The sequence below is a fragment of the Xenopus laevis genome, chromosome 2L (genome assembly GCF_017654675.1).
Source record: "Xenopus laevis strain J_2021 chromosome 2L, Xenopus_laevis_v10.1, whole genome shotgun sequence".
NCBI classification, from domain to species: Eukaryota; Metazoa; Chordata; class Amphibia; order Anura; family Pipidae; genus Xenopus; species Xenopus laevis.
In genome coordinates, this window is record NC_054373.1 from 165,205,941 (window position 1) to 165,275,434 (window position 69,494).

The window sequence follows — 69,494 nt, forward strand, 5'->3', positions numbered from 1 at the left end:
GATGCTATCAGCAAGGAGTTTGTATTTGATTAAAGGAGAAGGAAAGGCAAACCATAAATAGGCTTCTATGCAAAGTCTTGTGGACATAGAACTTACTTAGCGTTTTCTAAGTTTTCTCCCTGGTCTCATCTAGAAGCAGTTACGCTCATAGGAAGACTGCAGCGTGTGGCTCGGGTGACGCTTTTCACTGTCTTCTTTCCTGCTGCCCGAGGCAGCCTTGAGGCGCACTGAGCATAATTTAGATCAATTTCCCCTGGTCCTGTGGGCGATGCCTTTCTCTTAATCATGATGACGCGCATTCAAATCTGGATATGCGCGCATCATCACCCTAAAGCACACACCCCCTACCCAATCGCATTTAAAGTGTCCAGTAACTAAGGAGACGCACGAGCTGTACGATTTAATTATAGTTAATAGAGCACACACTCTGCATTTAGCGCTTGCGGTGCGCTGTGAGGGGGACACTACCACTACTGGCTACCACTACTGACATAACCACTACTAAGCTGCTGGCGCTGCTTTGTACTGAGCAATACGTCAATAGAGACGCGCTCCTGGGGTCAACTATTTTTTTTTGGTGAATCAATGAAACAAAAGGTCAGACCGCTCCAGCTCACCAATACTCCCCTCGTCCAGGTGCTCAGTCGACAGTGTCCCCACTGTAAGTATAACAAAAACTCCACAGTGCCGTCTGCCTGTGGAGTTTTTGTTATTTCTTTTTTTGGCGCATGCGCAATAAGGAGAAGGAGGTGAAGGAAGCGTTCACTACATTACTAAGATGGCATCTGCCAAACTAAATAAGCAATCCGAACAAGGAGATGGATTCTACCCGATTAGAATGGCCTATGCGACTTTCTCATTAAAGTCCAGATAGGGGAATTGGGTAGAGGCTCTGGCCTAGCCACTCGCCAGTGAAATAGTCAAAAATAAATGGAAAGCCAATACCTTGTCTGCTACAAACAGGTGAATCCCAAACTTTATTCCATGGTGCTCACAACACTTCAATGTTCAGTCACTGAGGAAGGGCCATGCGGTCCCGAAAAGTTTGAACATTGAAGTGTTGTGAGCACCATGGAATAAAGTTTGGGATTCACCCGTTTGTAGCAGACAAGGTATTGGCTTTCCATTTATTTTTGACTATGCGACTTTCTACCATAGCGAATTTGAACGTCTTGGGGAGTACAATACAGGGAGATAGGTATTGATTTTTTCCTTTCCTTCTCCTTTAATACAGGTGGATTAATTGGCCCTTGTGAATGTTATAGGGACCTTTTGTGTTTTATCTCTGTAAATCACTGTGTAAGTGTGTCAATGCTTTATAAATAACAGATAATAATATTCAATAGCAGTTAAAGGAGAAGGAAAGCTACGGAGGCATTTTATTGCCAATAGATTAGCTGCAATAGTGCAAGCTAGAATGCTATATTTATTCTGTAGAATGTTTTACCATACCTGAGTAAAAAGCTCTAGAATAGAGCTGTTTTGGATAGCAGCTGCCATATTAGCTTGGTGTGACATCACTTCCTGCCTGAGTCTCTCCCTGCTCATTTATAGCTCTGGGCTCAGATTATAACAGAGAAGGGGGGGGGGAGATTAGCAAACTGAGCATGCTCAAACCCTAGTCCTGGAGGTTTAAGCTGAAAACAGGAAGTCTGATACAGAAGCCCATGAGTACACAATAGAAGGAAAGAAATGCTTTGTTTCTTTTGACAGAGGACTCAGAGCAGCATTACTTTGAGAGTTTACTGGTGTATTTAGGTGGACCTTTCTGATAAGGCTTACTTAGTTTTAACCTTACCTTCTGCTTTAGGGTCAGGGCACACAGGCAGATTCGGGGAGATTAGTCGCCCCGGCCAACAAATCTCCTCTTCTTTGGGGCGACTAATGTCCCCCGATGGTACTCTGAGTGCCATCTGGCCAGCCATTTACATTTTAGACCGCGGGAAGGCAGTTCAGGGAGATTAGTCGCCCCGAAGAAGAGGATATTTGTCGCCGGGCGACTAATCTCCCCGAATTTGTCTGTGTACCCTGACCCTTAAAGAGCAGCAATGGGATGTGCCACACGTAGGCTTGTTACTGCCGTGGGACACACGTGAGGTGTATGTATAAAGCTTTGTAATGATTTTATGCAAATGTATAGCTGGAAAATGGGTGTTATCTTGGAAATGTAACAAGGAAACCAATGGTCTCAGTACTGTATGTATCCTCATTATACAGCAGCTGAATCACAGTCTCATACTGACATCTAGTGATGGACCTTGTACTTCTACACTAAAACCGATCCAATACATTCCCAGCATTGAATATGACAATAATTGCCTTTCCCCATATTATGATTTCTCCCTGTATTATTAATTAATTCATATTTTACTATGTTAAAGTCCAGGAACCAATGAAGAACCCATAACCTCCTTTACCAGCCAGAAGATAGAGGTGCTTTTATGCACAGGATTTTTTATTTTATTTACAGTTACTGTTTTAAGAGACAACGTAGAACTAGGAGGGGATTCCTCTTCTCCATTGACATTATAATCTGTCTGAAATGCATCTTTTACTTTGCAATTGAGAATGTTGAAACATTAGAACTAAAACTTCTGAGGTTTTGACTTGGTTAAGGGCCTTTATATGGTCTTGGAATGAGATCTCTATTATCCCTATAAAATACTGCAGGGGGCACAGTGTGCCATGTATAGGAACTGATTGGAAATTTGATGAGATACTGGAATATGAATATGAGAGGACTAAAGACTAAACAATAACAATTAAATTGCAGGCTCACAGAGCAAAAGTTTTTTTGGTTGCCGGGGTCAGCGACCTATTTAAAAAGCTGTAAATCTGAAGGCACAGAAGAGTCCACTTCTCTCCACCTCATTAATATTAACATTAGGCAGAGAGAAGCGGCAGTAGACTTGTGTGCCTCAGTCTAAAGAGGTAGAAGAGAAGGGCAAATAATTCAAACACTATTAAAATAAAGACCAATTGAAGAGATCCTAAGAATAGTCCATTTATAACAGGGGTCCCCAATGTTTTTTTTTACTTTTTTACCCGTGAGCAACATTCAGAAGTTAAAAGAGTTGAGGAGCAACACAAGCACGAAAAAGGTTCCTGGTGGTGCAAAATAAGGGCTGCAATTTGCCATTTGGTAGCCCCCATGTGGACTGGCAGCCTACAGGAGGGTCTGTTCTGGAGGATCTAGCAGTACACCTGGTTTTTATACAACCAAAACTTGTCTTCAAAGAAGGAATTCAAAAGTATGCACCTGCTTTAGGGTAGGGACACACTGGGCGATTTGGGGAGATTTAGTCGCCTGGCGACTAATCGCCGCGACTTTCCACGACCAATCTTCCCCGAATGCCTCCCCTCGCTCTGCGCCTGGCTAAAATGAAAAATCGCCTGCGCTAATCACACGCGGCGATTCGTTTTCCGAAGTCGCCCGAAGTTTCCTCGTGAGGCAACTTCGGGCGATTTCGGAAAACGAATCGCCGTGTGTGATTAGCGCCGGCGACTTTTCATTTTATCCAGGCGCAGAGTGAGGGGAGGCATTCGGGGAGAAAAGTCACTGCGATTAGTCGCCAGGCGACTAAATCTCCCCAAATCGCCCAGTGTGTCCCTACCCTTAAGGCTATCGGGAGCAACATTCTAGAGATTGGGGAGCAACATGTTGCTCACGAGCCACTGGTTGGGGATCACTGATTCATAACAGTTATTTAAATGTAACTTAAAGGTGAACTACCCCTTTAATGCTGAGAATTATTCCATTCTAGGGCTAGAACTAGGAGTAGACAGAAGAGACATGTGCCTAGGACATAACAGCTGGGGGCTTGTCCTATTGGTGACAGACTGGGAGGGGTCTGGGGCCACTGGGGCTGCCATCTCAGGGCCCCAACACACCTGCCAGACCCCTGTGTTGTTTTTCCTTTGTGCCCATAATCAGATGAGGCCAGGGGGAAGTGCTGGCAAAGATTGGGTCTGGGACGGTGGGGTCCACAAGGATTTTATCGGGTAACCCGCCAGCCCAGTCTGACCCTGATTGGTGATGGAGTTTACCATGTGCAGGATGGCGAAGACAGGGTCGGACTGGGCTAGCGGGACACCGGGAAAAAACCCGGTTGTTCCCTGGCACTTGTGGGACCCGCCGGGCCAGATCCACGATTTGCAGGCTTCTTCCTGCTGCGACCTCCCCAAAAAACATAGTGAGCATGCACAAATGCACACATGAGTGGTGGCTCGGCAGGGGGGGGCGGAGGGGGGCCCTGTATAGCATCCCTGATGGGCCCCGGGCCCCCAGTCCGACCCTGGGCAAGGATCACAGGCAATAGGAGATTGAGCAGTGAGGGTGGTTTTGGAACATGCTGAAGATGGCATGTGTTGTGGGCCGAGCGGGCATAGGCTGCAGGACTTTTAGCAGTTGCCGAGTGGGAAGGGGTGCTGGAGGTGCCAAAAGTGTGCACCATGAGTGCCAGTACCACTTGGCACAGCTCTGTCAGCTTGAATCCTGATGGAAAGAATGACATTCATATATTTTATAATCATATTAATGGAGCTGTGACAAAAGGTAGGAGGTTCTGGGAAGGGATTACAAAGTGCAGCATAACTGTGCTATTGACATGCTGAATAATTGAAACCAGGAGCTGTTAAATGATTGGCTGCAAATAAACTAAACATAAACTGCCCCAGGGCCATTCTAGCAAGTAATGATTGTTGAGCCTGGGGTACGTGCAGCAGGCATGTTTGCCAGTGCAGACTTTCCTTCATCTCCCTGCACCTCTATAAATCTGCACTTGTGACAATAACAAGCTTTTTATGGTGCCAGAAATGTGACATTTGCAACTGCGGCGCTGATCGTTTCTTTATCAGATCCATGGAGTGACTGCAGCCTGATAGTTAAAGTGAGAAAATACATTTGTTATAGGTGTGAGACTTGCAGGCGCCGGGTACATGATCAAACAGAGGGAAGAGTCGGTTGTTACTCGTATAGGATTCCCGTGCCAAAGGGGAAACTTTACAGCTTTATCATGTAAATACAGAAACCTGCAAATTTTAATCTCTATTCAAGTTGTTTTGTTTCTTTAATGTCTCTTTGTTCAATAACAGCGATCCAATTCCCCCCAATCTTTTCTCTTGTTCATTCAGATAATATCCGCTTTACTGTCAGTCTGATTTATGTCCCATATGCTACATATCTGCTCTCCTGATCATATGGAAATGATATAAAGGTGCTTAACAAGCCTTTTGCTGTATTATAATTCCAAGACATTACCGTCTGACGTCTATTACAATCATTTGCATTTAAGTTTTATTGTTCACAACAACATGTGTATGTAGACACAATAAAACTTAAATGCAGATGAAAACTCTGTATTGAGGTCTGTTTTTTCAAGGATCACCACAGTTGCCACCTCAGGGCCCCGGGCCCCCTAATACCTGAATCTTTTTGCAGACACAATCAGGGGCCAGTAGGGAGGTCAGTGCCCAGGGTTTCTGGCCAGGGAGTGGGTTTGAGTGGATGGGATTTTTCCCAGTGTCCTATTGCCCCAGTCCAACCCTGCTAAACCATTGCCAAGTGGAAGAGCCCAAAATCTTATTAACCCTTTGAAAGTGGATATTTAAAGCAATATTGGCTGGTCCCTGATTGTAATGCATAGCACTACTTGCAGGCCTGGACCCTGAGTCTTCTGAAATGCAAGAAACAACCCTGACCTTTGAAAAAGCTGATTGGCCATAAAAATCCAACTGAATTTAGGGAGTGGTTATACAAACATGTCACCATGGAGTCTCCATGTTTTGCTCCACCCTAACAGATAATCCACAGTAACAGCACAGTCACCCACTCTGTAATATGCACCTGATTAACAGTTAAGCACCACTGCTACAAATTAAAAATGCACCCCAATTACATGAGAAACAGGCAACACTGGACAGAACACCTGTATGTTTTTCACCCGGACAGTCCGGTTCTTCAAGAGTCTTGTCTGAATGAAACTGCCTGTGTGAATTTCCAAATTGCCATATTATAACCCGCCCCTGACATCACAGGCACACCCCCAGACTGGCACCCACCGCCCCCTAATATCATCCACCCACCCCTGATGTCACCAGGCCCACCCCTGCCTGGTCTGAGTCTCGGGAGATGGTGGCAACCCTAGATCAGAGGTGTAACTGAACAGGGCCACAATGTAGCCACAATCCACCCAAAATATAAAAGTACTCTGCTGGCATCGTATTCTGTATAATCTTGTTATAATGTTTCGTTATAAATTAATGGGGTTGTTCACTTTTAAATTAACTTTTAGTATGATGTAGAGAGTGACAATTTGTATTATTTGTGGTTTTTGAGTTATTTAGCTTTTTATTCAGCAGCTCTCCAGGTTGCAATTTTTAGATTAGCCCAGAAACCATGCATTGATTTAAATAAGAGACTGGAATAGGAATAGGAGAAGCCTGGATAGAAAGATGAGCAATAACTATACATTTGTAGCCTTAGAGAACAGTTCTTTTTTTAAATGGGGTCAGTGACCCCTGTTTGAAAGCTGGTAAGAATCAGAAGAAAAGGGCAATTGATTAAAAAACTATAAAAAAAGAAAAAAAGAAAAAATGAAGGCCAATGTAAAAGTTGCTAAGAATTAGCCATTCTATAACATATAACTTAAAGGTGAACTAACCCTTTATGGGTGGACCTAACCATGGACTGAACCTTCGAGGGTGGCTTGAACCAAAAATAGCCAAAAACACATTGTGTTCCCAAACTTGTTTTGCTGTGAACCACATTGAAATGTAAAAATAGTTGGGGGGCAACACATGTATGAAAAAAGGCCCTGGCTGTGTCAAATAAGGGATTTGAATGCCCTTATGTGGTCTGACAGCCTATAGGAGACTAATTGGCAGTACACCTGGTTTTTATACAACCAAAACTTGCCTTCATGGCTGGAATTCAAAAATAATCACCTGCGTTGAGGCCACTGGGAGCAACATCTTAGGAATTGGTGAGTAACATGTTCCTTGGGAGCCTCTGGTTGGGGATCAATGCCTTAGAGAATCAGTTCAGGCAACACACAGTCAGTGGGGTGAAAATCCACAAGTAATGTCAGTGTGATATTATGAACAGTATAATATGTATAATATGTATAATATGTTTGCACCTCCATGTGAGCGTCACACCATAGACTTACGTAACAGTCTTTAGTAGAATCCGCATTGCAGCCTATGCACTTAGTCTCCTCTCTATATTGTTCCTGTCTGTCTTGTCTTCTAGCAGATAATAAATTCTTTAGGGCAAGAACCTCATCTAAACTGAGTAATGAAAGTATTAATTGGCACTGCCTAATTTATAATAACGACACCCCTGTTTGTGCCTTAGAAAGCACTGCGAGCATTGTGCTGCTTTATAATTAAATACAACACCTTTGCCATTTCAGGAGCTTGAATCTTAATAACTTGCTTTGTTTTTATCAGTGTCTCACCTTTATTAACCCAAATAAATTCCATAAATAACTCAATACAGCTGAACCAGCAAAAGCATACACTGTGCATGGAAAAGTCTCATAAATGTCTCCTTGTGAGTTTGTTTGGTTTTGCGAATACCAGTTTATCGTTGTGCTTCTGGTTACTGATCAATGACAAGAGGCTGTGCCGCTGCAGCCTGACAGAATTACAAGTTATTATTCTCTAATATGAGCAATAAAGGGATTGTAGAACCCATAAGGCAAATATGTGTAATCTTTATTTGGAATAAAGAAGCTGTCATAAAGTTGTGAGTGAGGCCGGCGTATCCCAGAACAGAGAAGGCCTGACAGTAGGTGTAACATAAATACCGATAGTGACAATTAGAAGGCAAAACAATAAATACTACTAAATAGTGATTGTCTTGTGAAAGTGTCTGATAGTGCTCGGGAGTTCTATTCATAGATAAACTACATTATTGAGGCTCAAGCTATTGTTGAAGAGAAATGCCACAACAACCTTTGGCAACGAATAAGCAAATATTGGATGGAAGCAAAGCAGGGACTGCAATTAACTTTTATTAGACACTATGAGGCCCATTTATCAACATTTGAATTTTAGTGGTTTTAATTTTTGAAAACTACGATTAAACTCTATTGGCGTTATGTGATAAAAGGCACCAAGTTGCCCAGGGGCAGTAACCTATAGCAACTGAACAGCAAAAAGGATTTACAAGTCACCGTTTAAATGCAAGCATATTATTGCCATGGGTTACTGCTCCTGGGCAAGTTTAGTGCATTTCATTTAGGGATGCACTGAATCCAAGATTCGGTTCGGGATTTGGCCTTTTTCAGCAGGATTCGGATTCGGGCAAATCCTTCTGCCTGGCCGAACTGAATTTGCATATGCAAATTAGGGATGGGGAGGGAAATCGCGTGACTATTTGTCACATAACAAGGAAGTAAAAATGTTTCCCCCTTCCCACCCCTAATTTGCATATGCAAATTAGGGTTTGGATTCGGTTCAGTATTCGGCCGAATCATTCACAAAGGATTCGGGGGTTCGGCCGAATCCAAAATAATGGATTCGGTGCATCCCTAATTTCATTACATATACAAAACTGCTCCCAAGTAAAAGCAGTTGAGGTCATAAAGAAGTTAATGGGAGCTGCTCTTATCTTATTGGACTTTTTTTTAACCATTCAGACTTTAAGGCAGAGACCCACGTGGAGATTCGGGGAGATTCAGTCACCCGGCATCAAATTGCCTCTTCTTCGGTCGACTAATCTCCGCGAACTGCCTTCTGCCAACTATAATCGAAATCACTGGCGGGATGGCACTCGGAGCACTTCACTTTCCATAGTCGCCTAAAGTTGCCTCACGACGAAACTTCAGACGACTTCGGAAAATGAAGCGCTCCGAGTGCCATCCCGCTGGCGATTTACATTCTAGCCCAGGGCCGGAACTAGGGGTAGGCAGAAGAGGCAGCTGCCTAGGGTGCAACGATTAGGGGGTGCTGGGCAGGTACCTCTTCTGCCTACCCCTAGACCAGACTCACCTGGAACTTAGCGTATGCAATGCGCCTCAAACGATACTGCGCAGGAGCAGCGTTACTGCGCATGTGCGAGCATCATTACTGTGCATGCGCACCAGCGCCGTTACTGTGTGTGACGTGGGAAGGGGCGAGCTGGCAGCTGGGCTGCCTTGGGCTCCCGGCTTGCCTGGCCCGCCTCTGTTCTAGTCAGCGGTAGGCAGTTCGGGGAGAATAGTTGCCCCGAAGAAGACGAGATTTGTCGCCAGGCAACTAATCTCCCCGAATCTGAGCATGTGCCCCGACCCTAAAGGTCCAGGCTGTAAATGGCATCTGGATATAAGGTATTGCTGTTATGCTAGATGTATATTATTGCCTAGGACATTCTGAACATCAATTTTGGCCCAGGACCTGATTTTGCCTAAAACCAGCATGACAGGCTGTAATATGTCACATGTTATGTGTGTGTGGTGATGTGTCAAGGAATGTTGTGGCTTTCACTCCAGTCCAGACCCAGCACCCACTCGATCCTTTATGCTGTACCCTAGATATACCTCTGAAACCATTTGTAGGAAGACAAGGCTGAATTTAAGTGATGTGCTTCTCCGATAGTGTAGAATTGTCACAACACAAATGAACTGTTATGCTCGGTAGCTGTAAGGCAGCCATAATCTCCAGTCTGGATACCAGTGAATCTAGTAGGACAACAACCAGCATTAAAAAAAAACTAGGCCTACTAATAACATTACTTTTTTGTTTCCTTAGCAACCTGCGTGTCTCCATAACTAGTTTAGATAACGGAACTTTGATCTAGGCTTGTTCTGAGAATCCTGCCGACATATGACTTTTCCTGCTAAACCCTCGGGAATGAGAGAGAGAGAAAACAGAGACTTTAGCGATAGGTTTGTTAATCATTACTTGGAATGAGGTTTATCCTTTCAGATCTCGGACTATTTTTCCTACTTATGCATCGCCTTTGGCTGGGGTTCGGATTGCGTGCCAAAATAGAACTTTGCAGCTTTGAGATAGGAACCTGGGAAATGAACTAGCTGACCTTGCAAATACATGTCAGTGGGTAATAAATGCTTGAGCTTTATAATTGTGAGCACCTTGCAGAAAGCCAAAGAGGTCAAGTTTTCCTCTTTTCCTTGACATTGTTTCATTGACAGCAAATATCTGTTTCACTTGGAAATGCTATAAAGGCATAAAGTCCTGAGCTTTCATATTTTACCAGATTTCTCTCAATAATTATAAAGAGTTATCAAATAGTAACGTATTAGGGGTTTAAAATCTCCTTGAGCCTCAGTGTCCCACCACTTGATAGAACAAGAACTTGTTAAAGGACAAGGAAAGGCAAAAAAATAAAATCTCATTTTTACTTTCTTTAATGAAAAAGAATCCTATCTCCAATATACTTTAATTAAAAAATGTGTACAGTTTTTATAAGAAACCTGACTGTATGCAGTGAAATTCTCCCTTCATTTACTGCTGTGGATAGGAATTGTCAGATGGTCCCTAACTGCTGAGCAGGGAAACAATCATACTTATGAACAGCAGGGGGAGCCCCCGCCTTACTTCCCAGCCATGCAGAACTCAAGCAGCTTTGTTTATGACGATCCCTAAGCAGCCCAGACCACACTGAGCATGTGCACAGTCTTAGTCTTGCAAAGATGTTTAACAAAGTTACAAGATGGTGACCCCCTGTGGCCAACTTTGAAAGCATAAATTATTTGTTTGATTAGGCTTGTGGTGCAGTAAGTTCATGTTTATGTTTAGTGTACAAAATACAGCATTTCTAGCCTTATTCTATTTTAGACTTTACATTTAACATGGATACAAGGCACATTTATCAAGATTCGAATTTCTAATTTGTGTGAGTTTTTCTACCTCACATAAATTTAATTTTACTCGAAATTCGATTGGGGGAAATTTATTAAAAAAATAAAAAACTCGGATGAATTTTACTGACCCGAAAACTGGAATTGAATATGATTACATTTGAGCAAACCCGATTTGAGTGTTTTTCTCCGTCAGGAAGGCTACAAACATCTCCAAATTGGTCACTGTACCTCTCCCATTGACTTATACCGTAATCCAGCAGGTTTTAGGCGCGAATAGCCGAATTTGAGTTCTTAAAGGGCCAGAGTATGATAAATCTCAAAAATCAATTTAAATTTTTTTTTAAAAAAAAACTCAAATTGCGTTTGGATGATTCCCTAGTTGAATTTGACAGTTTTGATTATGAAAAAAATAGAAATTTTAAATTCAAATTTTCAATTTGACTCTTAATACATCTGCCCTGATGTCTGTGTTTCACATGAACATTTTCGAGTGGGGTTATTTATTGTAAGCACCTTCTTCAGGACCTACAAGACATCATAGCTTATTTGTAAAGACAGTTGCCCTGGCAAAGTAAGAACATTTTAATTAGTAACACTTTTTACCTGTCTTTCTTAGTATAGGTACTAAGAAAAATATTATTTCATCCTGCCCTCCATATTCCATACAGCCCTTTCTTATTTCCATTATACGTCTGAATAATAGCCCATATGATTGTTGAAAGACTAGGCCCTTGATTTCAAGTTACCCGGTAAGCCTGACACTACTTTTATTATTAACGATTTTGCTAAGCTAAGTAGTCTCTTAAGAGGACCTACACACACATCTGCCAAAAGCCCTGACCTTCATTAGAAAGTCCTAGAATGAGACTGTATACATTCGTTTTTAGAGTTCAAGGGTATAGGTGATGTATGGATAAAATGAAGGACCAGAACTATGTTCTGGTGCCAGATCCATACATATACTCAGAAAGTAGACGTCTTACCTTGACTATACAATAGTTTTGCAGAACTTTTCTAGGTTAGTGCACACTTTCCCTCACTGAAGAAGCATTAGAATCCCTTGGTGGACCATCTTGATTGACTTAAGATCCACCACCAAGAGGACTTGTAGCTGCTGAATCACACAGGACAAAGGTAGCTAATATTCCAATATGGTCCTTAAAAGTCTGCATGACCGACATTGCCAAAATTATGGGATGATCATGATCCAAGGCCAGTTTTTATAAGACACACAAAAAGTTTTTTTTTGGAATTGGTTGGATACTGGACTGGGCTGTTTGGTTCACCTTTCTTCTTCTGAGGCATACAATGAAATGAATGGGCTTTATGAATTATTATGAAAGCAATACACATGTCACAATAAAAAAGTTATGTGTGATATTCAGTGCGCTGGGGTATAATCCGTTTTTTGCCCAAGTGCTGAGTCTTCCAGACGTGAGAAGCCTTTATTACAAGACGCTGTTAGTGGTTCCAACCCGGAAAAGTTGTTTGAGTGGTTTCTGCTGATCAAGCGATGGCGTGTCGGCGTCTATAATGTCTGGGGCCCCTGATGAAGTACATTTGATATGAAACGCGTTGGGCCTTATTGTTAATTAAAGATATATTTCTAAAAATGTAATCATTAAGTGGGATTTAATCTGTACCCCCTTGCACCTAATTTCGGACCGCCATATGAATTATTAGCCGCTAATACAAAATTATAGGCGCCGAAACGGCATCACTTGATCAGCAGAAACCACTCAAACAACTGTTCTGGGTCGAAAACGATAACAGCGTCTTGTAATAAAGGCTTCTCACGTGTGGAAGACCTCGGCACTTGGGCAAAAAACGGATTATACCCCAGCGCACTGAATATCACACTTAACTTTTTTTTTGTAGTGGACAAGTGGATCCATAATTACCCTCAGTGCTGCTAATTATCACCCATTTGGACCTTGCGCACAGCTCACACCTGTTTGCTACACATGTCACAATGTTCTATCTCACCTTAAAGGCAATTGAGTCACAAGTTAAATATTATTGAATAAGGATGATATCGTTGTTGACCAATGATCTTAAAAGTAGTTGTTTTTTTAATACAGAGTTATATCTACACAAAATATTACATGGTGCCTGGAGGGTCCAGTTTGCTTTCCCAATAAAGGAGCCTTGGAGGCAGTCTGAGCGCAGAACCAGAGCCCTGATCCCTTATCACTCGTTATCACAGGGGCCATAAATGTTTATGAGCTGCAGGGTGCAGCAGTGATGGCAGAGGGCGGTGACAGCTGTCTCCTACATTTCTCGAGCTGTTGACTGAGGATCAAAGAACAGATTTACACCCTGAATTTACAGCTTCGATAAAAATCACACGGATAAGATATTGCTAAATCCTAGAATGACTTTTTACCTCCATGTTGCAGAAGTCAGAGAGTTTTTTCCACTGTAGTTTTCCACTGTCTGGATCATGATCCTTATGAAGAAAAGCCTTCAGGGAGTCACAAGATGGAAGAACAGCGGGAAGATTTGAAGATCTAGTTCAGGGTGTACTTCTAAATTCTCCTTTTACCATCCCTAATTCCTCTCATGCTAAGGCACATGAGGAGTTACAGACATTTCATTGAAAAAACTGCCATGATGAGTAAACTTAGCACAAGCAAACGTGGAGTGTGGGTAGAAAAGGGACAGGCAGCAATAAAACAATAAAATCCAAGCATATTTTGCCAATGTATCATGACACCTACATTTTGCATATGTGAGTTTATTGCGATTTTAAAGTTTCATTTGTCTCTGTGTTTTTTTTTAATGTATACTAACGAATTTATAAAAAAAAGTATTTTGATGTTACTGGTCCTTTAACAGTTCACAATCTATTAGGGAGTCATAACCCCTCGCAGCCCCCCCCAGCGATCCTGGTGAGAGCGTAAAAGGATCTGTAGCAGTTGAGAGATAGGGGGCCAACGCATGTCATTTACAGAAAGATGAAGGGTGCAGTGTGTTTCAGTGAATGGCTTTATTTTATCTCTCAGAATGTTGTTACTCCATTCAAGCAGGATATTATTGAATTAGATAGATTCTAGAGATGCACCGAATCCACTATTTTGGATTCAGCCGAACCCCTGAATCCTTCATGAAAGATTCGGCCAAATACCGAACCGAACCCTAAAGTGCATCAGGGGAAAACATTTTTTACTTCCTTGTTTTGTAACAAAAAGTCATGTCATTTCCCTCCACGCCCCTAATTTGCATATGCAAATTAGGATTTGTATTAGGTTCGGCTGGGTAGAAGGATTCGGCCGAATCCGAATCCTGCTGAAAAAGGGCGAATCCCGAACCGAATCCTGGAATGACAGTATAATGTACTGTTGCCCTGCACTGTTAAAACTGGTAAGTTTGTTTCAGAAACACTACTATAGTTTATATAAACAAGCTGCTGTGTAGCCATGGGGGCAGCCATTCAAGCAAAGGATACACAGTAGGTAACAGATACGGTCTGAAGAATCCCATTGTATACTACAGAGCTTATCTGTTGCCTGCTGTGTATCCTGAGCCTTTTCTCCTTTTTCAGTTTTTAATGGCTGTCCCCATGGCTACACAGCAGCTTGTTTATATGAACTATAGTAGTGTTTCTGAATCAAACTCACCAGTTTTACCAGTGCAGGGCAACAGTACATTATATTTTCACTACTTAAATACGCTATCACATTTTGGTATTACTGTTCCTTTAAGTAGAGATATAAGAACAATGTATAAATATATAAGGGGCCAAATGATAATCTCTCTAATGCTTTATTTACCAGTAGATCCTTCCAGCTGACACAAGGTCACCCATTCAGATTAGAATAAAGAAAGTTCCATCTTCAAGAAGGGGTTGTTTGCCTTTTTAGCAAGGGAGAAGGGGTAATGAATGTAATGAAAGTCATTTTGCTCAAAGTTGATCCAGGCACTAGTCCAATTGTCATCTTGGAGTCAGGAAGGAATTTTTCCCTTTCTGAGGCAAATCGGAGAAGCTTCTGATGGTTTTTTTTTTCCCCTATGTGTTGTTTTCACATGTTTCTGCAAAAACAGCAATATTTGGGAACCCTACAGGAGATCTCTTTTTAATCAAGGTAGTGCCAGTAACGTGTAATACAAAGATTATGACTGTGTTCTTTATAGAAGAGATGGAATTGAAAAGCCTTTTGTTTTTGTCCTTAGTCTGTTAGTGTGTATAGGGCTGGATTTAGGTCAGGTGCTGCCCTAGTAACCCGACTTCACCTCCTTACCAATTGGTGCCTGTACATGACAGTCTGTGAGTGCACTGATTGCAGAACAGAGGGGGTATCCGTTTCTGCTTCGCCACATAGGACTGGCAGGAAGTTTTTTTAAAGCATTTTCTCAGCAGCCCTAGGCACGGGCCCTCAGGTGCCTATATAGAAATACGCCCTAACCGGGGAAGCAGAACCAGTAACATTATATGGGCTGCAGCCTTAATATACACCACTCTACATCCACCCAAAAGATTGACTATGATCTACCAGTAGTTCTTGATCTGGGATCACTAGGCTACAAAAGAAAATACTCTTATTTGATAAATTATTTATTATTTTTTAGGTTCTAGAAGAAAGAAAGTGATATGCGATTGCAACAATATGTACATTTTGGACTCACGGTGTATAGTCTGGACTCTCAGTGTAATGTTTGGACCCTCATGGTGGCCATACACGGCGGATCTCTCCCCCCCCATATCCCTACCGTGAGGGTGATATTGGGCTGAACGATCGGATCATAACCATGGGTAAACGGGCAGGCGGATCGCAGGACCGCGTCCGGGATCTGACAGGATTTTTAGTCCCATCCGATCAACATCTGGACGACTTTCGGCCACATATCGATCAGGGAAACCAGTTGGAGGGCCCCATACACGGCCCAATAAGCTGATGACTCGGTCTGTCGGCAGCTTTTATCGGCCCGTGTATGGCCACCTTCAGTTGTGCAGTAGTTGTTGATCTTCAAGGGATTATTTTAATAAATGAAGAAAGCTCATCAGTGTGGGCATCAGTGCTTGAAATGACTACAGCCCTATGGTAGTCTTATGGCAGTGTGGCTAGATACAGAGACTTGGGGACTCATCCAACTCATCCAAAATTGTTACTTCTCTCTTCCCTTCAAGTAACTGGCTAACTAAGAGGAAAAAGTGTTATGATTACAAGCATGGGACCTGTTATACAGAATGTTTGGGACCTGGGGCTTTCTGGATAATGGATCTTTCCATAATTTGGATCTTCATACCTTAAGTCTACTAGAAAATCATGTAAACATTAAGAGCCAGATTTTTTTTTCACATTTTTTTAAGGTCAAAACTCTCAAATTCGAATTGTGAATTATCCAAACTCGATTTGAGTTAAAATACGAATTCGAGTTCGAATTTCGAGATTTATCATACTCTGATCCCTTATAGAACTCGAATTTGACTATTCGCCGCCTAAAACCTGCCGAGTTCATGTATAAGTCAATGGGAGAGGTCCAGGGACCAATTTGACAAAGAAACATAAAAGAAGTGACGCGCTCCCATCATGTAACATTGTATCAGCCTCTTTAATCAAAGAAAGATATATTGCACTTACAATTTAAGCAGAAAATGATTGTTCATCAATACAGTCTGTTAAATCTGTTTCCCAAGGCGTTTCGTCGTGTTCCAACTTTGTCAAGAGTGATGGCGTGCTGTATCAATTTTACACAACGGGAACGCGCCCCTTCTTTTATGTTTTTTTTTGTAGATTTTGCCTGGGGTAAGAGGCAGCACCCCACATGGAACTTTTGTTTTCAGGTTAATTTGTATTTAACCCTTGGAGCATCAAACATTTGATTTTGACCTTTGGAGTATTTGGACTTTGTTATTTATGTGCATTATTTGGTTTCACATACAATTGACTTTAACTAGTTTGCGCCCCTTTCTCTCATCTACATATTTTATTAACCAGGGACCAGTTTGGACATGTTAGTAGTCTTCCTGCACAAGCCTTCCTGACATTCGATTTTTTTTTCTGAGAAAAAACTCGAATCGAGTTTAGTTGAATTTGATTTGAATTTGAGTTTTTGAGTCTGGTAACATCTGAACGAGTTTTAGATGTGATTTTGATTTTTTATTAAATAACCCCCAATCGAATTTCGAGTATATTTTCGAATTTAAAAATCTTTTTGAAATTTGACCTTTGATAAATGTGCCTCTAAATAAACCCAATAGGCTGGTTTTGCTTCCAATAAGGATTAATTATATCTTAGTTGGGATCAAGTACAAGCTACTGTATTATTATTACAGAGAAAAATTTAATAATTTTTAAAAAATATGGATAATTTGGATCAGTGGCTTAACTAGATATTACTGGGCCCCACAGCAAATTTATATTAGGACCCCAAAACACTCAGAGGTTGTCCTGTTTTACCAATATATATAAAAAATCGCTCATTAAGTAGGGCCGCATGGGGCCCCCTATACCACCTGGGCCCCCTGCAGCCGCAGGGTCTGCTTCCTCTGTAGTTACGCCCCTGATTTGGATTAAATAGAGTCTAAGGAAGACGGCCTTTCCATAATTCAGGGCATTTTGGATAATAGGTTTCCAGATAACGGATCCCATACCTGTAATACCTGAGTTTTGGAGCCTCAACCAAACTCATCAAAGTGAAGTGACGGAGCAAATGACAGGTATATGGATTTCCCAAACAGAATTTAGGGGCCTTGCCGTGACTCCACAGTAAGGCGTGTAGATGAATCCAATATGGAGTACTGTGAGATTTAGGGCTCTTACTCACTGGCGTTCTGACCTGCGCTCCCCTGCGTTCCGTTTTTTGGCGTTCAGCCGCAGGGGAGCGCAGGAATAGACGCATGTCATTATTTCAAATGGGGCTGTACTCACTCAGGCGCGTGTAGGCGCCGAACGCAACATGCTGCATTTTTCCTGCGTTCGTCGCCTACACGCGCCTGAGTGAGTACAGCCCCATTTGAAATAATGACATGCGTCTATTCCTGCGCTCCCCTGCGGCTGAACGCCAAAAAACGGAACGCAGGGGAGCGCAGGTCAGAACGCCAGTGAGTAAGAGCCCTTAATACTGAGGCTCAACAGAGGCTGTCTTGGGTTGAGTACATCTTCTGCGCAATTCAGTAGATTTATTATGTGTCCCATTACCCTCATATTACACTGCTTCCTAAACATTATCAATGAAAGATTATTGTCCACAAAAGTCACTCCAAAATGAGTGCAATAGATGTTTACAATGCAGTAAAAGAGATATTAGTCTGAGAGTCTCCGCAAGCCCTTTGCTGGAGCCTTTTTATCAATATTGCCTTCGGCTGACACTTCTGTGAGGATGGAGATTGTAAAGTGGCTACAGACTTGTAAACGGCAGGCAAATGACTCCTCGCGCCTAGATTTACTGTAGGATCATTAAATGGACTGATACTGCCATGCAATCTTCTTTTATCAAATACTTTCCTTCTCGTGTGTCGGGTTTTACTGCATCGTTAATGTTAACGGTTATAATTAATCTCATTACGGGTTAAAGCCGCACATAAACGAAGGTGTTTATGATATTTGCTTTTTATTAAGTGCTTAGGAAGACGAAATACCAGAAGCGATGTTGGTTAATTAACCTGCAAGTCTCTGCAAGTCTCTATAAGGAACCGTGTTAATGAGCAGGATAATGAACTGACTTGATTATTGCTCTTCCATAGAGCAAATATATCAGAGTTGCAGAGAAAGGAAATGCAACTAAAATCTGGTTGTTAAAGGGATGCTTAGCCTTTAAGTTAACTTTTAGTATGTTATAGAATGGCCAATTCAAAGCAACTCTTCAATTGGTCTTCGTTATTTATTTTAGAGTTTTTTTTAATTATTTGCCTTCTTCTTCTTCTGACTCTTTCCAGCTTTCAAATGGAGGTCACAGACCCCATCTTAAAAACAAATGCTCTGTAAGGCTACACATGTATTGTTATTGCTACTTTTTATTGCTCATCTTTTATTGCTATCCAGGCTTCTCCTATTCATATTACAGTCTCTTATTCAAATCAGTGCATGGTTGCTAGGGTAATCTGGGCCCTAGCAACCAGATGGCTGAAATTGACAACTGGAGAGCTACTGAATAAAAAGCTAAATAACTCAAAAACCACAAATAATAAAAAATAAATAAAACCAATTGTAAATTGTCTCAGAATGTCCTGCTCTACATCATACTAAAAGTTCATTTAATGGCGAACAACGGAACTGAACTGGGCAGTGAGCTTTATTATAGCGTGAGCCCTGGCCCCCCATAAGCAAAGAGGTCCAGAGGGGTTTCAAAAATCTCTTAATGTACAAAGACTATGCAGATATGGGATCCATTATCCAGAAACTAGATATCCAGAAAGTTCCGACTTACAGGAAGGCCGTCTCCCATAGACTACATTTCCCTGATTTTACATTTTCCTGGATTTTACACAATTTTTTTCTGGTCCCCTGAAAAACTTAAATGGGGGTTCTACCGCAACGAAAAATTTTATAAATGATTTTCTTTTTCTCTGTAATAATAAAACAGTACCTTGGTCTTCATCCCAACTAATATATAATTAATCCTTATTGGATAAATCCCATTGGATTTACTGTAGGATCATTAAATGGACTGATACTGCCATACAATCTCCTTTTATCAAATACTTTCCTTCTCGCGTGTGTGTTGGGTTTTACTGCATCGTTAACGGTTATAATTAATCTCATTACGTGTGATTTTTTAGTAGGAATGAAGAGCCAAATTACTGAAAGATCCGTTATCAGGAAAACCCCAGCATTCTGTATAACGGGTGCTATACCTTTATTATATTCTGTTACCTTCAGCCCTTCCCCTATTGCTGAACTGCATATCACAACCTGGCCTCAGGGGGCAGTGTATGGCAGGTTAGCATTCATGACAAAAAAACTGCACCTGGTAACCTTGTTTCTAAAGAGTCCTGTATCAGGTCGGGTACAAGCAAAATACCGGCAAAGAAGTCGGGATGTGGTCAGATAACCCCAACCTCCCGACCACATAGATGTTCACATGTAACTTGTAGGAGCCTATTCATGCAGCCCACACTGGGAACCCTGATATCATACCTCCCAACTGTCCCGTTTTTCATGGGATAGTCCCAATTTTGACAGCACAACCCGCAGTCCTGGATTGTTACTGAAATGTTTCTCTTTCATCTCCTGCACTGAACAGTCAGAAAAAGATACAACGTTTCTAAAACTTAATTGGCTTTTAGCAGAGAGCCCAGAATATGTGGCAGGTGCACTTAGATACTTTTGTTACAATTTAAGATAAGCAAAGAAGCAATTGTAACAATTTTAGATAAGCAGATCTCATGTGGAAACTGTGACTTGCAGTTTAAGAGCAATTCACTTTTATTAGCAAAACACGGTAATTGGAGGGTGTCCATAAAATGGGCGTGGCCAAAACATTTTCCCGCGCTCCGATCTGCAAAGCTTTTTGTCCCGCTTTATAGTTCCAGAATGTTGGGAGGTATGTGGTATTACCACCAGAAGTTATTCTAGAATTCCCCGGCATTACAAGGAACAATTCGGAAGAGAAGGCAGGACAGTCACACTAGAGCTGAATGCAACTATATATACATTTACAACTATATAACTAGACAAGAGCACCTAGTGTCAATGTGTGCAACAAGTTGTGTGTCCATTTTTGGCTTTCCCTTGGGATATATATGACCACAAAACTGACAAATACCCAAATACATCAAGGAGCAGATTTAGGGCTCTTACAGACGAGCGTTTTTACCTGCCCTCCCCTGCGTTCTGTTTTTCTGTGTTCAGCCGCTGGGGAGTGCAGGGATAGACGCATTACATTTTTTCCAATGCGGCTGTACTCACAGCGTGTAGGTGCTGAACGCAGGTTGAGACGCAACATGCTGCATTTTTCCTGAGTTCGGTGCCTACACGCGCCTGTGTGAGTACAGCCCCATTGGAAAAAATGTAATGCGTCTATTCCTGCGCTCCCCTGCGGCTCAACGCAGCAAAACGGAACGCAGGGGAGCGCAGGTAAAAACGCTCGTCTGTAAGAGCCCTTAATAAGGGTGGAATTGAAAATTCTAATTAAAATTTTCAGTTTAAGATTTATATGGTCAAAACTGTCAAAATCGACAAGGGAGTTATCCATATTCAATTCGAGTTTTGTTAAAAAATCAAAATAGATTTTGAGATTTATCATACTCTGGCCCTTTAAAAATTTGAATTTGACTATTCGCCACCTAAAACCTGCTGAAATACTGTTTAAGCTGATGAGTGAAATCCAGGGATCAATTTAGAGATGTTTGCAGCCTTCTTGACATTCCAGTTTTTTTTTCAGACAAAAACTCGAATCGAGTTTAATTTGATTAGAATTTTCAGGTCGTTTAAATTTGTCTGAGTTTAAAAAATTGGATTTTATTAATAAATTTCATCAAGTCGAATTTCAACTTTATGGTAGATTATGAGAGTTTAAAAAAAGTCACATGAATTCGAAATTCGACCCTTGATAAATGTTCCTCCAAGTGTCTGGCCTCTTCAATTCTTGTCGGGATCTGTTTGAATATTTAAAATAATTGGCTGGAAAGAGAAGCTGCCGTCCCATATATATATATATATATATATATATATATATATATATATATATATATATATATATATATATATATATATTTATGGCTGAGCTCCTTTTATTTATATTATCTTTAAAATGATTGTTTTTCATTGTGCAGCAGTTTATTCCCCTCTCACCAATTCCATCTGATAACACATGTTCCTGTGAGTCCATATAAAGTGTTTATGGGACTATACAGCTTTTAGTCGGGTTTTATTTCTTTGCTGCTATTCAGCTATTTGCTCCATTGCCTTCTGTGTTCTTAATGATAAAGTAAAGTATCTATAAAATCGCCAGCGGCAGTGAGATCCATCCGGTTCAGACAAAGGGAGGAGAGCAATGGAGTTACCTGGAGAATGGAGCTCAGTCTGTGTATATGTGCGCAGTTAAAAGGGATGATCACCTTTAAGTAAACTTTTCATACATTATAGAATAGCCAATTCTAAGCAACTTTATTTTTTTTTTAGTTTTTGAATTATTTGCCTTTTTCTTATGACTCTTTCCAGCTTTCAAATGGGGGTCACTGACCCGATCTAAAAACAAATGCTCTATAAGGCTACACATTTATTGTTATTGCCACTTTTTATTACTTATCTTTCAACTCTCATTTCCTAATTATATTCCAGGCAGGACTCCACAGACAATTCCAAAGTGATCCAACGCGCTGCGCAAAAACGCAGGCGTCACGTCGGATGCAACAGAAATAAGGTAAGTACTGCTATTGTCGGATCGTGTCGCATTGTTGATGTGACACGACATGACTGTCGGATGCAGATGCAGATGCAGCGTCTGTATCCGACAGTCATGTCGCGTCGCATCAACGCTGCAACCCAATCCCCGTCTGCCTTCCACCATTGCTGCTCTCCCTCCCCAGATCGCAGCAAAAGTGTGTAGAGGGGAGGAGCAAGCGGTGGGTGAGCGAGCAGGCAGCGGGGGGTGCAGAGGGGGTGTGGGGCCCCTGGGGTAGCAGCCCTGGTGAGACTCGCACACCCCAGTCCAACCCTGCTTGCCCAATATACCTGCCTCCATCCATTACAATGAGCTTTACCTAATGTCATACTTTTGGAATTGAGGGTTCATTTACATTTGCAAGTGCAGTTAGGGTTCCTGCAATGTCCCCACACTCAGTTGACACTTTCATTAAAGTAGGAATGCACCGAATCAACTATTTTGGATTCAGCCGAACCCCGAATCCTTCGGCCGAATACTGAACCAAATCCGAATCCTAATTTGCATAATATGCAAATTATGGGTAGGAAAGGGAAAACATTTTTTACTTGCTTGTTTTCTGACAAAAAGTCACGCATTTGCAAATTAGGATAAGGATTCGGTTCGGCCGGGCAGAAGGATTCGGACAAATCCTGCAGAAAAAGGCCCAATCCTGGCCGATTCCCAAACCAAATCCTGAATTCGGTGCATCCCTGCATTAAAGGTACTTGCATCATTATGCCTTCCTTGCATTTCCATATAAATTTGCTCAGCACTGCTCACTCCTTCCAGCCTTCCTTACCAAATTGGGAGTTGCTGCACCTCCTGTCCAGGTATTAACCACAGGGTTCCCTTTGTGGCCAGATTTTATACCGAACTTCTGCACAATTGTGTGATATGTGCCTGTAGTTGTGTTAAAGCTGATGCCGCTGCACCAAGCACAGCACAATTGCATCAAGCGCATCAGGCACTTGCAACTACAATGATACTGGAACTACTCTTAGCGACATTTCAATTGGTCTTCATTATCTCTTCTCTATAGTTTTTAAATTATTAGCTTTTCTATTCACACCTGCAGCTTTAAAATGCTGTCTGGTTGTCATGGTCCCTGACCCCGGCAACCAAACAACAAAATGACTGTGATGCTTCGATTTAATTGTTATCTTATATTTCCATTATTTTGTTGTTGTTTCAAGTGCAATCTTATTCATTTCACTTCAAGACTGCTCCCTGATTGTAATTACATTCTAGGCCCTGGTAAGAACCAGGAGGAATCTGGCAGGAAGGAGAGAAGGGAGAAGTCGCTGGGACAAAGATTTCAGAAGTCACGAGAGATTTTGTTTCCATGGAAAAGTTGTTGGAAGCTTTAATACAATCCACTTGCACTTCACCACCACTAGAGGGAGCCTCGCCATTACATTTCTAATGAAGATATAAATCCTTTGAAGCAGCTGCTCTGTATATTTGTTGCCTGATAATACAAATACATTATTAACCCATGCATGTTATTGATAAGAAAAACAACTGTGTCATTTCTATGCAATGTTAATTCTCCTCTACCAAAGACAACTCTCAGATCTGTAAATGGACGAGATTTTGTTAAAGGGGTGGTTCACCTTTAAGTAAACTTTTAGTAAGTTATAAAATGGCCAATACTAAGCATCTTTTCAATTGCTCTTCCTTTTTTTTATAGTTTTTTTTTAATGATTTGTCATCTTCCTCTGACTCTTTACAGATTTTAAATGAGGGTCTCTGACCCCATCCAAAAAAACAAATGTTCTACAAGGCTAAACATTTAGGGGCAGATTAACTAAGGTTTGAGTGAATTTTCGAAGTTAAAAAAGTTTGAATTTCGAAGTAATTTTTTGGATACTTCGACCATCAAATAGGCTACTATGACTTCGATTCAAAGTAAAATCGTTCGAATATTCGACCATTCGATAATCGAAGTACTGTCTCTTTAAAAAAAACTTCGACTTCAATACTTCGCCAAATTAAACCTGCCGAAGTGCTATGTTAGCCTATGGGGACCTTCTAGACTATTTTTCTAAGTCTTTACACATCGAAGTAAAATCATTCGATTTGAACGATTTAATCGTTCGATCAGACGATTTTACTTCGATTGTATGATGGCCAAATTTGGTGAAAGATACTTCGACTTCGATATTCGAAGTCGAAGTATTTCAATTTGAGGGTCGAATTTCGAAGTATTTATCACTTCGAAATTCGACCCTTGATAAATCTGCCCCTTATTGTTATTTCTACTTTTTATTACTTATCTTTCTATTCAGGCCTCTCCTATTCATATTCCAGTCTCTTATTAAAATCAATGAATGGTTGCTTTGTTCATTTTGCCCCTAGCAACCAGACTGCTGAAACTATAAACTGGAGAGCTGCCGAATAAAAAGCTAAATAACTCAAAAACCACAAATGATAAAAAATGAACCAATTGCCAATTGTCTCAGAATATCACTCTCTACATTATACTAAAAGTTTATTTAAAGGCGAACAACCCCTTACAGTTAACTTTTAGTATATTATGGAATGGATAATTCTAAGCAACTTTTCAATTGCCCTTCATTTTTTATCATTTTTTGAATGATTTGCCATCTTCCTCTGACTCTTTCCAGCTTTCAATTGGGGGTCACTGACCCCATCTAAAAAGCAAAGGCTCTGTAAGTCTACACGTTTATTGTTATTGCTACTTTTATTACCCATCTTTCGATTCAGGCCTCTCCTAATTATATCATGTTAAAATTTAACTCAAAGGTTAACTCAGGAAACACATTTAAAAAAAATAATGGAATAGAAAAATGATTTGGTAAATTCGATTTTTTGGGGGGTGAAGGGGTGTACAGCTTCAGATGTATATGGTAAACACCCAGCACCGAGACCTGGCATTAAAGGAGATGTCCACCCAAAACTTTGTTTCTTTAATAATGAAATAAAATGTAATTCTAACAACTTTCATATCCACTTTCATGAACAGGTTCTGACTCCTGAAACGATGTAGCACAAGCCAGTTGATTAACAGACTGAGAGTAAAACTAATATCTGCTACCTTGTTTCAAGGTCATAACTGCTAAACTGTAATTACATTTACAAGATTTCAAATGTGTAATAAATGTACATTGGACAGTTGCTTGGAATTCCACTTTTTTTATTTGGCAAAAAGAATTTTTGGCGGAGATTCACCACTTATTTCTGACCTTCCATCTTTATTGTGGAGCTAGGATTCTCCCCTATAATTGGTTTGGAAACAAATTGATTAGAGTCTATGCACTCAAACCATATCACTTATACCCAAACTAAGCCCCACCTACTTTCTTGTAAGCTCCACCCATTTCCCAGCTTTAGAACAGCTAAGGGGTATCTTTAGTTAGTATCTTAAAATAAATGTATACCCTTAAAACAAATGAATAGATAATAGATCAGACTGCCCGTCTAAGCATGTCTGCAAATTACAATCGCTGTTTTCTTTCTAGTGTTCAAGAGCTGGTAATATAAAACACTTTGAAAGAACAGCGCCACCTGCTGGTCATTGCGGCTCGATACGGCTGGCTGAAAATGAATTACCTGAGAAAAGGAATGTCTACTTAGAAAATGAAGTTAATGAGCATCAGGTCAGTTCTGGAATTACTGTAGTGTTACATGAATAACTTAATGGTGCCCAATGTGCAAAAAGGGGGAACAAATATTGCAGAATACACAGTAACAGATACTAAGGGGCACATTTACTTAGCTCGAGTGAAGGAATAGAATAAAAAATACTTTGAATTTCGAATGTTTTTTTTGGCTACTTCGACCATTGAATTGGCTACTTCGACCTTCAACTACTACTTCGAATCGAACGATTCGAACTAAAAATCGTTCGACTATTCGACCATTTGATAGTCGAAGTACTGTCTCTTTAAAACTTTGACCCCCTACTACGCCACCTAAAACCTACCGAACCTCAATGTTAGCCTATGGGGAAGGTCCCCATAGGCTTTCTAAGCTTTTTTTGATCGAAGGAATTTAGTTCGATCGATGGATTAAAATCGATATTCGGGGGGGCGGAGCTAACTGCCGAGCGGGATGGAAGCAATGTGAAGGAGCTCCCGTGTCGCAGACTCTTTCGAAGCATCCGGTCCACTCATATATCATGGGGAAACATGGTAAACCGAAAGACCAAAGTGGGGAGGCACAGAAACCGCAGAAACATACCGAAACTCAGCGCCTACTGAAGCAATTCTTTACACCAACGGATTGTGAGAAAGCTGTGGGCGTCTCCAAGATGGCGTCTCATCCCGCCAGAGGCTCTGCAACAGATTCAGATAGTGAGTCGGTGAGTTCTGATATAACTACTCTGACTTACTTGAAATCACTGCCGACAAAAGCAGACTTGCAGGATATGATGGCACATATAAAGCGTACTGTTAAGGAGGAGGTTGCGGGTATTAAAACTGAGATAACTGCGCTTAACTCTAGGGTCTCAGAAATTGAAGACAGGAGTGATTCTGCAGACACTGTTATTGAAGCACTTGCTGTGGCGAATGCTCATTATGCCAAAAAGATCTATTCTCTACAACGCAGATTAGAGGATATTGACAATAGAGGGAGACGGAATAACCTCCGTATCAGGGGCCTTCCAGAATTGCCTGATGGGAGTAACCTGCATGCAACGGTTGTGACCCTCTTTCAACAAATACTGAGTGTACCAGATACCCATGTTATTGACATGGAAAGAGCTCATAGAGCCCTGTGTCCAAAAGGCCTCCCCACTGACAAACCCAGGGACATTATTTGTTGCCTGACGCAGTTTCAAATTAAAGAGGAGATCTTGACAAAGGCCAGGAAACAACAGCCTGTTATGTTTTTAGGATCGGAGATTATTATTCTACAGGATCTTTCTTGGCACACCCTTCAACAACGTCGTATGGTTCGGCCAGTGCTGCAACAGTTGAAGGAACACAACCTCATGTTTCGCTGGATGTATCCATTTGGATTACAAGTTACGAAAGAGGGTAAAACGAATATGCTGACGGGCCCAGAAGATCTGCATACCTTTTGCCAAGCGTGTGGTATTGATGAACCTGATGTTGAAGAATGGAAACAGTTCTGCCACTCTCCTTCGGTTCCAGAGCTCATGAGGAAAGATTCCTGGTCCTTGGTCTCCTCGCCTAAAAATAAAAAGAAGAAAGTTAAACAGACACCGGAAAAGAAGAAAGCTACAACGGACACTTGAATCTTTCTTTGGAACCTCCCCGTGAACCGTTCAATGTTTAAAGTATCTCAACTTCGGGACTGGTATATTTTATATCTTTCTATTTTTATTGTTTCTTTTTTTTCTCCTATATATATATGCTTCGAAGGTTTGAGTTGCGGGACTTCACTTGTCTGTTGGACAGCCGGTACTTTTCCCCCCCCAGGGGTACCGACAGGGTGTACCTGCCGATTTTTGACCCTTTTCAGGGAGTCAAGTAGTTTGCCCCATAAGTTTTACCACTGTTTTCCCTTTTATATTTTTTCTTTTCACTACTTATTTTTTGGATGATGTTATTAGTGATGTGGTTTTATATTGCTTTCATTCCTGGAACACCTGTTGTTCGGCTTGTGTGGACTGGATGTCGTTTTTTTATACAACAAGATGGTCATGGCTGGTTCACTCATTTGGACACTCCTGTACCTATGCGATGGCGAAGGTGATAAATGTATGCTCCCTTAATGTTAATGGGTTGAATTGCCCTGGGAAAAGAAGTAAAATAATGAGGGAAATGGTACATAAAAAGGCAAATGTTGTTATGTTGCAAGAAACCCATTTTGCAGGCACTGATTTTTTCCTACGGAAGTATAGTGAATTTCCCAATTGGTTTTATAGCAATGACCCGCATAGTAAGATTAAGGGAGTAGCTCTAGGCTTACATAAATCATTGGATTTTCAATTACAAGCCGAACTGAAAGACATAGAGGGGAGATACGTTCTTGTTAAAGGGACAGTACACCAGCAGAAATGTACTTTGGGCTGTCTTTATTTGCCAAACACCAACCAAGTTAATTACCTAATCAAACTCCTAAATAAAATTGAAGCCTTTGCGGAGGGATTAATTGTCTTGGGTGGGGATTTAAATCTTACTTTAAATCCGACTATCGATAACTCCAGGGGTGCTTCATATATACCTTACTCGGCCTTAAATAAGGCAAAAAATAAATTGCACCAATGCCACCTAATAGACACCTGGAGATATACCCATAACTCTGATAAAGATTACACTTTTTACTCTGCAGCTAAGAATACTTATTCGAGGATAGATTATATTTTCATTTCCCAGTTCCACTTAGCTGCAGTGAAATTGGCTAAGATACACAATATCATCTGGTCGGACCATGCGATGACGCAAATGCAGATTTTACTCCCTACCCAACCATCTGGTACATGGAGATGGCGGTTAAATGATACTCTATTAGACGATCCACAATGTATTACTGACTTAAAACGAGCAATACAAGAATATAATGCAAATGTTACACTAGGTGGGACCTCTTCATTATCTAATTGGTTGGCACTGAAATGTCTTGTGCGGGGGTTATTGATTAAACATGGGGCAAGATTGAAAAGGGAGCGATATGCACGTACGGCAGCTTTGTTAGAACGTATACATGTCCTTGAATTAGAACATAAGCACCAACAAACAGAACATCTCCTAACCCAACTTACCAAAGCTCGGTTAGAGCTACATACCTATTCGAATAATCAAACCAAGTTTTTCCTGTCTAGAATTAGGCAACAGTATTTTGAATTTGGTAATAAACCGGGGAAATTTTTAGCTAAAGCTTTGAAAAGGAAACAAGCCAATGCCTTTATTTGCCAAATTAGGGACTCCCAAGGTAAAACTCAGATGACCCCTCAAAATATAGCGGACACATTTAAACGTTACTATGAAAAACTTTATAACTTACAGGATTCTGAGAATTTATGTATGCGAACGAAATTTAGAACAACCCAGGATTATCTGACACGAGATATCCCTCCGGTCATTTCCAATGATAGCTTTCATACGCTCCCTAGACCAATTGATGTTGACGAGATTGGGGAAGCCATCAAATCTCTCAAATTAGGTAAAGCCCCGGGTCCTGACGGGTATACTCCCAAATTTTATAAACTTAATAAAGCCGACATACCCCCACTACTTCATTCATTGTTTAACGACCTTTAAATTTCCCACCCTCCCAATAGAGAATTTTTATTGGCCCACGTATCAGTCATTCCTAAGGCTGGGAAGGACCTAACGCTTTGTAGTAGTTACAGACCCATCTCCCTACTTAACGTGGATCTTAAGATTTATGCTAAAATCCTGGCCCAACGCCTGAAACCATTATTGCCCCAAATTGTTCATAGAGACCAAGTTGGTTTCGTTCAGGGTAGGGAAGCTAAGGAAAATATAAATAAGGTGATTAATTGGTTATTGTGGAGCAAGAGATTGAAGGTACCCTCCATACTGTTATCGACTGACGCGGAAAAGGCTTTCGATCGTATTGATTGGGCCTTTTTAGCTAAAGCACTGTAAGCTATAAATTTGCCTGAGGAGTTCATATCAAAAATTATGGCACTGTACACGGTCCCGACAGCACAAGTCAGGGTGAACGGATTAACTTCTGAGGCGTGGGATATTAGAAATGGTACTAGACAAGGCTGTCCATTATCGCCTTTTGTATGTCATTTGCATGGAATTCCTTCTTATAGGTATTAGAAATAACCCCAATATTGAAGGCTTGAAGGTCGATGGTAAGGAATTTAAAGCGGCAGCCTTCGCAGATGACCTACTGTTGATGGTTACTAACCCACTTAAGTCATTCCCCTCTATTTTAACAGAATTAGAGACGTATGGTATCTGTTCGAATTATAAAATTAATATGGAGAAATCGGAGGCTTTACCTATCTTACTTTCGCAATCACTATTCGCATCTTTGAAATCTAGATATAGATTTAGATGGCAGGAAGACTTTATTACATATTTGGGTATTAAAATTACACCAGACCCACAACAGCTATTTGAGAGAAACTATCCACCCTTACTGACTGAGGTTAATGGCATACTGAAATCATGGGAGATGAAACGTATAACTTGGAATGGAAGAATTAATACGGTTAAAATGTCGATCCTACCCAAATTTATATATTTATTTAATGCGCTTTCCATACCTATCCCCCGTTCTTACTTTAAAACAGTCAACGCAGAGATTTCGCTGTATGTGTGGAATGGAGGGAGAAGTAGGATTAGATGTACTACTCTTTATAGGCCGAAACTGCAGGGGGGTCTGAATATGCCTGACTTTGAAACTTACTACCAAGCCGGTGTTCTAGCTAAAGTCCTAGAATACACTAGGACTAACTCCACGGTTCAATGGAGATATCTGGAAGATAGATGGATAGGCGGCTTATTGAGAGGTGTTGTCTGGAATAAGGACATCAGCTTTCCTAAAGAGGCTAAATCTCACTTATTAATTCGCAATTGTTTAGATATATGGCAAAAACTTAATAAGCGATATACCTTTGCTCCCTATCCATCACCGCTGTTGCCTTTGAGAAATAATGTTGAATTCTTGCCTGGGACTCTTGATGCTGGTTACAGGACGGCGTTTGGCTGTCCGAATCTAATTGTTCGGAACTTCCTTCCTTATGCTCGAGATCTTACCCCTGTAGTAAGAAGTAATAGGGCTTTGTGGCAACAAGGGGATAGCTGGAGGTTGCAACAGGTGGAACACTTTCTGAAATCCTTGAAGATTGATGTTTCTGCTGTTTGTCGAAAGCTAACTGCTTTTGAGACATTATGCAATTTGGATATGGATCTTAAACATTCTCTATCACTGTTATATAGGATGATACGAGATAGTAAATATGCTCAATTACCATCATACACATCGTCATGGGAAAAGGATTTGGGCATGAAGTTTACTCCTGTGGAGTGGGGCAAAATATTTACTATCGTCTCTAAATGCTCGATCAGCAATAGATTTCAGGAATATTCATTTAAGCTATTGGCAAGATGGTATAGGACACCAGTAGTGCTGTATAAAGCTAACCTGATACCGTCAGCTGAATGTTGGAGATGTAGTGCAGGTACCGGTACCCTGGAACATTTGTGGTATTCCTGTCCGAAACTTGGGAACTTTTGGACACAGATAGCAGATACATGTTCATTGATTATTAAATGTCCAGTAGTTTTAGATGTCTCTTCTATACTTCTATATTATAGATATGAACCCCAAGATACGACAAAAAAAATCCTCCTTCTCCAGCTCTTGATGGCAGCCAAAGCCCTTATTCCAATGAATTTGAGGAAGGAAACTCCGCCAACGCTTGCTAACTGGTACACGCTTGTTAATGAGATATGCTTGATGGAAGAGTTAACTGCCTTTTCGCATAATAGCCATATTAAATATGCTTCCATTTGGTTGCAGTGGAAACAATTTCTTGAAGCCTCAGACAACACCTCTTAATACTGCCTACTTGGGATAGGGTAGGACTTGACCATATTTCCCCTATGTGAGATTTCAGTTTAAGGGAGACCTAGTCACACACACAGACCGACATGGAATAGGATTGGAGTACTAATTTGCGCCAGGAATGCATTGTTGTTATAATTTTTGTATGTTATTATTTGAAGTAGTTTTACTTTTATATAACAAGTATATACCCTCCTTTGACTATACGCTTGAATATATCTGCAACATATCTGGAGGATTATAATTATTGCGATGATATGTATACTGTGAATGTTTACAACTTTATTGTTTTCGTGTATTATTTACATGTCAAATAAACGTTTGATAAATAAAAAAGAAAGCGACACTTTCAGAAAAAAATAAATAAATAAATAAATAAATAAATAAAATCGATATTCATAGTCAAAGGGTTTAACTTCGACAGTCAACTATCGAGGGTTAATTAACCCTTGATATTCGACCCTAAGTAAATGTACCCCTAAGTGTCTTGACATAAGAGACACAGGTTTAAGGAGATCCCTGCCCTGTAGAGCTTACAATCTAAGTTGTACAAGTTTGTCATTACTGCAGTGGAGGTTCAGTGGGGTAAAGATTGGGGGTTGAAGCCACTGTAATAAAATTACCATGTGCTAATGCTGCCATCTAGTGGACAAAAATGATTCAACGTGAAGGATAAAATATCTGAGATAGATTTAAAAAGAAAACCAATAAGATGCTTGTGTCCTGCTAGATCCCAATACATAGATCCCTGAGCAGGTGTTCCCTTTAAATTAAAAAACAAGTAAACTCGGAACTCAGCCTTATTAACATAGTTGCCAGCTGTGCTTGGTTGTTAAACCAGACCAACTGCATAGACACTATAAGCAAGTCATACTGTATACCTGAATATTATTAGTAAATCTGCCAATCGGTTTCAGGTTTTGGTTTCCGAAAATAAAATCATTATACAGAACATTTGGAAATATACAGTTTTCATTGTTGCTGGACAACTAGTTTCATGTTAAATACTCCATCCGTGGGCTACTACTCTGGGCCTGTGGCAAAGGGGCTCCCAAGAGAAGGAAACGTGAGATTTATGGATCTCGCAGGGGGCAGGGCTTGTGGAGAGGGCAGATCTTGAATGGATTGTGGGAGGAGTTCAGCACAATGGGTGTGGCTGGGTCAATTGGGGGGGGGTGATAATTAATGCACAGCTCTTTTTTACAATTGAGATCCCATTCTGCTTGGTGATCAATGGGTTAATAACCCCCCCCCCACGGGGGAGGACATTTATTTTGGTTAGATTAATACAAATTCGATTAAAAGAACCATAAAAATAAAATAAAAGATTTAACCTACTAAATGCAGAACAAATGCACAAACATCATGAAAAGCAATTACAAAACAAACATTTTGTCTCATATCACAGAAAACAAAAGTAATCCATTTCTGTACAGTAACAGTTACTGTGCTTTGTCTATTCCCAGTGGTTTCACATGGACCTTAAATGCTGAAATTAGGAGCGCTTGCACATTCAACTTTCTGAAGCTTTAAAGGAGAACTAAACCATAAAAATGAATAGAGCTAACAATGCCATGTTTTATATACTAAACGTATTGCACCAGCCTAAATTTTCAGCTTGTCAATAGCAGCAATGATCCAGGACTTCAAATTGTCACAGGGGGTCGCCATCTTGGAAAGTGTCTGTGACACTCACATGCTCAGTGGGCTCTGAGCAGCTGTTGAGAAGCTAAGCTTAGGGGTCGTCACTAATTATCCAGCAGAAAATGAGGTTGGTCTGTAATATAAACTGATGCTACAGGGCTGATTATTAAATTCTGATGCTAATTGCACTGGTTTCTGTGCTGCCATGTAGTAATTATCTGTATTAATTACTAATCAGACTTATATTGTGACATTTCTATTCTATGTGTACTGTATATTGTGAGTGGGTCCCTAAGCTCAGTAAGTGACAGTAACACAGAGCATGTGCAGTGAATCAGCATAAAAGAAGATGGGGAGCTACTGGGGCATCTTTGGAGAGACAGATATTTACTGCTAAAGGGCCTTGAGCTGGTACAGAAGCCCAAAAAAGAATGTACAACATTTCTAGCTACTTCTTTAGTTTAACTTTCCTTGTCCTTTAAGGGATTTGCCCTGAACATCTTCCCCTTCCCCACTATATCTCTTCACTTGGATCCTGAAAATTTTCATCTTTCTCCAGGAAAAGAAGTTCATCTCCTTTCAGCTCTCCCTGTTCCATCTCTGTGGCAATTCTACCCTTTCTCTTCTTGTCCTGATCTTCAGTTATTGCCCCTTCCTGGGGTTGTTTTTTTGGCATAACTTTCCTTTCCCTTTAACGTCTTGTTGCTCCTGATCTTAATTCTTTTTCTCCTTGATGCTCGACTGTCTATGGTCAAAATATGCCACAACTGTCAATTGTCCTTTGTATATTAAGAAGTGTCTTTTGGACAATTAATACGGAGAATATCCGACAAATGTAACAACTAACACATAATGTTCCTAATACAAGTAATTAGTATTGGAAAATCTGGTTGCCTTGGATAGAATTTTTAAAACAAACTGAAAAATAAACACACGACAATAATAACAATTCAGGGATAGTTTGATGTGGATACTGGGGTATATGGCCATTAAGGTGAGTGTTGGCATTTACTTTAAATGATAAAATAAAAATTAATGTTTATATAGAAATGATTTGTTTCTAGCTACTGCTTTTGTGGAACAACATATTGTTTAAATGATGCGAAACTGCTGTCCTCTTTTTGTTTTTTGATCTGTATTTTTTCCCTGTTAAAATTATATAAATAAAGAATAAAGAGAGTGCCAGTTCCATATGTATAATACATTCATCCTGTGCTCTGAAGGAAAACGGTGTTGGTTTGGGGAGGAACAGACCCCCTAAACGTTCATTTAAGTCAGACAATTTGGTAATTACCAGCTGATTTCCAAATATTCCCACTTGCTACGTAACTATTTTGCTTTATTCTAATGCCTAAATGGCAGAAAATAAACTGCAAATAGTAAGCAAAACACAGAGTAGTTGTGGCCCTACAGCTCTGGTTCTCATCTGCCATGTTCTCAGCAATGTCACAGGTCTCGCTTTGCTTTGGGCGGCCAAACCTCAGAGAGAAATAAAACACTGACCCTTGAGAGCAGCCCCCAGCCAACTCCGTATCACTGTGCTAAACCGTCTGACAAACCCTCGAGGACTCCGCTCTCCCTGTTGCTTCCATCTTATTATTGCAACTCTGGAACTTGGAAACAATTCTGACTGCAGAAAGGCAACAGCACTAGGAAATGATGAGAGAAGGAAATGATTCCAATGGGAATAGAGGACACTGTAGTGTATGATATTGTAAAGTCATATCTCTAAAGGAAAAATAAACAGCTTCTGTTTTTAAATTTAAAAATGATTTTAGTGACTTTAAAAGGATAAGTAAACCTTTAAAATAAAATTGATGAGAGTTTTTTATAAGTCCAAGATATTGAGGGATACACGTACTGTTAATATGAAGGGATTTTGTAACCACAGTGCCACCATCATATGAATCTTCACATCAGTGTAGAGATGCTGGGAGCAGGCAGGGCTCAGTTAATGGCCTAGGCCAGTGCAGGGCCAGAATTTCTCCGAAAGGGCCAAAAATGGAAGTCAGTATTGAGCACTCCTTTTTTAAAACCACAACCACTTTGAACCACATCCATATTATCACATGAAGTGTTAAGACCCACATTAATGTTGCAAACCAGAAAACCAAATGATTGGTGCTCACTGCAGAGATATCACTCATCACTCATACCAAGTCATATTAAGACATACCCTTAAATCCACATGCCTCATCCTCCCCTGTGGATAACACAGCACCCCCATCATATAATTAAACACTTTAGGGGCCCTTAACAATCATTTCCAATTGCTAATAACCCCCCTACCAGGTTTACCACTCACATGCAGAACAGGTGGAGTAGGGAAGGTGTGAACAAACTTGTAAAATAAAATCCAGGAGTAAAGAATAAAATGTACCCTGGTGCTGGCCTTGTCCTGCCACAAATAACCTGGAAACAGTAAACTACTTCTACTCTTTCCCTTCAGAGTGTAAAGTCCCTGCCACTAGGGGATTGGCTAGGAGGTTTCAATTTCTTCCTCCAAGCCCAGCCAATCCCCTGTGACAGGACCGGGACTTACAACTTAAGGGCAAAAACACAGTCAGTAAAGCCTTTTTTTTCTTGTCAGGTTTGGGAAGCCTTAGCCTTCCTGAGCCTTAATGAAAATCCACCCATGCTCCCAGACTAATTTAATCCCACCCTGTGTCTCTCTGCTCCCAGCTTTATTTATCTTACTCTGTGTTTCTATAAAATTCACAATTGTGATAAATAGGTCTCCCCGTGTCTCCTTTAAGACACATTTTGGGATTGTCTCAGCCCAGAGCTGTTCATGCAACAGTAAAGCTGTTTGAGCTGTTGAGGCAACAGTAAAGCAGCACTGAAGGTGTCATGTGACCTTATCATGATGATGTCATAGGAAAGTGGAAAGGATATATATGAGTAGCAGTATATACAGGTCGGGCAGCACGGCGGCTCAGTGGGTAGCACTGTGTCTTGCAGCTGGGAGTCCTGGTTCAATTCCAACCTGGGCCCTTTCTGTAAGGAGTTTGTATGTTCTCCCCGTGTCTGTGTGGGTTTCCTCCGAGTACTTCAGTTTCCTCCCACATTCCAAAAACATATGGGAGGTGGGCAGAGGCGCTAGGTAGGGGGTCTGCCCAGTACTCACAGGTGATGTGATAGGTGCTGGGGAACTCCTGAGTGTGGCTGAGGGCAGCCAGGCTTAGGTGTGTGGAGAGACCACTGGGAAGGATAGGGACATAGGGAATAGGGTCTCCCTGGTGCCCACAGGTGAATGTGATAGGTGCTGGGGCACTCCAGAGTGTGGCTATGAGCAGCCAGGCTTAGGCGTGTGTAGGCCATGGATCGGTTAGATTAGCTAGAGGGAAGTTAGTTCCTGGGGAGGGGGGTCCCCTTTTCCACCCTTGAGCCGCATTCAAATGTAAAATAACCTGCATTGAGGTCACTGGGAACAGGATAAAATGCAAATTGCCCTGTTATTTGGACAGTAGACAGTGTTCTCCCTCCCTCATGGACAGTGTTCTCCCTCAGGAATTTTTTTCTACTGGGTGGGATGAAAAAGTGTGTGTGGGGGGATATAAAACACGCAGCAGCACAGAAACCAGTGCAATTAGCATCAGAATTTAATAATCAGCCCTGTAGCATCAGCTCATATTACAGACCAACCTCATTTTCTGCTCGATAATATGCGATGACAACAGCTGCTCAGAGCCCACTGAGCATGTGAGAGACACTTTCCAAGAATGTGACCCCTTGTGACAAGTTTGAAGTCCTGGATCATTGCTGCTATTGAGAAGCTGAAACTTTAGGCTGGTGCAATAAGTTTAGTATATAAAATAAGGCATTTTTAGCCATATTCATTTTTAGGGTTAAATTCTCCTTAAAAGGTGTGAACAATACATGGGATGACATATCTGAACAATGCAGGACTTTTAAAGCCTGAATCTGAGCTGTGAACAGTGCAGGGGCCAGTTGATCTCAGTTCTGATACTTTTTGAAGCTTACACAAAGGTAAACAGTCAAAGCAACCAATGGACTTCAATGGAGGGCCACATAAAGGGGGGCAGTGGGCCGGATGCCTAGTGTAAAATGTTAATGGGCCAAACCATACCATAGAGACTGTAGAGACCATGCCCTCCATATGCCACACTTGCTACATACGTGTTTCTTTATATTCAGTATGCTCTGCTTCCTAAAATGATAGTCCCCCATTATGAAAAAGTACAGTGGCGCAATGATTCCCAGCATTAAATATTCAGCGGAAGTAAAGAGCACTGTTACTCCCAGCAATAAATAGAAGGTGACCTCCAGCATTAAAGAGCACAGTGTTCCCCTGCATGGCTAAGTGACTGCCCGAAAATAGTGCAGTGATCCATTGCATACGGTTACCAGATCATGTGATATATTGTATAAAATCCAGCGAGAAGGGTTGAACTATTTTATTTGAATATACAGTTAACATTCCATTATTCCAGCATTCCATGACCTGGAAACCTTAGCCTAGCTTTAAATGGCGCAGTGTCTCCCAGCATTCATATACACAGTGACCCAAGGCATTACATTTAATGGTACAGTGACCCACAAGATTAAGGGGCAGATTTATCAAAGGTCAAGGTGAATTTTTGAATTTCAAGCTATTTTTGTGTACTTTCGACTAGGGAATAGTCCAATTTCGATTCGAATTTGCAAAATATTAGAAAATTAGAATATCAAAATTTATCATGTACTGTCTGTTTAAAAATTCGACCATTTGCCATCTAGAACCTGCCAAATTGCTGGTTTTTTTTGGGAAATTTTTTGAATCGAATCGATCGAATGCGCTATTCCTTCGATTCAAATTATTTGAATTCGGCCAAATATGGACCTATTCGATCGAAAACAGACCTATTCGACCCAAAAAAAACTTTGACTTAATTTCGGTTGGTCTTTTTGATTTTGATTTTTACATTTTTCAATTTGAAATGTGACCCTTGATAAAAATGCCCCTAAATGACACAGAGACTTCCACTTAAACTTCACAGTGACCTAAAGAATGGTGACCTAAGAGGAATGGTGATTCTCCGGGGGTCATAAAAAAATAAATTTTTCTGGGCTTAACTTGTCCTTTAAATTACTGTGACCTCACCAACTCATCTCATTCCAATATATCCACCCTCCAGCCCTTTACAGGGGTTGTCTTTAAATCTTTAAATTCACTTTTAGTATGATGAGACAATTTGCAATTGGTTTTCATTTTTCATTATTTCTGGCTTTTGAGTTATTTGAGCTTTTTATTTAGCAGATTTTCAGTTTCCAAATTCAGTTATCTGGTTGTTATGGTCCAAATTACCCTAGCAACCATACTTTGATTTGAATAAGAGACTGAATAGAAAGCTAAGTAATTAAAAGTAGAAATAACAATACATCTGTAGCCTTACAGAGCATTTGTTTTTAAGATGTGGTCAATGACCCCTATTTGTAAACTGGAAAGATTCAGAAGGAAATTAATTCAAAAAGTATAAAAAAGAAAAAACATCAAGGCCAAGTTGCTTAAAATTAGCCATTCTATTACATGCTAAAAGTTAACTTAAAGGTGAAGCTAAAAGTTAACTTAAAGGTGAACTACCCCTTTAAGCTTATTTTTGTATACCAATTAACTCTTTGAATCCATTTTTTGGGGGTTCTTACTTCCCCTTGGGAGGCAGGGACATTAATTAGAAGCAGTCCCAGTTCCTGGCAGTAAGGAGAAAAGTGGCAACTACTAGTAACTTCACTGGTATAATTTAGCACCTTTGTAAGTAAGTCATCCTTTTTGTTAATTATTATTATTACAGGTATGGGATCTGTTATCAGGAAACCCGTTATCCAGAAAGCTCAGAATTACAAAAAGGCTGCCTCCCATAGACTCTATTAAAATCAGATAATCATCCGACCGTCGGATCAACGTAGTTCTAACATGCGATTTCTCCTTCACAGTAAACCATTCGACACGTTGCATGCGTTTAGTCGCATTGCGACATGTCGGGTCAAAGCGCATCATCGAGTCCTGCCCTAACTTTGAAAGCAGCTAGTAAGTTGCAGGTAAAACTTAGTCCCTTTGTAAAATGTATAATGAAGCAATAGAATTCTTAATGAATCAGATGAAAATTAAGCGTAGGACTGGCCAGATATGGGATGACTTTGACGTAGTTGGCCAGCTTAAATATATTGCAATATATGGACAAACAATCCCTGTTTTGTTTAAAGGGTAAGGCATTTTTCAGTAGCAGTATGCACAAAATGTCTGTCTTAAATATAAGACTTATATTTACTTATTTCTGACCTTCCATCTTTATTGTGGAGCTAGGATTCTCCCCTATAATTGGTTTGGAAACAAATTGATTAGAGTCTATGCACTCAAACCATATCACTTATACCCAAACTAAGCCCCACCCACTTTCTTGTAAGCTCCACCCATTTCCCAGCTTTAGGACAGCTAAGGGGTATCTTTAGTTAGTATCTTAAAATAAATGTATACCCTTAAAACAAATGAATAGAAAAGGGATCAGACTGCCTGTCTAAGCATGCCTGAAAATTACAATCACTGTTTTCTTTCTAGTGTTCAAGAGCTGGTAATATAAAACACTTTGAAAGAACAGCACCACCTGCTGGTCATTGCGGCTCGATACGGCTGGCTGAAAATGAATTCCCTGAGAAAAGGAATGTCTACTTAGAAAATGAAGTTAATGAGCATCAGGTCAGTTCTGGAATTACTGTAGTGTTACATGAATAACTTAATGGTGCCCAACGTGCAAAAAGGGGGAACAAATATTGCAGAATACACAGTAACAGATGCTAAGGGGCACATTTACTTAGCTCGAGTGAAGGAATAGAATAAAAAATACTTTGAATTTCGAATGTTTTTTTTGGCTACTTCGACCATTGAATTGGCTACTTCGACCTTCGACTAAGACTTCGAATCGAACGATTGAACTAAAAATCGTTTGACTATTCGACCATTTGATAGTCGAAGTACTGTCTCTTTAAAAAAAACTTTGACCCCCTACTTCGCCACCTAAAACCTACCGAACCTCAATGTTAGCCGATGGGGAAGGTCCCCATAGGCTTTATAAGCTTTTTTTGATCGAAGGAATTTAGTTCGATCGATGGATTAAAATCGATATTCGAAGTCAAAGGATTTAACTTCGACAGTCGACTATCGAGGGTTAATTAACCCTTGATATTCGACCCTAAGTAAATGTGCCCCTAAGTGTCTTGACATAAGAGACACAGGTTGAAGGAGATCCCTGCCCTGTAGAGCTTACAATCTAAGTTGTACAAGTTTGACATTACTGCAGTGGAGGTTCAGTGGGGTAAAGATTGGGGGTTGTAGGCGCTGTAATAAAATTACCATGTGCTAATGCTGCCATCTAGTGGACAAAAATGATTCAATGTGAAGGATAAAATATCTGAGATAGATTTTAAAAGAAAACCAATAAGATGCTTGTGTCCTGCTAGATCCCAATACATAGATCCCTGAGCAGGGTGTTCCCTTTAAATTAAAAGACAAGTAAACTCGGAACTCAGCCTTATTAACATAGTTGCCAGCTGTGCTTGGTTGTTAAACCAGACCAACTGCATAGACACTATAAGCAAGTCATACTGTATACCTGAATATTATTAGTAAATCTGCCAATCGGTTTCAGGTTTTGGTTTCCGAAAATAAAATCATTATACAGAACATTTGGAAATATACAGTTTTCATTGTTGCTGGACAACTAGTTTCATGTTAAATACTCCATCCGTGGGCTACTACTCTGGGCCTCTGGCAAAGGGGCTCCCAAGAGAAGTAAACGTGAGATTTATGGATCTCGCAGGGGGCAGGGCTTGTGGAGAGGGCAGATCTTGAATGTATTGTGGGAGGAGTTCAGCACAATGGGCGTGGCTGGGTCAATTGGGGGTGTGATAATTAATGCACAGCTCTTTTTTATAATTGAGATCCCATTCTGCTTGGTGATCAATGGGTTAATAATCCCCCCCACAGGGGAGGACATTTATTTTGGTTAGATTAATACAAATTAGATTAAAAAAGAACCATAAAAATAAAATAAAAGATTTAACCTACTAAATGCAGAACAAACATCATGATATCATCATGATGCACAAACATCATGATAAGCAATTACAAAACACATTTTGTCTCATTTCACAGAAAACAAAAGTAATCCATTTCTGTACAGTAACAGTTACTGTGCTTTGTCTATTCCCAGTGGTTTCACATGGACCTTAAATGCTGAAATTAGGAGCGCTTGCACATTCAACTTTCTGAAGCTTTAAAGGAGAACTAAACCCTAAAAATGAAAAGGGCTAAAAATGCCATATTTTATATACTGAACTTGTTGCACCAGCCTAAAGTTTCAGCTTGTCAATAGCAGCAATGATCCAGGACTTCAAACTTGTCACAGGGGGTCACCATCTTGGAAAGTGTCTGTGACACTCACATGCTCAGTGGGCTCTGAGCAGCTGTTGAGAAGCTAAGCTTAGGGCTCGTCACTAATTATCCAGCAGAAAATGAGGTTTGTCTGTAATATAAGCTGATGTTACAGGGCTGATTACTAAAGTCTGATGCTAATTGCACTAGTTTCTGTGCTGTCATGTAGTAATTATCTGTATTAATTACTAATCAGCCTTATATTGTGACATTTCTATTCTATGTGTACTGTATATTGTGAGTGTGTCCCTAAGCTCAGTAAGTGACAGCAGCACAGAGCATGTGCAGTGAATCAGCAGAAAAGAAGATGGGGAGCTACTGGGGCATCTTTGGAGACACAGATCTTTACTGCTAAAGGGCCTTGGGCTGGTACAGAAGCCCAAAAAATAACGTACAACATTTCTAGCTACTTTTTTAGTAACTTTCCTTGTCCTTTAAGGGATTTGCCCTGAACATCTTCCCCTTCCCCACTATATCTCTTCACTTGGATCCTGAAAAGTTTAATCTCTCTCCAGGAAAAGAAGTTCATCTCCTTTCAGCTCTCCCTGTTCCATCTCTGTGGAAATTCTACCCTTTCTCTTCTTGTCCTGATCTTCAGTTATTGCCCCTTCCTGGGGTTGTGGCTTTTTGCCATAACTTTCCTTTCCCTTTAACGTCTTGTTGCTCCTGATCTTACTTCTTTTTCTCCTTGATGCTCGACTGTCTATGGTCAAAATATGCCACAACTGTCAATTGTCCTTTGTATATTAAGAAGTGCCTTTTGGACAACTAATACGGAGAATATCCGACAAATGTAACAACTAACACATAATGTTCCTAATACAAGTAATTAGTATTGGAAAATCTGGTTGCCTTGGATAGAATTTTTAAAACAAACTGAAAAATAAACACACGACAATAATAACAATTCAGGGATAGTTTGATGTGGATACTGGGGTATATGGCCAATAAGGTGAGTGTTGGCATTTACTTTACATGATAAAATAAAAAGTAATGTTTATATAGAAATGATTTGTTTCTAGCTACTGCTTTTGTGGAACAACATATTGTTTAAATGATGCCAAACTGCTGTCCTCTTTTTTTTTTGATCTGTATCTTTTCCCTGTTAAAATATATAAATAAAGAATAAAGAGAGGGCCAGTTCCATATGTATAATACATTCATCCTGTGCTCTGAAGGAAAACGGTGTTGGTTTGGGGAGGAACAGACCCCCTAAACGTTCATTTAAATCAGACAATTTGGTAATTACCAGCTGATTTCCAAATATTCCCACTTGCTACGTAACTATTTTGCATTGTTCTAATGCCTAAATGGCAGAAAATAAACTGCAAATAGTAAGCAAAACACAGAGTAGTTGTGGCCCTACAGCTCTGGTTCTCATCTGCCATGTTCTCAGCAATGTCACAGGTCTCGCTTTGCTTTGGGCGGCCAAACCTCAGAGAGAAATAAAAGACTGACCCCTTGAGAGCAGCCCCCAGCCAACTCCGTATCACTGTGCTAAACCGTCTGACAAACCCTCGAGGACTCCGCTCTCCCTGTTGCTTCCATCTTATTATTGCTACTCTGGAACTTGGAAACAATTCTCACTGCAGAAAGGCAACAGCACTAGGAAATGATGAGAGAAGGAAATTATTCCAAAGGGAATAGAGCACACTGTAGTGTATGATATAGTAAAAGTCATATCTCTAAAGGAAAAATAAACAGCTTCTGTTTTTAAATTTAAAAATGATTTTAGTGACTTTAAAAGGATAAGTAAACCTTTAAAATAAAATTGATGAGAGTTTTTTATAAGTCCAAGATATTGAGGGATACACGTACTGTTAATATGAAGGGATTTTGTAACCACAGTGCCACCATCATATGAATCTTCACATCAGTGTAGAGATGCTGGGAGCAGGCAGGGCTCAGTTAATGGCCTAGGCCAGTGCAGGGCCAGAATTTCTCCGAAAGGGCCGAAAATGGAAGTCAGTATTGAGCACTCCTTTTTTAAAACCACAACCACTTTGAACCACATCCATATTATCACATGAAGTGTTAAGTCCCACACTAATGTTGCAAACCAGAAAACCAAATGGTTGGTGCTCACTGCAGAGATATCACTCATCACTCATACTGAGTCATAATAAGACATACCCTTAAATCCATAAGCCTCATCCTCCCCTGTGGATAACACAGCACCCCCATCATATAATTAAACACTTTAGGGGCCCTTAACAATCATTTCCAATTGCTAATAACCCCCCCCCCCTACCAGGTTTACCACTCACATGCAGAACAGGTGGAGTAGGGAAGGTGTGAACAAACTTGTAAAATAAAATCCAGGAGTAAAGAATAAAATGTACCCTGGTGCTGGCCTTGTCCTGCCGCAAATAACCTGGAAACAGTAAACTACTTCTACCTTTTCCCTTCAGAGTGTAAAGTCCCTGCCACTAGGGGATTGGCTAGGCTGAAGGGAGGTTTCAATTTCATCCTCCAAGTCCAGCCAATCCCCTGTGACAGGACCGGGACTTACAACTTAAGGACAAAAACACAGTCAGTAAAGCCTTTTTTTTCTTGTCAGGTTTGGGAAGCCTTAGCCTTCCTGAGCCTTAATGAAAATCCACCCATGCTCCCAGACTAATTTAATCCCACCCTGTGTCTCTCTGCTCCCAGCTCTTTATAAAATTCACAATTGTGATAAATAAGTCTCCCCATGTCTCGTTTAAGACACATTTTGGGATTGTCTCAGCCCAGAGCTGTTCATGCAACAGTAAAGCTGTTTGAGCTGTTGAGGCAACAGTAAAGCAGCACTGAAGGTGTCATGTGACCTTATCATGATGATGTCATAGGAAAGTGGAAAGGATATATATGAGTAGCAGTATATATAGGTCGGGCAGCACGGCGGCTCAGTGGGTAGCACTGTGTCTTGCAGCTGGGAGACCTGGGTTCAATTCCAACCTGGGCCCTTTCTGTAAGGAGTTTGTATGTTCTCCCCGTGTCTGTGTGGGTTTCCTCCGAGTACTTCGGTTTCCTCCCACATTCCAAAAACATATGGGAGGTGGGCAGAGGCGCTAGGTAGGGGTCTGCCCAGTACTCACAGGTGATGTGATAGGTGCTGGGGAACTCCTGAGTGTGGCTGAGGGCAGCCAGGCTTAGGTGTGTGGAGAGACCACTGGGAAGGATAGGGAATAGGGTCTCCCTGGTGCCCACAGGTGAATGTGATAGGTGCTGGGGCACTCCTGAGTGTGGCTATGAGCAGCCAGGCTTAGGCGTGTGTAGGCCATGGATCGGTTAGATTAGCTAGAGGGAAGTTAGTTCCTGGGGAGGTGGGTCCCCTTTTTCACCCTTGAGCCGCATTCAAATGTAAAATAACCTGCATTGAGGTCACTGGAAACAGGATAAAATGCAAATTGCCCTGTTATTTGGACAGTGGACAGTGTTCTCCCTCCCTCATGGACAGTGTTCTCCCTCAGGAATTTTTTTCTACTGGGTGGGATGAAAAAGTGTGTGTTGGGGGATATAAAACACGCAGCAGCACAGAAACCAGTGCAATTAGCATCAGAATTTAATAATCAGCCCTGTAGCATCAGCTCATATTATAGACCAACCTCATTTTCTGCTCGATAATATGCGATGACAACAGCTGCTCAGAGCCCACTGAGCATGTGATAGACACTTTCCAAGAATGTGACCCCTTGTGACAAGTTTGAAGTCCTGGATCATTCAATAGGGTTATGTTCTCCTTAAAAGGTGTGAACAATACATGGGATGACATGTCTGAACAATGCAGGACTTTTAAAGCCTGAATCTGAGCTGTGAACAGTGCAGGGGCCAGTTGATCTCAGTTCTGATACTTTTTGAAGCTTACACAAAGTTAAACAGTCAAAGCAACCAATGGACTTTAATGGAGGGCCACATAAAGGGGGGCAATGGGCCGGATGCGGCTCGCAGGTCACCATTTGGACGGCACTTGCCTAGTGCAAAATGTTAATGGGCCAAACCATACCATAGAGACTGTAGAGACCATGCCCTCCATATGCCACACTTGCTGCATACGTGTTTCTTTATATTCAGTATGCTCTGCTTCCTAAAATGATAGTCCCCCATTATGAAAAAGTACAGTGGCGCAATGATTCACAGCATATTCAGCGGAAGTAAAGAGCACTGTTACAGCAATAAATAGAAGGTGACCTCCAGCAAAGAGCACAGTGTTCCCCTGCATGGCTAAGTGACTGCCCGAAAATACTAGTGCAGTGATCCATTGCATACGGTTACCAGATCATGTGATATATTGTATAAAATCCAGCGAGAAGGGTTGAACTATTTTATTTGAATATACAGTTAACATTCCATTTTTCCAGCATTCCATGACCTGGAAACCTTAGCCTAGCTTTAAATGGCGCAGTGTCTCCCAGCATTCATATACACAGTGACCCAAGGCATTACATTTAATGGTACAGTGACCCACAAGATTAAGGGGCAGATTTATCAAAGGTCGAGGTGAATTTTTGCATTTTCGAGCTATTTTTGTGTACTTTCGACTAGGGAATAGTCCAATTTCGATTTGAGTTTGCAAAATATTAGAAAATTAGAATATCAAAATTTATCATGTACTGTCTGTTTAAAAATTTTGATTTTTACGTTTTTCAATTTGAAATGCGACCCTTGATAAAAATGCCCCTAAATGACACAGAGACTTCCACTTAAACTTCACAGTGACCTAAAGAATGGTGACCTAAGAGGAATGGTGATTCTCCGGGGGGCATAAAAAAAAATTTCTGGGCTTAACTTGTCCTTTAAATTACTGTGACCTCACCAACTCATCTCATTCCAATATATTCACCCTCCAGCCCTTTACAGGGGTTGTCTTTAAATCTTTAAATTCACTTTTAGTATGATGAGACAATTTGCAATTGGTTTTCATTTTTCATTATTTCTGGCTTTTGAGTGCATATTTATAGTTCATTGCATTAAAAATAGTAATTTTTTAAATTGTCTCAGTAAAATGAAAGCAAGGAGGAGCGCAAGGACAGCAGCTGCCATGAATAGGAAATTAGGAAAAACATAAGAAATAGAGAATCTAACAAATAGATGAGCAGAGCTACAGACTAGCTGAGCACATACAAGATATAAACCCATTTCGGATGCCTGGTTGCTATGGAAACGTTTGATTTACAGAAACATATTGTATATCAGGGTGAAGGAATGCCACATCCCAGAAGATTCTCAAATTCTGCCAAGCTCACTGTAGAGCAGAACTGTTCTGTGCTCTGCACAACTGTGGTGCCAGCTCACTTGCTTGGCTTGCTGCGAGGAGCTGCCTCAGAGGGGTGATCAGTTACACACCAGCCTGACATCGGCACGTGTTGCCATCGTTACTCTGCCTCTGGTCTCTTCTGCTGCTTCTCCTATTCCTTCTGTTTTAAGCAAGAAAAAACATGCAGCACATAGACACATAATCTCTAGGGCTGGGTTAAAGGGTGCGCTTCCCCTTTAAGGTAACTCTTAGTATGTCATAGAATGGCCAACTTTTCAATTTTCTCCATTATTTATCTTTTTTTATATATTTTTTCAAATTATATGCCATTTTCTTCTGACTCTTTGCAGCTTTCAAATTCCATTTAAAAAAACAAATGCTCTGTAAGGCTACAAATGGATTGCTTTTGCTGCTTTTTATTATTTTATTACGTTTCTATGCAGGCCTCTCCTATTCATATCCCAGTTTCTTTTTCAAATCAATGCATGGTTGCTAGGGTAATTTGAACTCTAGCAACCAGATTTCTGAAACGGGAAATTGGAAAGCTGCTGAATAAAACGCAAAATAACTCAAAAACGACAAATAATAAAAAAAAATTAAAACCAATTGAAAATTGTCTCAGAATATCACTCTACCTGATACTTAAAGTTTATTTAAAGGTGAAAACACCCTTTAAGGGCAGAGAAACACGCTCCGATTTGGTGAGATTAGACGCCCGGCGACAAATCTCCTCTTCTTCTGGGGGGCCTAATCTCCTTGAAATGCTAGAATGTAAACAGCCGGTGCCATGGCACTCACGAGGAAACTTTGGGCGACTTCGGAAAACGAAGCACTCGAAGTGGCATCCCGCCGGTGATTTACATTCTAGCCGGCGGGACACAGTTCGGGGAGATTATTCGCCCCAAAGAAGAGGAGATTTGTCACCGGGCGACTAATCTCCCCGAGTCTGAGCGTGTGTCTCTGCACTAAAGGCTGAGAGGGTATTTGCCCTGGGCCTCAAACTATATAAATGTTATAATTGTTATTAGAGTCCTGTGTTGAACTAATTTTTGAAACCTGGACCCCACCCCGGACGTGTGACCTGCAACCTGTACCTGGACCGGACTGTTTACCCACTTGGACTGGCTACCTGACCTGTAACTGTCTTATCCACAATCCAGTCCACAACCCAATGAACACCAAGAAACAGGAAGCGCTGTAAACCAAACGTGTTTTCATCACAAGTGAGCAGGGTACAAAAAAAGGTTAAAAATGTGTAAAAATTGCTATAGATAAGAACCAGGACTAGTGATGGGTGATTAAATTTGCCAGGCATGAATTCACATAGAATTTCCACATTTTGCCGCCAGCGAATAAATTAGTTTGTCTTGTGTCAAAATCTTTCAGACGCCCATTGACTTTAATGCATTTGGACAAAATAGTCGCTCATTTAAAAATTGTCGCTCGCAGCAAAATTGTCACGAATCAAAATTATTTTGACACCCATTGACTTCAGTGCGTCTCGTGAAATTTTCGCCATTTTTTCAGCAAAGAGAAATGGCACAGAATCGCACTAACCAGGACCCGACCTGCAGCCTACAAACCCGCAGACCCACCAACCCGCATCTATATCACCACCCGAAAGTCCTACCTGCAACCCGCCCTGCTGCTGGAGTCTAAGGGGCAGATTTATCAAGGGTCGAAGTGAAAATTTTGTTGTTTTTTTATTGCCAAAACTGTCAGATTCGACTAGGGAATTGTTAAAATTCAATTTGAGTTTTTTAAAAAAATGTTAATATGATTTTTGAAATTTATCATACACTGGCCCTTTAAGAACTCAAATTCAACTATTCACCACCTTAAACCTGCCGAATTGGGGACATCCTGGGATCAATTTGGAGTTGTTTGCTGCCATTCATGAAAATCAAGTTTTTTTCGGAGAAAAAACTCAACTTAAATTCGATTCGATTTGAGTTTGCGGGTTGATCCTTTTTATCTGAGTACTAAAAAATTTGATTTTTTTTTTTTTTAATAATTTGCAGTTGGTCGAATTTCGAGTTCATGGGAGTTTAAAATAACTCAGATGAACTCGAAATTGGACCCTTGATAAATCTGCCCCTAATTGTTATGTCTATGTATAAGAAATGTGTAACTTGTTATAATTCATTGGACCTTTGATACTGAGAGTCCAGGGGGCAAATTCACTAAGCGCCGAAGCGCCGAACGCTAGCGTTACTTTGCTAGCGTTTGTCATTTTCGTTACTGCGCAAATTCACTAACGAACGCTGGCGTAGTTTCGCTAGTGTTACTTCGCACCCTTACGCCTGGCGAAGTTTCGCTAGTGACGTAACTACGCAAATTCACTAACGCGCGCAGTGTACTGAACGCTACCTTTTACGCTAGACTTCCTTCGCCACCTCAGACCTGGCGAAGCGCAATAGAGTAGATAGGGATTGTTTCAAAAAAAAGTCAAAAATTTTTCTAAGTCCCAAAAAACGCTGGCGTGTTTTCTACATTATGGGTGATAGGCTGAAAAAGATCGAAAATTTTTTGGGGCTCCCCCTCTTCCCCTCTACATCTCCTGACTCATGGCAACTTAACTATACAGTGGGCACATGTGTAGGGCAAAATAAAAATTTTATTTGATGATTTGAAGGTTTTCTAGCCATTTGTAGTGCTGATACGTATTCCTCCATTGAAATTTGAATTTCGCGCCGTATGCAAATTAGCCTTCACTAGCGTAACTTTGCTTTACTTAGCGAATCAACGCTAGCGCAACTTCGCAACCTTACGCTACCCCTGAGCGCAACTTTGGATTTTAGTGAATTTGCGAAGCGCTGGCGAAACTACACCTGGCGAAGTGTGGCGAAGTGCGGCGAAGTGCGGCGAAGTTACGCCTGGCGCAACTACGAATCTTAGTGAATTTGCCCCCAGGTGTGGTCAAGACCCATACTCCCCTATAGAGATGCTGAAGCTAACTGGGCCGCAGAGGCGCTGCTCTACTAGCCCAATCTTAAATAAAAATCTCTAAAAATTTTTAGCTTTATTCCCCGAAATATCTTAATTTCCATTGAGAATGGCAGCTGTAAATGAGCACTGTGCTAAGGCAATGCCATTGGGTTACTGACAATAGCTTTGTTGTGAGGGTCTGAAATCGGACGATCTGTTCATGCATTTACTTGTGTGCTTTTTTCAAGGACTATTTTGTGCAAATTTGGCCTCTGTTCAAGGCCTGAAATCTAAGCAGCCCTTTGACCTCGTTAGAAATGACTCCAGAGATGTCCGTAGTTATACAAACCAGACATGATAAAACTATCCTATTTCTTGATGAAGAATACAGAGCTAAATCTGATAGGCCTCTGAGCAGCAGGAACCTAAAGGGCAGCACAAACACCTCTATTAGCAGGACCGGGAACACCTTATCAGATAGGTTCCAGCTTGGATTTGTTGATGATATGCATGCAAATCCATTTTATATCCGGCATTCTTTATAAGTCACAGTATCAGCCTATGGGATATCTGCATCTGTTACTTATTAAATAACATCACATTGCTGGAGAACACCTGGCTAAAAGCAAATGGGATTGTTCATTTGGAGTGGCTTTAAAGGCCAAAAATGTAAAACATTATTTGGTTCAGTATTAACATTATCATTTGTAAGTAAAAGCTCATGACCCTGTGTTATGCCTTGTAATGATATATTGCTGGTAATCAAAATGTTGCCTTTGCAGCAATAATAAAAAAAAACTTATATGAAGGTGCAAGTATTAGAGGAATTGTTTTTTTTTTACCCATTAGAGCTTCAAGATCCCCTGAACCCTTGCTCCAGATTAAAGAATCAGTGCAGGGCTTAGACCAAGGGTTGGACTGGGTTGGCGGGACACTGGCAAAAACTCAGTGGGCCCTGACCCTTTTCTGCTCTGCCAACCCAGACCCTGTGTTGCCCCCTGATCTCCCCCCTCTGCCCCAATTGTGGCCACAACTAGAAAACAAGTATGTGAGGGGGGTTGGATAGCATCTAGGGCGGAAGTCACGTGGACCTTGGACCCTCCAGTCAGATGCTGCTCAGCTCACTGTTGAAAGACAACCCACCTACCTTGAAAAAGAGGCAAGTACTCTCTGAGCTGGAAGATTGTCCTTCTTATCATGAGACATGACCTTGTCACGACATGAGTCATGTTTGACTATTGTCATGAGTGACAATAGGCACACACTGAAAAAAAAACAAAATGAAGGTGAGGACATATAGGTGCTCATTGACTAACACTGGGCAAATTCTTAGCAAGTGATCGACTAATCCAACCGATGAAGTCCATGGCAATCAAAAATTCACCCTACTGCAGGAAATATATAGGAAAATATATAGGAAATCTATTGAAAGCAAATTTGTGCACTCTACTGGTGGAAATTTGACCCTTTGTTAGTTAAGTAGTCCAATAACCAATGGGTTATATAGTAATGTGGGCAGAATTTGGCGTGTCCTTGGGTCCCATAGGAGCCTGTCAAAATAATGAAAGCATCTGGCAGGTTCTCCTTTATGAACTAATCCTACAGCCACTACAGTCTTATTCATCATCATCATGTATTTATATAGCGCCGACAAGATACGCAGTGCTTTACTACTGATAATTCTTTAGACACCAAGCCTACCATTAATTTATATTATTCCCAACTAACACCCCACTTCACCTTCCTTTATCCTTCAACTGCTTGATTACCCCTTGGTAGGCCAGGCTCACAACCTCCATTATTTAGGTATCAGGTTTCTGCCGTCACCTGGAGACCAGGTAAGTGTGCAGCTTTTTTGACTAAAGGTGGCCATAGACGTTACAATTACGATCTTTCCATGAAAAATCGTTCGTTTCAACACACAGGTGTAGATCGAAATCGTCAGATGTACTGTATCTGACGATTCAGCAATAACAATGGCCGATGTTCAGGTGCCTTTAAAGGCACCTGATCAAAATTTTCTGGCCCGAGCCGATCGGTGAGCTGACCAATATCGGTCGGCTCGTCACCCACTATATCTATAATATCAAAGGAAAATACGTTTTGTACGATGTGCGTATTATGCGTCTATGGTAACCTTTAGGACCCTGTTACTTAGTAGTTGGTTCAGGTGTGATATGGTTAGAGTTGTTACCTCTCTTCTGCATTATTTTTCCCATAATGTTTTACTGTTTTCAGACTCGTTGAGTTGAAGACCCCAGCCCTGTGGTGCAGCATTTCTCATATATCAGCAAATATTAAGGTTATAATTATATCTGAACACAGTCCTCACCTATTATACAATGAGGTGTTTTATAGATAAATAAACATCCCTATCTATTACCTGTCCTCACTGACTTTCAGACTAGAAGCCACCTCCTACTGCTTTGAGCCTTAATGCATCAGCAAATTAGAGAAATATTATATAAATGGTTTCATTTGTGTTTATATTTCATTTCTATCCCATATATATATATATATATATATATATATAGATAGATAGATAGATAGATATAATTTCAGCTATAAAAGGAAATGGTGCCATGCTGGAGATGTCTGCTGAGTCTACCAAGGGGAAAGTCTATTCCCACCTGAGCGCTAATAACCTAGGTAAATTTAGATGATTAGATTTTCCTTTTTTTACCTCACCTTGAGGTTGGGGAAACTGAGACTCGCTAATGACTGCTCGACACCAGAAATAGTAATTCAGCCTGACAAGCGCACGGCACTCCAGGGAATTATGTACCATGGCCATGGAAATTAAAATGGTATCACACAGGGACAGAAAGGTTGAACTGATAAATGGAAAGAAAAGCAGTTGCCAGAGCTAAATGGAATATGATGGAAAACCATTATTAGGACTAATATACTGGCATCACCAGTGATTTACTACTGTACGAACTCAAAAATAAAAAAAACATTACTTATTATGTACACAACCATTTTGCTTGTCCTAAGTTGTACTGTCGAGTGGTGCCGAGGTCTTTTGAAAGGACAAGTTCATACAAACTGGATTATGTGTATATATATATATATATATATATATATATATATATATATATATATATATATATATATATATAAAAAACAAGGGAAAGTTGTGCTCACCACTATTTTTTAAAACCATTAGGCGGGGGTGCAATGAGGCTGTGACCACAAAATACATATAGTCAAACACAAGAGTCCTCTGCACTCAACCCATTATCAATATATTTAAGACAGCGACATTTTGTGCATACTGCTACTAAAAAATGCCTTACCCTTTAAACAAAACAGGGATTGTTTGTCCATATATTGCAATATATTTAAGCTGGCCAACTACGTCAAAGTCATCCCATATCTGGCCAGTCCTATGCTCAATTTTCATCTGATTCATTAAGAATTCTATTGCTTCATTATACATTTTACAAAGGGACTAGGTTTTACCTGCAACTTACTAGCTGCTTTCAAAGTAAACCTCCATACTTGGCTGCCCTTTTATTAGACACCAGTGGGATCACCTGACTATATAGTCAGGTGATCCCACTGGTGCCTAATAAAAGGGCAGCCAAGTATGGAGGTTTACTTTGAAAGCAGCTAGTAAGTTGCAGGTAAAACCTAGTCCCTTTGTAAAATGTATAATGAAGCAATAGAATTCTTAATGAATCAGATGAAAATTATGCGTAGGACTGGCCAGATATGGGATGACTTTGACGTAGTTGGCCAGCTTAAATATATTGCAATATATGGACAAACAATCCCTGTTTTGTTTAAAGGGTAAGGCATTTTTTAGTAGCAGTATGCACAAAATGTCGCTGTCTTAAATATATTGATAATGGGTTGAGTGCAGAGGACTCTTGTGTTTGACTATATATATATATATATATATATATATATATATATATATATATATATATATATATATACACGAGTTCCAATGGTTCCAGCACTACAATGCTGACATATAATACACCCAGGTGCTATTCTGTGCCAAATATTCAGTATTCCCAGTGTGCATTCCTACTTCTGTGGAATAAAAAATATATATATATATATATTTATATATGTTTATATATAGGGCCGCCATTAGAAATCATGGGGCCCCGTACAACAACATTTTTGGGGCCCCTGGGACCCATCCACCCCACCCACCCTGGCACCCAAGCCCCACCCCAGAGCCCTCCCACTCCAGTTAAAAGACCACACAGACATCAGCGTTATAAAAGTTTTGATGGTCAGGGCCCCCTTATAAGTTTAAAAAACATTGGTGCCACACTGCCAGGGCCGCCCATAAAAGATTTTAAAAAAGCATTGGTGCCAGGGCCCCCCTTACAAGTAAAAAAAATTGGGGACCCAAAAAAATATTTTTTAAAAAAACATTGGTGCAAGGGCCCCCCTTACAAGTTAAAAAAAATTGGGGCCCCAAAAAATATTTAAAAAAAAAAAAACATTGGTGGCCTATACAATAAAAAAAAAAAAACACACACATTGGTGTTCAGTAGAATTGAGCTTGTGGCTTCAGGACTTCAACTCGCCTCCTTTCGTGACTTTGGATTTTTTCTCAGCTTCAGGACTTAAATTCCGGCTGTTTTCGTGACTTTGGGTCTTTTCGGCGCTTCGGGACTTCCGCTTCGGCTGATTTCATGACTTCGGGTCTTTTTGCCGCTTTGGGAGTTTGGCTTCGGCTGTTTTCGTGGCTTTGGGTCTTTTCGCTGATTCGCGAGTTCAGCTGTACGGCTTTTCGGCACTTCTGCATTTTCACCTGTTCAGCTGGCTGCAGATTTTCAGCGCTGGCAAGGGGGCCCTGTTCTTTCTAAACTGCAGCACTGCCGGGCCCCCCTTCATACCCAGGCCTGGGACACTTGTCCCCCCCTGTCCCCCCATGATGGTGGCCCTGTATATGTACAGGTATGGGACCTATTATCAAGAATACTCTGAACTTGGGGCTTTCCAGATAATGGATCTTTCTGTAATTTGGATCTTCAAAATCATGTACAGGTTAGATAAACTCAATAGACTGGTTTTGCCTCCAATAAGGATTCATTATATCTTAGTTTGAATCATGTACAAGTTACTGTTTTATTATTACAGAGAAAAAGGAAATATTTTTAAAAAATCTGGATTATTTGTATAAAATGGTATCCATGGCCTTTCCATAATGCGTAGCTTTCTGCATAATGGGTTTCCGGATAACAGATCCCATACCATATATATATATACAGGTATGGACCTGTTATCCAGAATGCCTGGGACCTGGGTTTTTCAAGATAACAGATCTTTCCATAATTTGGATCTTCATACCTTAAAGGGGTTGTTCACCTTTGAGATAACTTTTAGTGTCATATAGAAAGTGATATTCTGAGATAATTTGTAATTGTTTTTCATGTTTTATTATTTAAGATTTTTGAGTAATTTAGAATTTTATTTAGCAACTCTTCAATTTGCATTTTAGGCATTTCTTGTAGCTAGAGACCAAACTACCCTAGCAACCGTGCACTGATGTGAATAAGAGACTGGAATATGAATAGGAGAGGCCTGAATAGAAAGATGAGGAATCAAAAGTAACAATAAGCCTCCACCCCAATCACCCTCCGCCTATGATTGGAGCTATGAAGGAAGAGGTATCAGACAGGTCTGGACTGGGATTCAAAATAGGTTTGGCATTTCAAGTACAAAAATGCCCAAACAGCCCTCCACATGCCCACAATATAGTGAGACTCTATATCATCTTACTGCAGCCCCTCTGGCATTTGCCAGAACCCACAGATTGCCAGTCTGGGCCTGGTATCAGATCTGCTGTCTCAGACAGAAGCAGACCCACAGTAACCCCAGATACGCCCATTATATGGAGTGACCATACAGTTCCAGGTTTCCTAGTCTATCCCACTAATACCATGGAAAGTTCCCAGGTTTGGTCAGTAGGTAAGTGCCTAGAGCAGGGATCTCCAACCTTTTGAATCTGTGAGCAAAATTCAGAAGTAAAAGGAGTTGGGGAGCAACACTAGCATGAAAAATGTTCTTGGGGTGCCAAATAACTGCTGTGATTGGCCATTTGGTAGCCCCTATGTGGATTGTCAACCTACATTGAGGCTCTCTTTGACAGTACACCTGGTTTTTATACAACCAAAAATTGCCTCCAAGCCTGGAATTCAAAAATAAGCTCCTGCTTTGAGGCCACTGGGAGCAACATCCAAGGGGTTGGAGAGCAACATGTTGCTCACGAGCTACTGGTTGGGGATCACTGGCCTAGAGTATATTCAGTGTAACCCTGCCAATAATAGCGGCAGGTAAGGATGTGCGGGACGGCCTGTGGCCTGTGAGTCAGCCGGGTTTAGGCCAACCTTCGGTCTGCCAGCTTCCGACTTCCTTTTTTTTATAGACGCGTGCCGTATCGCCTGTCCCTTTTTGTGACATCATCGGCGGGGCAGCTCGGGTCTATAAAAGGAACCCAGAAGTCATGGGCGGGCGCAGTTTTAGGGTGGGGCACATCACTAGCACCAGGATAGGATTACATTAATATAACCTATACTAAGACTAGTATCCTGCTGGATAGCATGGAAATGCACCACAGACAAGTCCCATATGATTTTCAGCTGGACAAAGGCAGCAGAAACTGAAGGCATGAGATGCACGAGGCTTCAAGTAAAGGCAATTAGAGTTCCATTTTAATTAAGCGTGAAAGGGGTTTTACTAATAAAGGGTCTTGGGTCAATACAAAGGTCATCTTATAAATATATTGTCCCAGCATGCATTCTTCTTGTGGAGATTCATACAATCTCTTGTTATTAAATTGTCATGGTATCTATAGCCAATTATGGTTTCCCTAGCAGATGAAATCACGATAATGAATTGCCTCCTCTACATGAAATCTATAGTAACAATATAGAGAGAATCCGAGAAGCCTTTACCGTGAGTGTTAATAATATAGAATTTCTTCCTTCGCCTCCCGACCTTAGTGCTGGGAATAAGCCAGGATCAGTAATAAAGAGTTTATCTAACCGATGCCAATATATGATAAAGTGCGGTGCACTGTGGGAAATGTACCTTTTAGCAAGGTTAAATGTATTTTGTTTCAGGCATCTGAGAGAAGAACAGTAAGATATGTACAAGTATCAACATACAATATGGCTTATGCAATGTACAGTGGGGAAATCAATACATGTAACTGACAGTCCATAAGGAACAATATCTAATTACAAGATACAGCAAAGGGATCTGGTGAATAATCATTTTTTTATAATAGAATAAATTTAAGGGGCCGTTATGCTTATTATTCACTGCATATATGTGAATGGCTAAATGATAAGTTATACGAGCAATAGTGACCCCGTCTTGGCCCATGACGAGTTTGTTGCTCCCTTTAACCCTCTTGCCCAAGGTAATACTCTGCATGTAGAACTAACCTCTCTTATAGTCCTTTATAGTCATTTAGCATCTGGTAACATCTGCCTTGACCTGGCATTAAGTGAAGGCATCCCTTCATATGTAGTACATACAGTCCACTAGTTTTGCCCCATTTGCAGTTCACTCCATGGATGGGGGTATGTGTAACCCCATGTCCTACCCATTTGCAGCTCTTTCTCTATCAGGTGCAAGTTGCAGCCATTTATGCAATTTACTTACAGGTACAAATCTTTGTGCGTACAGTTTCTGTTGCAAAATTTCGCCCCAAATTGTGAAGAATTCTAGTATATTGGAATTCTGGAGAAAAAAGTTGCATTGTGGGTAACAATTTTATAATTTTTGAGCCAGTTTTTGCAATATGAGCTCTATTGCCTTTTGCACACTTAGGGGCCCATTTATTAAACCTCAAATTTTTCTGGCCAAGTTTTTAAAGGGGAAAAATTAAAATTTTTATAGGAAAAAAATCCTCAAATTTTTCGATATTTATTAAACCCAAAAGCTGCTAGAAATCCGAATCCAAAAATACTCCAGCTAAAACCTGTCGAAGTCAATTAGCAGTCAATGGCAGATGTTCCTTTTACAATCTGATGGTGTTTCTTGACAATGTTATCTGCGCTGGTTTTCGTACGATAATCGAGGATAAAAGGTTATCAGGTGACAACTGGAAAGGTTGTATGATTCGACTGTCGAAATTCAAAAAAGTCACACGATTTTGATAAATTAGGTAAATTCCTGGATGGGAGTTAGGTTGACTTTGTTTTAATTTAAAAAAATGGGAAAAAATGAGTTATAGTAAATACCCCCATAGACTGATATTGACCCTTGACCCTTCCAGGTCCCCTATACTTCTGCCTGCTAGGCCTGCTTATTCTATTGTTAAACCCAGGGTCGGGCTGGTGGGCACAGGGCCCACCAGGGCTGCCATCCCAGGGGCTCCAGCACCCCCCATGGGCCCCCACTATTTGGGGCTTGCCCAGTGTCGACTGGCCACCAGGATACCAGGCAATCTCCCGGTGGGCCCAGGTGTCAGTGGGCCCTCATGCTGCTAAATATTTGGCCTATTCCATGACCATTCCCTATTTCTATGAGAACAAAGAGGCTAAATAGATGGAATAATAGATTATAGTATATAAAGAAAAGAGACTAGGTGAATAGAGGTTGAGTGAGAAGAGGAAGAATAATAGTACTGAGAGTGGGCCCCTGGCCTAATTTTTTTTGGGTGGGCCCCTGGTCTAAGGTTTTTGGGTGGGCCCCTGGTGTCCCAGTCCGACACTGGGCTTGCCAAAGCAATGCACAAGTCTGTCTTATCAGCCATGTGGCCCAAACTACTGGATTCATGATGGAAGACTTGATTTTTATCTTTGAGTCCATATTCTTCATTTTTATCACTGTTAGCTCTAATAACAGAGATGGAGAGAGATAGAAATAGATGATAGATGATCAGCTTGTTGATTTAGCCCTCTCCCAACAGCCTGCCATTGGCCTTCGTTATGATACAATCTCTGGCCTGAGAGCCAAACCATCAGACCTAAAGTTTCCAGACATATTGATGTTCTACAGGTACAAATGCAAAATATCTACTGACTACTTACAAAAAAACTAATTGTATTTTCCCTTATTTGATGTTATTGGAAATGTAAAATCAAGTTCTCCTATACTATTTTTATAAATGCCAAATGGTGGGAGGAAGTCTGCAAGAGCAAATCTTCGCAATTTCGTTGGAACTTTACAACTTTTAGCCATAGTCCCAATAAACCATCAGATAGCACTGGATAAATTAGTGCTAAAATGTGTAAAAGAGGCCTCAGCATCACAAAACTTAATTGCTATATATTTCATATATTTCACCATTTACCATGTTCTTCTACGGAAGTTAATTGAGATTAATAATTAAGTGACACGAATTATAGTAACAAATTGCAAGTGGGCTTTGGCAGAAGGTAGGAGGATTACGGGCACATTAATATCTGTAGATATCTGTATGGTTAGAGTTTACAGATGCTAGGGAAAGCTATGCAACAGGATAGGGAGTAGGCAGGTTTTAAACATAAAGGAGATGTTGCACATATTTTCAGATTCTGCTTTCCTTTACCTAATAGTATTAATAGTTACTAGTAATAGTAACCTCTGTCCTCCCTTCCTTGCTCCACGTACAACTTTTCTTAAAGTGAACTTGTACCAGAATTCTCTCCCTAAATTTTTCCCATAGATGCTCATTATCTTATTGCTAAAATGGCAGATGTGTCTAAACTCATTAAAGGGGTTGTTCCCCTTTAAATTAACTTTTTAGTGTAATGTAGACATTGATATTCTGAGACAATTTGGAACTCGGTTTCATTTTTTGTTACTTGTGTGTGTTTTTAGTTATTTAGCTTTTTAGTTTGTATATATAAAATATGTTTACCCCCCCTCTTCAATATAGATTGTTCCAAAAGTTTGGAGCCAGTCTATTGTGCTGTGGCCAATGTACAATGTGGCCAATGGTTAGGACCCACTGCCACCAGACTCCATGTTTTTTATTTTTATTGAAAACTGAGCTGGCTTCCACCTATAATTAAAGGGAAACTGTCATTAGAAAACATTTTTGTTTCAAAATGCATCAGTTAATAGTGCTGCTCCAGAAGACGTCTGCACTCTCTCAAAAGAGCAAACTGATTTTTTTTTTATATTTAATTTTGAAATCTGACATGGGGTTCTACATATTGTCCATTTCCCAGGTGTCCCCAGTCATGTAACTTTTGCTTTTATAAACTTCAGTCACTCTTTACTGCTGTACTGCAAATTTGAGTGATATCACCCCCTCAACCCCCCAGCAGCCTAACAACAAACAATGGGAAGGTAACCAGATAACAGCTCCCTAAACACAAGATAACAGCTCCCTGGTAGATGTAAGAAAGCACACAATAGTAAAAATCCAGGTCCCACTGCAACACCTTCAGTTACATTGAGTAGAAGAAACAATAGCCTGTCAGAAAGCAGCTCCATAATACAGCACTGGCTTTATGGCCAAAATGACCTGAGATGGCTGCCTACACACCAAAATTACAACAAAAAAAAATACACTTATTGGTTCAGGAATGACATTTTATATTTATATTTTATATGGTAGAGTGAATTATTTCCAGTACACAAACTATACCCAAAAAATCATGACAGAATCCCTTTGAGGTTTCATTAAATAAAATGTCCCTTTTTCTCTCTTGGATTAACTTCAGCATCAAGTTAAGAGTTTGTCTTTGACTTCAAAGTAATGGTGCTGCTGTCAGAGACTTAGATATTTATAAGGGGATCCGAGGCTTGGCAGCCAAACAAGATGTCCCAGATTTCAGATATAATGGCATTCTTATTATCTGTTCCTTCTGAAGACTTTTATAGAGCAGCTAATTATTTTATCTTCACCTCTTAATACCCGATGATTAACATACTGAGCACTCAAGGTCTTATTTGGGTTTAATGTGGTGTTTTTAAAGTGAATTCTTTGTCGATAATTTCACTGCAGAAAGATAATGTATTTGCATTACTCAGGTTTTGTATAGATATGCATTCATATGGAAACATTGTTTATTTACATACATGTCTATACTGAAGCCTACATTACCCTGTACCCATGATCCAGCCTTCTTGCTCCTTTTCCTATACTCCTCTCTCTCTCCAGTTCTAACCAATTTTGTTTCCAGGTATAGAAACAGTCCTTAACTAATCAGAACATTAGCAACCGGTCAAAACCAAGCTGTAGCCAATTTTATTTAGTGCTGTAAGTTTTATCTTTTTTTCAGAAACTGTATACCGGTATGCGATCTGTTATCAGTAAACCTGTATCCAGAAAGCTCCAAAATACAGGAAGGCTGTCTCTCATAGACTGTATTATAGGCAAATAATTCAAATTGTTTAAAATTATTTCCTTTTTCTCTGTTATGATAAAATAGTACCTTGTACTTGATCCCAACTAAGATATCATGTATCCTTATTGGAGGCAACACAATCCAAATGGGTTTATTTAATGTATAAAATATTATTTTAGTAGACATAGTATGGAGATCCAAAAAAACAGAACGATCCCTTATCCAAAAAACCCCAGGCTCCAATCACTCTGGATAACAGGACCCATACCTGTACTCAGGGCCGGATTTATATAGTGGTCACCCCTAGGCCCACTGCCGTTTGTCGCCCCCGTCCCCTCCTCTTTATCGTGCAAATGTTCATCATCGGGACAGGAGCAATGGGGATTGCAGTATGGCAAATGTAAAAACTATTGTATCTCCTGCACAAAGCGAGTGAACTGAACCAGTGTAGGTGTGGTTGGGAAGCATGCCGCTCCCTAATATCCTGCCGCCCTAGGCCCAGGCGGTCTTTTCTCCATAATAAAAAAACAGTACCTTGTACTTGATCCTGACTAAGATATAATTAATCCTTATTGGAAGCAAAACCAGGCTATTGGGTTTATTTCATGTTTACTTGATTTTCGAGTAGACTTAAGGTATGAAGATCCAAATTACGGCAAGACCTGTTATCCCGAGCATTCTGGATAATAGGTCCCATACCTGTACTAGGTATGTGTTTATTAGAGAATAAAATGCAGAGGTACTTGGATACATTGTGGTCCAGGGTCTTTTCCCCAATGCCATTTCCAGGGATTCATACAGTTTTCTCTGTCGAATGCAGAATACTGTTGGCAAATATTAATATTTCTAAATGATGGGTTTGTGCAGGACATTAGCGCTGTTTTCTGTATTATATACGGACAAATGCAAAGACCCACACAGGCAGTAAAAATAATATTCATTTGGATCAAATATGGATTCCTCTAAATCGTTTCTTTACATTAAAACTGAGGGTGAACAGTGTAATGAGCTGTGAAAAATGAACACACAGCACACACATGAAACAGATGAGAAAAAATGATCCCATAGAAAGGGCAATGCCTGATGAAACTGGGCACAATAGAATCAGGAAATAAGAAGGGAGCTAATAATAATGAGAACAAAACGATGGCGGTGGGGGAGGCTCAGTGGGGCGTCTGCATGTGACTTCCCCAGGCCAGTGTAGACAATCTGCCAATTCATAAAGGTTAATAATAGCCATTGCATGGTAAATATAAGGATTCAATATGCAGAATAAATTGGAATCAGTGCAGAGCATTTGCATTGACTCGTTATTACACCAGAGAAATAGTGGCAGAATAGAATGAGAGAGAGAAGAGACTGCTGCCGGGGGATAAAGCCCTGTCCATGGTGCTGAATTAACCTTAATGACCTGACAATACACTAAAAGGCATGTACAGCCAATAAATACCATTTTGCATAATTACAGGGAATGTCCAATATACATTCATGAGCCATTTCTAGTGATTTTAAAGACATTTGTCATTGTAATTGCTATTGGAAGCAGCGTTTGACTATTCCTTTCTGTTCTCTGCCCTACTGAATCCAATAAAAGTGATTTGCTTAAAGGTGTACTAACTTTACTCCTTAAATAACATAAGGTCTCTTTCTTGACCCTGGGGGGGGGGTTGGGGGATGGGAGGGCAGAGTCAGGCCAAGCCACCCAGCCACCTCGCTCCAGTGCATGCCTGCGTGCAGTGTGACAAGCGCAAAAAATGAGGCCTCATATTTATATGCCACATAGGCAGCACAGAGAACTAGGGACTTATTTACTAACATCCAACATTTTCAATTTCTTGACCACCCCCCATATGAAGTACATTAGTCTCTTCTTCTCTCTTTCATTGGCTAACATATATGGCCCTCTGCATTTTTCTCACCATCTTTTAACCTACTAAACAATCAGATTCAACATCTAGACCCCAATACAAAATGTAGAGCCCCATCTCCCACCCATACTAATTCTCTTTTCCCCCCGAGACTTGTGTTCTCTGCATTAGCAACCCTACCCCACTTCACTAAGGTCCAGGGGCAGTAGGGAGCAGAAGCATCTTCAATGTCCCAAGATCTTCCGATTAAGATGCACTATATATATATATATGAATATAGTTTATATAGTTTATAAGCATAAGACTATTAGTCAGATGGAAGGTTACCCTGCACTTTTATGCTACAGAAACAGTTGATGTAATTTCAAGAATTATAACCTACACTGTAGTGAGTTTCCAAAATAATAACTGCTTGTGTGCAGTTCAAGAGTAAAGGGGATGTAATGAAACTATAATTCTAAGCAACTTTCAAATATGCATTCAATAAAAATGCTCAATAGGTTAAAAGCACTCTCTGTCCCTTTCTGCACTGCTGGCTCTGACTCCTGAAATAATGCAACAGAAGTAAATTGTCCTCCAGTCAATTTCATTTGCCACAATGTCTGGCATGCTTCTTTCTTTACAGGTCTGTTATCAGCTGGCTTTTGCTGCATCCCAGGTTTTACAATATTTATGCTTTAAAGGAGAACTAAACCCCCCTTTAGCCAAAAGTCCACACTGGCCCCCCTCTGCTGGCCCCCCTCCCTGCCTCCCCCCTGCACAGTGTTACCCCTGAATTGTGTCCCCTCTAGAAATACTGACCTCAAATGCAGAGTCAGTGCAGCGGAGCTCACGGGCGCCATCTTCCGGCACATCAGTACTTTCGGCGCATGCGTAGTTGTCACGAACCGGAAGATTGCTCCAACTGTGCTTGCACCAATATGGTGCTCACATTACGAAGATTACCAAACCCCCGGAAATGGCAGGGAGGGGGGCCAGCAGAGGGGGGCCAGTGGGGACTTTTGGCTAAAGGGGGGTTTCGTTCTCCATTAAACACCCATCATTCTCCTTTAAATGGGACAAAAACCTATAAGTGCAATGCTCCGCTTAGTTGTTACTGGACTGAAGCATACAGAATTTAAAAAAACATATAAAGGGCTAATGCACTTTGGAAAGTACAGTCTGACACATCAGAGCTTACAGTTTTCTATGGCCCAGGAGCATATTTTTATAAAGGCACCTACAGGGCCCATGGGTGTCCACAGAAGATTTTTCAGGGTGGGACAAATAACTAAAAGCATCACAAGCAAAATGTCTACACATATTTTCATAGTAAAGACACAATTCTAGGAATGGAATTGTTAATACAATTGAAAGAGAGAACTATTGCTCAGCTACAATTTTAAATAGCCTTATGGTGAAAAGAAATGCGGTGCAGAGGAAATAATATGAGTCATAACTCTGAGCCAATGTGACCATCTTTATCCACTTTACAAGCAAATCAAGCCTTGGGCACACACATATTAGCAGGTGAATCAGTGCATCAGATACAATGGTCAGTAACTATAGTTTTTCTTATTTACACACTTGCATTGACTCACACACTTGCACATACAGCAGGGGTATACAAAGGGTAGATGGGGATCTACCGGTAGACCTTTAGTTAGTGATCAGAAGATCTCAAGACACTATCAACAAACAGCTTGTCTAAATCACCCTCCTGTTTTATTCTTTTCATTCAGATGCAGTATTTATTCTGTTAAGGTTAGATAAGAAATAGATGTTTTTTAAATATAGTAATATAAATCTCTTATAAATCAATATAATATTTAAGTAATATTTTCTATGGAACAGAATGCTAACAGTGATTTTATGGATGTAGATCATAATGGGACAAAAGTAGACCCCACATTAGTAAAGTATGGGCACTCCTGACTTACATTGTCTCTAGTGAGTAGTGAGAAACAACTGATCTGCTGGAACCCACTCACTTTTGCCTCTTCATTGACAGGCACAGTGTTGGCCTGGGTGCAGACACACAGAGCAGATTTTGGATTGAAAACATTCATTTGTGCTGAAACCCATTGTGTGTATATTTACCCAGGCTGAACCAGTGCCCTCTCATTGCAGAGACATAAGTAAGTGGGTTGAAGCCAATAAACATCACGTGTGGCAATAGCATGAGATGGACACAAATGTAAAAGAAAAATCCTGCATTATACAGAGAAGACATTCATTTGATCCTTTACACACTAGGGTTGCTGGGAGTTCCAGTAGTGGTGCAGCACAGGCAGAGGGTGATGTTTTGGTTTGGGAAGATTAATTACAGCTCAATTAGTTGTTTCATAGTCAAATGGCACTTCATGCAGCACATACAGTGCAGTGCCAATCTGATACGTAATGCCCCAGAATAGAGTTTCAGTGCAAATGTCATGTCAGTTGTCTCCATGTTGTAATAGCAGGGCCGGAACTAGGGGTAGGCAGAGTAGGCACATGCCTAGGGTGCAAAGCTTAGGGGGCGCCCGGCACGTACCTTTAAAGGAAAACTATACCCCCAAAAAATGTAGGTCTCTATAAAAAGATATTGCATAAAACAGCTCATATGTAAAATCCTGCTTCATGTAAATAAACCATTTTCATAATAATAATATACTTTTCTAGTAGTATGTGCCATTGGGTAATTATAAATAGAAAATTGCCATTTTAAAAAATAAGGGCCGCCCCCTGGGATCGTAGGATTCACTGTGCACACAAACATACCAACAAACCATACATGTTAGGTCACATGAGCCAATTAACAGACAGAGTTGTGTCTTTTGCTTCCACACTTCTTCCTGTTACAGTTAGAGTTGAAGTATTTCTGGTCACGTGATCTCTGAGACAGCACAGAGACCATCACGAAATGGTGGCTCAAGGCAAGAGATGTAAAAGGGTAATATTTACTTAAATATATATTCCAGTTTGGTAAGATTCTTTAATATGCCACTTAATATGATATAAACTATCTGTTGCTTAAGTGTTCATTTTGGGGGTATAGTTTTCCTTTAACTGCTATTAAAACAATCGGTTTGGTATGCGCTTCCGTTTAAAAATAAATACACCAACTTTTGTGTCCCCCAAATGTCTCAAAGATTCCCTGTATTCCACAGGGATCCGGAGTCAAAGGAAATAACCCAAATGTCGCGTCCACAGTTGGCGATCACTTCTTAGCTTTAAAACAAAGAGAAGACAAAGACCGCACCAATGTGAAATATTGTAGAAGCCGGTATCAGGGCCCTGCTTAGTTAATACTTACAGGATTTCCCGGACACGGCTTACACGTAGATACAGATCCGCAGTGTGGTAAGGCTCAGCCTGTCTTCCTAAGCGGCATCGCTGGTATCCTTACGATTCCACGATATGCTGCGCTCGCTATCTTTGCGATCTTGCTCCTGGACGTTCTAGTTGCCTCGTGTCATATTCTGAAGTGTAAGTGATTACTATGTTTATAAAAGACGTTCTAGTTGCCTCGTGTCCCACAGTCTCGGCGTCCTCTCATCCACTTCCTGGTTCAATCAGGGTCAGGTCCTCACGGGGTCGGTTAGCGGATAGAGGCTGCCTTGTACTGGGAAATTGTACATAGTAATCACTTACACTTCAGAATATGACACGAGGCAACTAGAACGTCCAGGAGCAAGATCGCAAAGATAGCGAGCGCAGCATATCGTGGAATCGTAAGGATACCAGCGATGCCGCTTAGGAAGACAGGCTGAGCCTTACCACACTGCGGATCTGTATCTACGTGTAAGCCGTGTCCGGGAAATCCTGTAAGTATTAACTAAGCAGGGCCCTGATACCGGCTTCTACAATATTTCACATTGGTGCGGTCTTTGTCTTCTCTTTGTTTTAAAGCTAAGAAGTGATCGCCAACTGTGGACGCGACATTTGGGTTATTTCCTTTGACTCCGGATCCCTGTGGAATACAGGGAATCTTTGAGACATTTGGGGGACACAAAAGTTGGTGTATTTATTTTTAAACGGAAGCGCATACCAAACCGATTGTTTTAATATTATTTTGGGGGCGGAATCCCTTTGTATTTTGCGCATCCAGAGTTTTATTGTATTTTTGCGCAAGACTTATACCATTGTATATTCCTTTAACTGCTGCCTACCCCCGTCCAGTCTTCATTCCTGCTCTGTGTGCGCATGCGCATGCTCCTATGTGACAGGAGCGTGGCGTGCGATGTGTGCGCGTGTGCGCACGCGTGCCTAAATGATTGAGGGTGGCGTGCGCTGTGGCGCTTTTGTCAGCGTGCATGCGCGTGCTCAATGTAGGGGGCGACGCGGCAGGTCGGGTTGCCTGGGGCACCTGTCCAGGCTGGCCCAGTCCTGTGTAACAGGGCCAACTCTGTGTATAATAGACCTAAATAACTCACAGTGTAAACATGGTCTCAATTCAATAAAGAATCCCCCAGAACACAATCCAATTGTATACAGCTGAACAGTGATTGGCTATACTGCTGGATCAATCCTTCTAGCCTACCTAATCGGTCAGAGACTAAGGGGTAGATTTATCAAAGAGTGAAGTTCCGCCACTAGAGTGAAATTCCGCAGCTCTCAATTCATTTCTATGGGATTTTGAAAGGCGTATTTATCAATGGGTGAAGTGAAAGTTCACCCTTTGATAAATACACCATTAAAAATCCAATAGAAATGAATGGGGAGTGGTGGCATTTCACTCTAGTGGCGGAACTTCACTATTAACTTCACTCTTTGATAAATATACCCCTATAAGGGGGGGGGCAAGTGCCTTCCCTTGCCCCTATTTGTGGATACTCATGACAGGGCCGTACCTAGGACAGCAACTGTGTGGGGGGGGACACAATCTCAGCTCATTAGAGGCAGCTGATGAACATGGAGGTCCCCCAGAAATATGAATGTTATTTTTAAAAACATGCACAAGCTTCCCTGCAATATGTGTGTCCCCTGTGTTTGTGCTTTATCAAAACAATAAATAAATGTGTTATAGTTATGCAGAGAAATTAAAAAAACATTCAATACAATGGTTGACGTGTAGTTAGAATGAATGAATAGAACATAGAGTACCGCTATGTCTTCGTTTACAAATATCTATGGGCAACGTACAAGACACATGTTATTCAAATGATCCAGAATGCTATTAATTATACTTAAATTGTGTCATTTGGCTAGAGATAAAGAACACATGACATCTTGGGCCAACAATGAAGTTCAAGTTAATAAATCTTTCTACAAATAGGGATTGTAGTTAATGTGATATATAAAGATGTAATAAGGATCTACTGACTTGCATGTGAGTTTAAAGCCAATATCGTGTCATAAATGCCCTTTTCAGCCCCCCGAATGGAAAAAGGAAGAAAAAGCAAGACTACGATCCTCATCTCAGGGGTACTGAATATCATTTTATAAACTGCATTTCAATATTTCTGAGCATACATACAGTACATAAGTCACATTTTAAAATAAGTAAACCATAGTTGGTTTATAACATACTACACATGTACTCCATGGTGTGCGTGTGTGTGTGTGTGTGTGTATATATATATATATATATATATATATATATATATATATATATACATACAGTGAAGGGAGAAAACTGGCACTCACGATAATGACATTAATTATGCCTCGGTGCAGTCCTTGTTGAGGATTACATGTAGAGCAGGAAATGAAGATCGCACTCGCAGGTCGCTGACGTTTCGGCTGACACAACAGCCTTTCTCAAAGTGCAAAAATGGTTCAAACAAACGAAATAAATACCAACTTGGTATTTATTTCGTTTGTTTGAACCATTTTTGCACTTGTCCACTGAATAAATAGACACTTATCACTTCTAAGACCTGCGAGTGCGATCTTCATTTCCTGCTCTATATATATATATATATATATATATATATATATATATATATATATATATATATATATATATATATTTCTAACATAGACAATGAGGGATTTACCTACGTTAGTAGCTTGAAAGGATAACCAAAGGCTAAAGAAGAATATGCATAGACAAATACAAGAGGTTCTCTGCACTCAACCCATTATCAGTATATTAAGGACACTGAGACACTTTGGGGCAGATTCATTAAGGGTCGAATTTCGAAGTTAAAAATACTTCGAAATTCGACCCTCGAATTGAAATCCTTCGACTTCGAATATCGAAGTCGAATGATTTAGCGCTAATCCTGCGATCGATCGATCGAAGGATTTTTCGTTCGATCGAACGATTAAATCCGTCGAATCGAACGATTCGAACGATTTTAATCCAACGATCGAAGGAAAATCCTTCGATCAAAAAAAGGTTAGCAAACCTATGGGGACCTTCCCCATAGGCTAACATTGACTTCGGTAGGTTTTATCTGCCGAAGTAGGGGGTCGAAGTTTTTTTTAAAGGGAAAGTACTTCGACTATCGAATGGTCGAATAGTCGAACGATTTTTACTTCGATTCGTTCGATTTCGTTCGAATTCGAACGAATTTAACCAATTCGATGGTCGAAGTACCCAAAAAATAATTCGAA

The 69,494-nt window shown here is 40.6% G+C and overlaps 1 long non-coding RNA gene across 1 annotated transcript; it reads left to right on the top strand.

Moving 5' to 3' along the window:
* Nucleotides 1-6,851: 6,851 nt before the first annotated feature.
* LOC108708710 lies at nt 6,852-23,763 on the top strand. Its single transcript, XR_001934516.2, has 3 exons — nt 6,852-6,983; nt 22,037-22,118; nt 23,370-23,763. It is a non-coding gene; the product is annotated as an uncharacterized LOC108708710 (long non-coding RNA).
* Nucleotides 23,764-69,494: the final 45,731 nt, after the last annotated feature.